The 72089-nt window shown below is 46.3% G+C and overlaps 2 protein-coding genes and 1 pseudogene across 6 annotated transcripts; 1 reads left to right on the top strand and 2 right to left on the bottom strand.

Annotated features, from left to right (window-relative positions):
* The first annotated feature begins 15706 nt into the window (after positions 1-15706).
* On the top strand, positions 15707-51660 carry LOC125533212 (probable E3 ubiquitin ligase SUD1). Its single transcript, XM_048696943.1, has 9 exons — positions 15707-15923; positions 16287-16299; positions 48395-48843; positions 49236-49751; positions 49848-50035; positions 50415-50443; positions 50509-50642; positions 50734-50871; positions 51283-51660. The coding sequence occupies exons 1-9, from the start codon at positions 15780-15782 to the stop codon at positions 51658-51660; spliced, it is 1989 nt and encodes a 662-aa protein (XP_048552900.1). The 5' UTR covers positions 15707-15779.
* LOC125540263 lies at positions 41728-45702 on the bottom strand (annotated as a pseudogene).
* A 622-nt stretch (positions 51661-52282) lies between the features above and the next one.
* On the bottom strand, positions 52283-57990 carry LOC125531891 (trimethylguanosine synthase-like). Of its 5 annotated transcripts, XM_048696119.1 has the most exons (14): positions 57734-57990; positions 57495-57638; positions 57348-57405; positions 56574-56625; positions 56274-56356; positions 55338-56202; positions 54977-55082; positions 54781-54895; positions 54498-54561; positions 54330-54387; positions 53771-53906; positions 53142-53236; positions 52939-53062; positions 52283-52851 (listed from the first exon to the last, which is right to left on the bottom strand). In XM_048696119.1, exons 1-14 carry the CDS (start codon positions 57793-57795, stop codon positions 52750-52752), a joined length of 2064 nt encoding a protein of 687 aa, XP_048552076.1. In that variant the 5' UTR covers positions 57796-57990; the 3' UTR covers positions 52283-52749. The 5 variants fall into 5 exon arrangements, 3 of the variants coding, with proteins under 3 accessions (XP_048552076.1, XP_048552072.1, XP_048552088.1); XR_007293587.1 differs by lacking the exon at positions 57734-57990 and having other exon boundaries at positions 52283-52529; positions 52680-52851; positions 54330-54561; positions 54762-54895; positions 57495-57656; XM_048696115.1 differs by having other exon boundaries at positions 54330-54561; positions 54762-54895; positions 57734-57989.
* Positions 57991-72089: the final 14099 nt, after the last annotated feature.

Raw genomic sequence — 72089 nt, 5'->3', positions numbered from 1 at the left:
TATGAGGGCCCGGTGCGACGCTCCGGTGGCATTGCTACCCCCAGGGCCCCCGTCCCGCCTAACCCTATAGCGTTTGACCACAGGATCTAGCCCTTTGACTTTGCACGGACGGGCTTTGACCAGCGGACCTCCCCACCCAGTTGTGTTAGGTCAGACCATAGGAACACTTTGGAGCAACATCCGGGCCAGACCCACAGCAAGATTCCCTCCATGTAGACCCGACGCATCCGTTTCCCCCCTCCAGGTGCCGGCGGCGGCGCCGTCCGTGAGGGGTGGCACACCCCGGAGACGTGTGCCGCCTCTTCGGACATGCCACCACACCATCCCGCATGTATGAGGGGCCGGTGCGACGCTCCGGTGGCATTGCTACCCCCAGGGCCCCCGTCCCGCCTAACCCTGTACCGTTTGACCACGGGACCTAGCCCTTTGAATTTGCACGGACGGGCTTTGACCAGCGGACCTCCCCACCCGGTTGTGTTAGGTCAGCCCATAGGAACACTTTGGAGCAACGTCCGGGCCAGACCCACAGCAAGATTCCCTCCGTGTAGACCCGACGCGTCCGTTTCCCCCTCCAGCTGCCGGCGGCGGCCGCCGTCCGTGAGGGGGGGCACACCCCGGAGACGCGTGCCGGGAGTTTGCAACCGCAACAACACTTCCAGACTAGTGAGAGGCCGCCTACGCAAGATTTGGCGGCATGCTAGCCCACGGAGGCCGCCAGCCACAGTCGTAGACGCGCGAAGAGCAATCCGCGTAGAGGGAATTGTTCGGATACTTCTCCATCGCGAACAATTATGAAAAAATTACCATCAGTCCTATAGCACATGTGCCCACGTCTTGTAAAAAACTCATGATTTTATCGCCCTCTGAGTATTTAATAATATTCACGCCGCATCGTTACCGCAGAATCTACTACCGTGTCATCGCCGTCCGTGAGGGGGGCCACGCCCCGGAGACGCATGCCGCCTCTTCGGACATGCCACCACACCACCCCGCATGTATGAGGGCCCGGTGTGACGCTCCGGTGGCATTGCTACCCTCCCAGGGCCCCCGTCCCGCCTAATCCTGTAGTGTTTGACCACGGGATCTAGCCCTTTGACTTTGCACGGACGGGCTTTGACCAGTGGACCACCCCACCCGGTTGTGTTAGGTCAGCCCATAGGAACACTTTGGAGCAACATCCGGTACAGACCCACAACAAGATCCCCTCCGTGTAGACCCGACGCGTCCGTTTCCCCCCTCCAGGTGCCGGCGGCGGCGCCGTCCGTGAGGGGGGGGCACACCCCAGAGACGTGTGCCGCCTCTTCGGACATGACACCACGCCACCCCGCATGTATGAGGGCCCGGTGCGACGCTCCGGTGGCATTGCTACCCCAGGGCCCCCGTCCCGCCTAGCCCTGTAGCGTTTGACCACGGGATCTAGCCCTTTGACTTTGCACGGACGAGCTTTGACCAGTGGACCTCCCCACCCGGTTGTGTTAGGTCAGCCCATAGGAACACTTTGGAGCAACATCCGGGCCAGACCCACACCAAGATCCCCTCCGTCTAGACCCGACGCGTCCGTTTCCCCCCTCCAGGTGTAGGCGGCGGCGCCGTCCGTGAGGGGGGGCACACCCCGGACACGCGTGCCGGGCGTTTGCAACCACCACAACGCTTCCAAACTTCTGAGAGGCCGCCTACACAAGATTTGGCAGCATCCTAGCCCCCGGAGGCCGCCGGCCACAGCCGTAGACGCGCGAAGGGCAATCCGCGTAGAGGGAATTTTTCGGATACTTCTCCATCACCAAAAATTATGAAAAAATATTATCGTTCCTATAGCACATGTGCCCACGTCGTGCAAAAAAACTCATGATTTTATCGCGCTCTGAGTATTTAATAATATTCACGCCGCATCGTTACCGTAGATGGCTACTACCGTGTCATCGCCGTCCGTTAGGGGGGGCCACGCCCCGGAGATGCGTGCCGCCTCTTCGGACATGCCACCACACCACCCCGCATGTATGAGGGCCTAGTGCGACGCTCCGGTGGCATTGCTACCCCCAGGGCCCCCGTCATGCCTAACCCTGTAGCGTTTGACCACGGGATCTAGCCCTTTGACTTTGCACGGACGGGATTTGACCAGTGGACCTCTCCACCCGGTTGTGTTAGGTCAGACCCACAGCAAGATCCCACCCGTGTAGACCCGAAGCGTCCGTTTTCGCCCTCCAGGTGACGACGGCGGCGCCATCCGTGAGGGGGGGCACACCCCGGAGACGTGTGCCGCCTCTTCGGACATGCCACCACACCACCCCGCATGTATGAGGGCCCGGTGCGATGCTCCGGTGGCATTGCTACCCCCAGGGCCCCTGTCCCGCCTAACCCTGTAGCATTTGACCACGGGATCTAGCCCTTTGACTTTGCACGGACGGGCTTTGACCAACGGACCTCCCCACCCGGTTGTGTTAGGTCAGCCCATAGGAACACTTTGGAGCAACATCCGGGCCAGACCCACAGCAAGATTCCCTCCGTGTAGACCCGACGCGTCCGTTTCCCCCCTCCAGGTGCCGACGGCGGAGCCGTCCGTGAGGGGGGGCACACCCCAGAGACGTGTGCCGCCTCTTCGAACATGCCACCACACCATCCCGCATGTATGAGGGGCCGCTGCGACGCTCCGGTGGCATTGCTACCCCCCAGGGCCCCCGTCCCGCCTAACCCTATAGCGTTTGACCACGGGATCTAACCCTTTGACTTTGCACGGACGGGCTTTGACCAGCGGACCTCCCCGCCTGGTTGTGTTAGGTCGGACCATAGAAACACTTTGGAGCAACATCCGGGCCAGACCCACAGCAAGATCCCCTCTGTGTAGACCCGACGCGTCCGTTTCCCCCCTCCAGGCGCCGGCGACTGCACCGTCCGTGAGGGGGGCACACCCCGGAGACGCGTGCCGGGAGTTTGCAACCGCAACAACACTTCCAGACTTGTGAGAGGCCGCCTACGTAAGATTTGGCGGCATGCTAGCCCCCGGAGGCCGCCGGCCACAGTCGTAGACGCGCGAAGAGCAATCCGCGTAGAGGGAATTGTTCGGATACTTCTCCATCGCGAACAATTATGAAAAAATTACCATCAGTCCTATAGCACATGTGCCCACGTCGTGTAAAAAACTCATGATTTTATCGCCCTCCGAGTATTTAATAATATTCACGCAGCATCGTTACCGCAGAACGTCTACTACCGTGTCATCGCCGTCCGTGAGGGGGGCCACGCCCCGGAGACGCGTGCCGCCTCTTCGGACATGCCACCACACCACCCCGCATGTATGAGGGCCCGGTGCGATGCTCCGGTGGCATTGCTACCCTCCCAGGGCCCCCGTCCCGCCTACCCCTGTAGCGTTTGACTACGGGATCTAGCCCTTTAACTTTGCACGGACGGGCTTTGACCAGTGGACTTCCCCACCCGGTTGTGTTAGGTCAGCCCATAGGAACACTTTGGAGCAACATCCGGGCCAGACCCACAGCAAGATCCTCTCCGTGTAGACCCGACGCGTCCGTTTCCCCCCTCTAGGTGCCGGCGGCGGCGCCGTCCGTGAGGGGGGGCACACCCCGGAGACGTGTGCCCCCTCTTCGGACATGCCACCACACCACCCCGCATGTATGAGGGCCCGGTGCGACGCTCCGGTGGCATTGCTACCCCCAGGGCCCCCGTCCCGCCTAGCCCTGTAGCGTTTGACTACGCGATCTAGCCCTTTGACTTTGCACGGACGGGCTTTGACCAGTGGACCTCCCCACCCGGTTGTGTTAGGTCAGCCCATAGGAACACTTTGGAGCAACATCCGGGCCAGACCCACACCAAGATCCCCTCCGTGTAGACCCGACGCATCCGTTTCCCCCCTCCAGGTGCCGGCGGCGGCGCCGTCCGTGAGGGGGGCACACCCCGGACACGCGTGCCGTGCGTTTGCAACCACCACAACACTTCCAAACTTGTGAGAGGCCGCCTACGCAAGATTTGGCGGCATCCTAGCCCCCGGAGGCCGCCGGCCACGGCCGTAGACGCGCGAAGGGCAATCCGCCTAGAGGGAATTTTTCGGATACTTCTCCATCACCAAAAAATATGAAAAAAATATTATCGTTCCTATAGCACATGTGCCCACGTCGTGCAAAAGAACTCATGATTTTATCACGCTCCGAGTATTTAATAATATTCACGCCGCATCGTTACCGTAGAATGGCTACTACCGTGTCATCGCCGTCCGTTAGGGGGGGCCACGCCCCGGAGATGCGTGCCGCCTCATCGGACATGCCACCACACCACCCCGCATGTATGAGGGCCTGGTGCGACGCTCCGGTGGCATTGCTACCCCCAGGGCCCCCGTCCCGCCTAACCCTGTGGCGTTTGACCACGGGATCTAGCCCTTTGGCTTTGCACGGACGGGATTTGACCAGTGGACCTCTCCACCCGGTTGTGTTAGATCAGCCCATAGGAACACTTTGGAGCAACATCCGGGCCAGACCCACAGCAAGATCCCCTCCGTGTAGACCCGACGCGTCCGTTTCCCCCCTCCAGGTGCCGGCGGTGGCGCCGTCCATGAGGGGGGCAAAACCCCGGAGACGCGTGCCGCCTCTTCGGACATGCCACCACACCACCCCGCATGTATGAGGGGCTAGTGCGACGCTCCGGTGGCATTGCTACCCCCCCAGGGCCCCTGTCCTGCCTAACCCTAGAGCGGTTGACCACGAGATCTAGCCGTTTGACTTTCCACGGACAGGCTTTGAACAGTGGACCTCTCCACCCGATTGTGTCAGGTCAACTCAAAGGGACACCTGGGAGCAACATCCGGGCCAAACCGACAGCTACATCCCCTCCGTGTAGACCCGATGCGTCCGTTTTCCCCCTCCAGGTGCCGGCGGCGGTGCCGTCCGTTAGGGGGGCCACGCCCCTGAGATGCGTGTCGCCTCTTTGAACATGCCACAACACCACCTCGCATGTATGAGGGTCCGGTATGATGCTCCGGTGGCATTGCTACCCCCCCCCCAGGGCCCCCGTCCCGCCTAACCGTGGAGCGGTTGACCACGAGATCTGGCCTTTTAACTTCCCACAGACGGGCTTTGACTAGTGGACCTCTGCACCCGGTTGTGTCAGGTCGCCCGTAGGGACACCCGGGAGCAACATCCGAGCCAAACCCACAGCTACATCCACCGTGTAGACCCGACGCGTCCGTTTCCTCCCTCTAGGTGCCGGCGCCGTCCATGAGGGGGGCACACCGCGGACGTGAGGGGGGTCACACTCTGGAGACGGGTGTCGGGCGTTTGCAACCGCCACAAAAGTTTTGTCGGCATAGCTGTTTTTGATTTTAATAAAATATAATGATCTATATTCAAAAGAACATGACCGCACATTATTAACGTGCTCGAAAAAATACAAACTATATATATATATATTCATAATATATGAAAAAAATACAAACTACATATATATTCATATGTATGTTTATATTTAACATGCTACATGTTAGTTGATATAATAATACATAAAAAGGCTTAAAAAATATATATGAAAAAAAAGTCTACCTATGCCGACGGCATAGAGACGGCCAGGTTTTAGGCGGCGGGCGGCGTGCCGCGGATCGCTGATGTGGCAGGTATGCCGACGGCAGCCGTCGGCATATGTTTTGGACGGTGCGGCCCGGATCAGTGACGTGGCGTGCGGACCTATGCCGACGGCCCCCCGCCTCGGCCGTCGGCATAGCTCTGACGACGTTAGCCGCCCGTCAACAGCGGGGTCGCCGGGCCCACGACTATGCCGACGGCCCTTGTAAGCCGACGGCAGCTGTCGGCGTACTTGCAGATAGGCCGACGGCCGTTCTATGCCGACGGGTGCCGTCGGCTTAGCTCCGTCTAACCCGACGGCCTGGATACGCCGACGGCCAGGACCAGGCTGTCGGCATATCTCCGAGGAACCCGACGGTGGCCGTCGGCATTGTTTTGGCCGTCAGGGTAGCACCCTGTTCCGGTAGTGAGCTTCCACCTTCCTTTGCCAGAGGTGAGAGTTAGAGCTTACTGTGTGGCCTTAAAAATTCTGCATTCATTTGTCTAGTATTTGACCGTATCAATCTGACTATTATCTTCGCATTTTAACTTCTGTTATAATTTATCTGTGTTTGACATATGTAGCAAGCATACTAGCATTACATTGTTTTCAGACAAATGCTTGTTCTAGCAAAGTAGCATGCCTATATGAGCTTTCCAGAGCAATACGCATGTTTTGTCTGTTAGGTTGACATGATGGTTGTATTTTTGACTTGTTTCTGATAATATTTGATTGGAGTTGTAATTATTTGTGTTTGACATGTGTATCATACTAGCATTACATTGTTTCCGGAAAAATGCTTGTTCTAGCAAAGTAGCATGTCTATATGGGCTTTCCAGAGCAATATGGTAGATGTTTTCTAGGTTGATATGATGGTTGTATTGTTGGCCTGTTGCTGATAATCTTTGATTGGAGTAAAATGGGAAGGCTTCAGGCTTATTATCCGAGTTTTGATCTTTGGTTCACGTGGGCAGCACAATTACTGAGCGAATTAGATGTACCTCAATTTTGTTTTCACTTTTACATGGGAAGGTTATTGGTCGTCCATTTTGCAGCACCAACATTTTGCATGTTACATTGGTTCTTTACCGTAATGCACCTTAGCTGATTGTTCTGGATCTTTGTACTGTCAACATATGAGTTTACTAGCTTAGAGCAAATTACCCCACAGTTTGTCTGTCTTGCTTAGCCTTTGAGATCTGTTATAGTGCTATGTATGTATGCATGTATCAATTTATTTTCATGCGCCTTACAGTTTGTAGTAATGCTGATAAAAACTTTTGTGTGTGAGGAATATTTGGACTTATCTGTTTAGCTCACACCAGTACATTTTCAGACTCCTTTCAGTTGGCAAGTTTGCAAAAAAGGTCCTTCAGAATATATGAACTCACAACACTAGCACCAACTCTGTAAAGAACATCTCCAATCTACACTAAGTTTATCAGCGGCCAGGTTGAAGGGTCTACGATATTCTTCTACATTTATAGATTATGTACGTGGTGAATGCTGTTTGTTAGTTGTGCTGCATTTTATTTTCTATTTTTGTACCTGTGTCCGTATCAATAAGCCTTAATGGACCTCTGAAGAAAAATTATTCAAATATTGCAGATGTGAATCAATCTTAGATCCAGGCTTCAACTGCACAATCCGCATAAAGAACAACAAAAAGAAAGCAAAGCGGCGCAAGAAGTCAAATCCTGGCCAAAACAGTGTTGTCTATGCATGCCATTTCTGTGGAGACCAAAACCTGATACGGGGTAGTGGAAAGGGTATCGTGAAGGGACTGGAAAGAAGTCCAAATAACCCCCCAGGATTTCACAAACCGACTAGTTTACCCCCTGAGGTCTAAAACCGGGTATTTAACCCCCTAAGTTTTCCAAAACCATGTGAATCACCCCTTAAGCCTGATTAGGGCATGTACAATGGTGCTAGCTTAGAAGTGCCACGTACGATAGATAATAAGGTGGAGGAGAGAAAACTCATAAGAAAAGGTTTGTCTTCTCTTATTTAAAAGAAGACAAGAGGTGATCTCTTAGCACAATATGTCTCACCACATTTTTAGGAATTGCTAGTTATTGAAGATAAGACTAAGAGATGACCCATTGTAGACAAAAAAATTTGTCATCTCTAAATCACACGCAAGACTTAAGATAAGACTATCTTATCAACCATTGTACATGTCCTTAAAGTGGTTTTGCAGGCAGTTTTGGTGATGTGGCACGGTGCACCTCGTTCTTAACCTGCACCCGGCCTCGTCCATTCTCATCTGAGCATGAGCGAGTGTCTCACCACCTGGGACGCATCGCATCTATGCCTGACATTGCCACGCAGCTCGCCGAGTTCCATTCTTCTAACTCTGTGACCTTATCGGTGATGAGCCTCCCGGGGTTGCTCTATTGCCAGGCAGCACGAGGCCAGCATGCCCGCTGGGGTTCGTGGCCGTCTGCGCCGTCGAGCACCTCCTCCGTGGATGCGGCGGGTGCGCCGCAATGCACAAGCAACCTGCCAACGGACGCAAGTTCTGGCCTTGCCGACCGCCGTCCGTGACCAGTACGGTAGTGCCTCATACTCAAGCTCTCCGAGGCAGACTGGTTGGGCGGTCGAGGCCGTCGGCGAGCATGTCACTGGCGCAGGAAGCAGCGAGGAAACAGATCGTCACTCGCGAGGCGCACGTAATTTCTCTCGGCTACAACGTGAGGTCCTTCGGATGCAACACGCACGTACAGACCTGCTGGACTGATTCCAGGACAAGCCCTGACGTAAACACAAGAAGTACGTGCTGCAATGTCTGAGCCTTATAGGACTTAACCTAATCATCATTAGCTCTAACAGTGGACGTCGTCATCTGTTGGAAGCCGCAGGCGGCACAGGTGAGTTGTTGTCGACGGAGGAAGAAGCGGACGCGGCCGGCGAGAGCGACACTAAGGCAACTACGGCGCACAAGGGACGCGATGGCAAGCCGAGATTGCATCAAAGCCAAAATACAGCCGGCTGCTGGCTGGTGCTGCTTTCCATCAAGTACCTCAACGCTGCATTGTTCTCACGGGACCTCTGTGGTCTGTGCCGTTCAACGAGTGCTTTGGACGGGAGGACGTGAGCGACGCCATATACACGGCCATGGCATAAGGATGGGAGGGGAAGAGAGGAACTGTGCCGAGTTGCCGTGGTACCCGCAACCTTGCCACATCAACAAAACCGCCTGCAAAACCACTCTAATCGGGATTAGGGGGTGATTCACATGGTTTAGAAAAGCTCAGGGGGTTAAATACCCGGTTTTAGACCTCAGGGGGTAAATTGGCCTGTTTGTGAAACATCGGGGGGTTATGTGGACTTCTCTCGAAGGGACTGTTATCATCAAGAAAGCCTGTTAGCACAATGTTGAAAGCAGAACATATGAACGTGCCAACAGTAACTACTAAAAAGGGGATCGGGCATTCTGTGACAGCAGCCTCGCAACTGGAATCATCCAGGTTGAAAATATCCACTCTTGAAAAGGATAAACAAGGTAATGGGCCTAAATCTAATCTTCCTGAAAATTATAAAATGGAGAAAGGGGCAGTTTTCTCAATGGTGGATCATGGTCAGTTAGCGGCTGCACACAAAGACATCCTGCAGCAAATCGAAGTAGAAAGCGCAAATGATAAATGTGTGAATGGAATTGAGCCTGCGGCTTCTAAAAATTCTACTACATGTGAACATGATGTCACTTCTCAAGCAGAATTTCTAGCTGGGTCAAACTTTGCTACTCCTCAGAAGAACAAACTGGCGGAAGTAGCTTCAGCAGAAGCATTGAAGACTAGAAGTAGACTGAACAGCAAAGCGCAGAATTGTGCTTCAGTTGCTGGCAAGGGCCCTGGGAATTGTAGCAAGTCAGCTTCGAATACCAGATCTGCACGAGGTGATTCTACTCAGCCAGCTGGCAGTTCAAGGAAGCGGGCAAGAAAAGGGTGGACTACGCTGAAGCAGATTGCCGAGAAGGACGAGCTTGAGAGAAAAGAGAAGATGGATAACTTTGTAATCCCGTTCTTCATGCAGTAGAATATCTTTTACAGTTGGCCCCTGTTGTAAACGTTGGGCTGGAAGAACAGTTAGAGTTTTTGGTGATACTTTTTAGTTATGTACTTTTGCACCAATCATGTTGTGGAAATATAAAGTTGCGAAGGAGTTCAAAGTTAAACCGAAGGCAGATACGCTAGCAGTCAAGGGAATGAAAGTTAAGGCTTGCATATTCACCCGTGCGGGTGCGCTTGGCTCGAGCTGCCAAGTTGTGAAAGGTAAAGTCATATACTCTGTTCCGTTCTTGGCTGAAGGGTTAACAATCCAGAGTTTGTTCTCTGTATACAGGTTTTTGGGCCACAGTGCCACAATTTCTCCAGAGTTTGTTCTCTGTATACATTTCGGTTGCTAATTGAGTATTCCATTATTTGTGTCAGATACCATCGCAGGGACCATGCTATGGACTAGAGTCCACCACTCTGTTAGTATTTGGTAACACCTTCATACTCATGTTTTTGGCCCTTCTTTAGCTGCTCTGGTACTAACCTATATAGCATCCATCTTCAGTTCTTGGGGCATCTCCCAATGCTCGTGTCTAAGCCGAGGGTGCCATGTGGAGCCTGCCACCATCGGCTGTTGCTATGCCATTAATTCACAGAGGCAAAGATACAACTTTCTTCGATCCATGCTATTGTCGCTATGCCATGATTTGATGAGGATTCTTATTCTTTGATGTTGGAACTGCCGCTGCTATTGGCTTGATCTAGCTTTGAGGTGCCGACTGCTCTTGTGTGTTGGCTTCTACATACCAGATAAAAAGATAACCAAATAATTTTGATCCAAATCTTAACTCTCTCAAGTCACAGGACAATTACACCGGCAGTGTGCTGCATTTAGTCGTGCCGTGCGTGTATCGTGCAGAGCTCTAGGTTTAGAAAACTGATCCCGAATTGGACGCGTCCCAGTCAACCATTAAGTAAAGCGGACTTTACGTGTGCATCCTGTTAAGTAAAGGCAGTGCATGTGCATCCTTAGATAAGAACTAGGAAACATGCCCGTGCGTTGCAACGGAGAAAATATCACACCCCTATTGCTAAAAAAAGTATGGCTCAAGACCCACCCCCTCCAGAGGTCTACGCCTCTATTTCGACACTGCACCACAGTGTCTTAGTTTATCCTCTTTCCCGTGCTAGCTGACGTTCGTAGTGGTATTCACCTCGTCACAACATCTCTGAACATGACCAATTTCAAGGAGATCAGCTCGGCCACTACATGAGACACATGTCTCAAAGTCGTGTCATCGCAAAAAAAGTTTGAAACTTAGAAAAACTAATCTCATTGAGCAGGATGTGAGGGACGGCCTCTGCAGGATGCATACTCTGGACAGGTTCGTGGTTTGATCCCACTACATGTAGTATATGAAATTACAAATGAATTATTCTAAATCTAACAGCAGATGATGAAGCGCTAATTTGTCTTTCCTGATTTTCCCGTTCATTGAAATGCTATTTTACCTAATATTGCTGGATAGGCCCGATTCCAAATATTCAGGCAGGCATAAGGTTCCTAATTATGAAGGTGATATATGCTGATCTTGTTGTGCTATCTCTTGTGCGATGGTGACTAATGAAATTGTTTTCTGCAAGGTACTATTAGGGCATGAAGTACTGTACCAGCTGTTTTGCCAGCAATTATCTTGGTTAATGCAATGAGATGATAAAAAACTCATATAAAGTCTCAAATGGCTCCTCTCCCAGCTGTTTTTAAGGTGTCAAAACATTTTGAAAAAAGTACAGCATATATTCATTTTTCTAGCGCATGATTGTGAGCTTTCATTAGAAAGGAAAATTGTTGCTGTAAGAGAAAAAAAAAACTGAATTTCCGGTGCGCTAGATAAGCAAAATTTCGATGCCTAGAAGTTGACTTGCCGTAGCCACAATATTGCCATGTCTGATGTGATAGAAGCAACAACTATGTGTATATAATTTTGGTAGGCAGGGTTGCTGTTGAATCCTCAGTTTATTGGCAGGCAAGAAGACCAAATCCAAGATTGGTCTGATAGCATCTGAGATCTTGTGGACGGGTTATGAAGGTGTGCGGCCCTGCCATCCTGTTGAGTCACAAAGAGCAAGCGCGCACGAGGGATGGCAAAGATTCAGTCATAAGTTGCAGAACTGTTATGTAACTTGGAGTACTATCCTGCTTGTTTGAATTTTGTGTGATGCTTTTTTTCTAAAGAAAAAAAAATTAAATAAGTCTGTGAGGATGATATCTCATGTGCCTGCTCCACTTGAATGTTTTAGATTTCTGTTAGTAGCCCTTTGAAGTTTGAAATTGAAATCTTAATTGTTGTACTTGATGATACTCTGGTATCTGGCGATCTTCAAAACGGCTGATGCTACTTGAAAAGAGCGTGGCTGTAACTTTGAGCCCAATTTCCTTGTTAAAACACCGGTTTGTCTTTCATGTTTCTTTTTCGCACTGAATTACTGCACTTCAAAGAATCACTCACAGAGGAAACACCAAGTTTGTCAACTGTGAAGTTAATAAACATTTTTCCGGTCTTTTTTGTGTAGTTGGTGGCTCTGGAAACTTGTTGCTGCACAGGTACTGTTAGAGCAGTCTTGAGGAATTTCCTTTATGTTTTTTTGGCCTCAGCAAGTGACGGGTATCATCCTATTCTAGCTGCAATCAGTGTGTATATATATGGTGTTGCATCACATTCGGTGTTCTGCCACACACAAAGGACAGCAAAATAAGTGCTCTGTATTGCGGTTTTGAGTGACACCTCTACTGCATCACTGTCCTGCTGGATTAGGCTGAACGACATGGCATTCTGTTTAATATCAACAAATGAAATACATCAATTCGTAGTTCTATGATGCACATTCACTCAAAGAAAAATAAATAAATAAGAAAGTCAAGTCACAGGCTTGTAATTCTGCTAATTACCACCAGAGAAACAATTAAGAAATTCGACAGGAGAAAAGAGGCACAATCCTCACTGTGTGTATATGGTATAATAGAGGAGCAAGTACATACACCAGATACAGAAAAAGAGTATAACCAACAATATTTCACAACTGTTTGAAAAAATATAAGCGTTGCGGTATTTGTGGTACCAGACTTTTGTGACCCTAGGAGTCACCACCAGAGGCACAATCCTCACTGTATGCATGGTAGAATAATAGAGCAAACATGCTGGGACACATATAGAGAGAAGCTGAGTTTAGTCATTGAACATTCACTCTGACGTGCTTCATATGCTCTGCTACCAGCCTCGAGAATGCAGTCAGTTTCCAGCACTGATAAATTTGTAGCAGAGGCATTGCGCCTTTGTCAAACAACACAGTTTGGACGGCATGTAAGCAACTCAGCTCCAGCACCACGAGGCTCGAGAAATGAGAGCTCTAGAAATGGAGATGTCTCCCTTGAAATGAATCATACCTCAGGCGTAGAACTGTAAGGTTTGGAAGAAACCGAAGGGCTAGTATGGCATCATCTTGCTTCAATTTGCAATGTGCTAGTACCAACTTGGAGAGAATATTTTGAAAGCTTATGGATCCATTCTATTCGATTGACTAGCCAACCTTGCACAATGAGGCTCTCGAGGCTGCTTGGTGGCAACAAACCCTCGCCCAAACAACTATCCATCCAACAGCTCGAATCCTCTATTTTAACTGACAAAGATTGTACCTCCTCTGATCAAAAATAAGTGTCGTGGTTTTAGTTCAAATTTGAACTATTTGAACTAAAACCACGACACTTATTTCCGATCAGAGGGAGTAGTTGATTGTGACCAGCAGTGGCATACCACAACTGTTTGCTGTTTCCGAGGCCAATACCAGCCACTTTAAGCTTACGCAGGCGAGTAAGCTCTCCGAGCTCTTTAAGAGTGATCTTTCCACTGCAATGAGAAACATTGACATCACCTAGTGTCTGAAGGGCCTTCAATTTATCAATCCCTCTAGGAAAGGCAACATTTTCAGTACGCTCCTTAGAGCAATAGTGTAGATTGAGCATATCACACTTTCAGTACGCTCCTTAGAGCAGCAGTGTAGATTGAACATATCACACCTGTTCAAACAAGAACCTAAAACTTGTGGTCTCCAGAAAATATCAGGTCCCCTAATGTGAGGAGTGTTTTTTTTATGAAGGCGAGACGAGAGTTGAGTGGCCGACGAACGGAGTTGGGCCCGCTTGTTTTCGTTTTCCACTCAAGCGAAAGGGGTGATGGTTGGTGCTCATAGCTAGTGTGTGGTCGGATGTCTGATGGACGGCGTCCCTCGGCAATAGCTCTGTTTATGTCAGATGATCTGGTTTCCATGTTAGAGACCGTCGATGTGTTAATGTTGCCATTGCCACTAAACACTGTTGAAATGGAATCGTCCTTTGAAAAAAAGAAATAATAATGATGGTAAACTGAAACCTTGGCCCTAAATGTGATGGCTTTATGTTTTTTTCTTCAAAAAGGGGAACACTTCGGCCTCTGCATCAGAACGATGCATACGGCCCTCTTATTAGACAAATAAAAAGGTTCCAACAAGGTCTAAAAGTCTTCAAAAGAAGATAAAAAAGAGCTCACACGGAGCCAAATAAAAGACGTCACAACCGACTGGCAAAAAGGAAAGATAGGTAAACTAATTGCCTATCCTATTACATGACCATCATCCAAACCGGTTAAATATATCTCATGCTACCATCTCCCATCGGATAGATCCAGTAACCAAACGCTCCCTGGCCTTCATCGGAGTGAGTAGTGACCACGAATGGATCAGTGCCGTGGCTCGGAGAATAACCTGCAAAAAATGAACGCGTGTTGTCCTGTTAAAAACCAAATCATTTCTGCAATTCCAGATAGCCCATAGCAAGGCGCAAACTCCTACGCGAATATGTCTCGCTAAAGCGGGCTCTATCCCGTTAAGCCACGTTTCAAATAACGTGTTGACAGAACTCGGTGGAGTAATATTAAAAGCAATATGGACCGTCCGCCATAAAACATTGGCTAGTGGGCAATCAAGAAAAAAGTGTTTGATCGTCTCGTCCCGATCACAGAAACAACACCTAGTAGGACCTGTTCAATTACACTTTATCAAGTTGTCCTTGGTTAAAATAACTTGTTTATGAACAAACCACATAAACACTTTAATTTTCAAAGGAACTGACAGCCCAAACATGTTTGGAACTAGGAATGAAGTTTGAATTGATGACATCAATATACATTGATTTAACTATAAATACTCCAGACCTAGTGAGCTTCCAACGTAATTCATCGGGTTGTTGAGAGAATTGCACCGTCATCAGTCTACTTACTAGGCGGAGCCATTCTTCCCAACGGTTGCCCACTAGCGCTCTTCTAAACTGAATATTAAGGAGGATAGATTGAAATACCGTTGCAACAAACACCTCGCGTCGTTGAACAATACGATACAAAGACGGGTATTGAATGGCTAAGGGTGTCTCTCCGAGCCAAGTATCCTCCCAAAATCTCATACTAGCGCCGTTACCAATAATAAACTTTGTCCTATTAAACATGGATTGTTTGATTATTTACTCAAACTTTACGGTCAAGGTTGGCTCTAAGGCTACTCATAGTGGGAAGTATCATATACTAAGGCTGTGTTCGGAGACGCTCCACTCCATGACTCTGCTCCCGAAGCGACCGGAGCCGTAGTATAAAATGATGAAGTGGGCAAACAAGTACTCTGCAGATTCTTGTATTCTGCGGAGCTGGTGAAGTACCGAACAGGGCATAATATCATGCATATAATATTAGTGTATGATACCACCTTCTTAATGCATTGTATCATAAAGTAGTGTCATATTAATCGGCATGCATGGCACAAAGTAGTATATCATTTATTATAATATTGTATCTACATATGTACTCTAACTTCTCTCTTCTTTAATTCTCTGCGACATCAGCATGTTTGCTGTTCCTAGGTGCATGATACCAACTACTAGTAAGATATCATCATTATGGCTAGCCTAAGCACTGCCGAAAGGTGTGGACGATGGGGATTAATCCCAGCCGTTGAACTTGAAGGGGCACGGATGGAGAGGGACTGAGCAGAGGCAAGCCCCGTCGTTCTCTGTTCTCTTTTCTTATTTCTTTTTGGATTTGGAGTGAAGCCGCGTCTTCCTCTTTCCCCTGTCCGCCAACCAAAAACCCCAGTCCTCCGTCTCGCTCTCCGTCGCCGTTCGCCATTCCCCAAGCTCTGCGGATGGGCGCCGCCGCGTCCTCTGCGCGGGAGACGGCGGGGGTAGGCTCCAGGGACGAGGAGCAGGAGTGCCGCATCTGCCGCCACCCCGCCGAGCCGGAGCGCCCGCTGCGTCACCCCTGCGCCTGCCGCGGCACCATCCGCTTCGTCCACGACGACTGCCAGCTCCGGTGGCTCGACGCCACCCGCCAGCGCCGCTGCGAGGTACCTATTACCCTCTCCTCGTCCCCCGCCTCTCCCAGCAGAGCAGATCATGCCCTGCCATGAATTTAGCCCGTCCCCTCGTGGCCTCTCCCTCGCCGATTCCGGCAGATCCGTTTCGCCACCGTGCTCGCGCTCAGTTCCTCTTCACATGTGTTCGATTCCGGCGCAAAATGTTGACATTGGTGACATTTCACACTGACTAGTCACTACACACGGGCAGTGGCTAGTCTGAACATTGCACAGCATTTCCCTTCGCTGTGCAGTGCCTGGTGATGCGCTTGATCGATGCTACTCTGAACATTTCAGATGATGATGCTTTGTGTAATAAAATTTTCACACTGGTGATGCGTTGTCTGAACATTTCACACTGACTACGCCGGCAGTCGCTAGTCTGAACATCTCATAACATTTTCTTAGGGCATCTCCAGCCGCGTCCCCAGAAAGGCTTTCCCAGACGATTTTTTTGTGTCGGCGCCGAAAAATCGGCCCAATCACGCCTCCAGGAGCCCGATTTTCGCCGGCTTGAGCCGAAAACAGCGCCGGCGGACCCAGGCCGAACCCGGCACGCTGGGGCACCCGGGGGCGCCGGGGCGAACTGTTTTGGCGCGAAACAGCCGCGGGCCCGCCGCGTCAGCGACTCTACCCTCTTCTCGGCCTTTCGTCGTCCTCATCGCCTCGTTTCCCGCGGAGCATCAATGCCAAAGCTGCCGCGCCGGTCAGCCTGCGCCATTGATGCCTCACGGGCGGCGCAGTGAAGACCGGATGACGCGCGTCCCTCGCCCTCCCTCGCCCGCCACGCGTACTCACGGCGGCTCGCGCACGGGCGGCGCCTCGGCCTACATAAGACGCGCCCCAGAGCACTCGGCGACTCGTACTCTCTCGCCGTCGTCGTTCCTCCTTCGCCTCTCTCTCGCCGTCGTTGTTCCTCCTTCTCCTCTCTCTCGCCGTCTCCAGCACCCATGGTCGAGCGCTTCCCAGGCGACGGCGCGGCGGCGAACGGATTCGGCCGCCGCCATCTTCACGAGAGCGAGGCTCGCCTTCTTTCTGAGGCCGAGTACCCGGTCCCGCCGGACATGCGGGTACCCGGGGCGTGGAGGATCAGCGCCGGCGGCGTGCCGCTGCCCCCGATACCCACCTGCGCGGCGCGGCGTGCGGAGATCGCACGCATCCGCTCGTCCGTGCCGCGTGCGGCGAGGGAGGGGCCACGATACGTCCCCGACAGCCCGCTCTGGAAGCCCTACTTCCGCCGCCGTCACGCCAAGCAGATCGAGGCCACCAACGGCGTCGAGCCTTCCGGTAGGCTCAACGCCGTCGGCCGGCGTCGGTGGTGGGGCGTGCCCGGGCGCACGTTGGAGGCCGTCCTCGAGTACATCGAGGGCAGCAACACGCCGCGCCTCGAGTACCCCGCCCCCCTTCCTTCTCACGCCGTCGGGGAAGCTCCTGGACCCCGAGGCGCATGGAGACCGGGGGGTCCTCCTCCTCGTCCGGCAGCTCGCCCTGCCTCCGCCCCGTCAAGCCGGAGCCCCAGGGTACGCCGGTCAGCGCGCGCACCCGCAGCTTCGGCGTCTGCATCGGCGCCAACGCCTCCCCACCCATCGGCCGCTTCGTCCTCGTCGAGCCCAAGCCGGAGCCCTGCCTCCCCGCGGAGTACGAGGAGATAGCCCGGCACGGCTTCTCCGACGAGGACGCCCTGCGGTGGGTGCGGGACGACTACCTCCGCGACGAGATGGTCCGGCAGCGCGGGGCCCTGCAGGAGATCGCCGCCCGCAAGCGTGGGCGCGAGGACGAGCACGGCGTCGTGGTCCTCGACAGCGACGACGACGACGACAACGCCGCCCCCGGACCGTCCAACCCGCCGCGCCAACCGGGGGAGGGATGCAGCAGGGACGGCGACGACGACGACGACGACAGCGGTGACTACACGCGGTTCTACAGCCTCCTCGGCATGTAGAACTGCGTGGGCGGGCGGCGAGGCGGGCGGCGAGGGAGACGGCGGGGTAGCCCACGATAGTTTTTTCCTTTTTTTTGTAAAATATGTTTAAGTTTGAACGAACTCGCCGATGTTTGTGTTAGGTTTGAGTCGTTTTTACGATGTATTTGATTTTTTTGACTAATCGTGGGCGCCGTGACTGGGGGGCATCACGCCCCAATGCGCGGTTTAGCGCCGGTGCGTCTTCGGAGAGCGATTTTTTGCCTCTCTTAGGAGGCCAACGGCTGGAGATGCCCTTAGCTGTGCAAGTGCAATGCCGGATGAAGTGATGATGCGCTTGGTTGATTGATCAGGTGTGCGGGCACGAGATCTCCATCCGCCCCATCTACGGCGCGGATGCCCCGGCCCTGTCGAGGCTTGCGAGTCTCATCTTACTGCCGCTGTGCCACGTGCTGACGGCCAAGATCGTCTGGATGCTCACCGGCCTCTACCTATGGCGCCTCGCGCTCGCCGGGACCCGCGCCGAGGCCTTCCGTCTACTCACCGTCCGCTCCTGCCGACCCGCCGCGCTCTCTCAGCTCGTGCTCTGGGCGGAAAACGCGCTCCGCGCAAAATACGGAGGACGCCGGGGTCGCTGCCAGGTCGTCGCGCTGCGCGTCCTTCAGTTTTCCTTCTTGGTATGCTCTTCAACAAGTGCTGCAGTATATATATATCTGCTGATACTTACTGTATATTAATGTGCTTGAGTTCTCCACTACTAGCATTTAGCACATCTTGATGCCGTGCCGTGGTTCCTCATGTTGGTTTAAGGTTCCAGGTTATGGCTAGAGATTGCCAAAAGTAAATGATGTCCATATTGAAGAAACTTGTATGAGTTGTTGTATAAGTAAGATGCTACTCATTTCCTTACTCTGTCTTCTACCCTGCAATTGGGCCTCCTGTCAATTAATCTGTACTAATAAATACTCCCTCCGTCTCAAAATAAATGTCTCAACTTTGTACTAACTTTAGTACATTGATAAGAGGAGCATTCCCAAATATAGGTGCAGAATAACCTTCTGGTTATTTTTGACAGGGAAGCCGTAAGGGTGCCCCCGACAGTAAATTTTAGACATAACTGTACAAGTATATGCAGTAGAAAAGATAGAAGGTGGGGTGGGGTAATGTGCAACATGGGAGGGACCTATACAAGGGAGGGACCTATACATGAGAGGGCCAGCACTCAGAGCAGAGTCTGAAACTCCATCTGCAGAACTGAAAGTGTATTAACTTGTTCCTTTTGGCGCTTCCCCATTGTGCTAATATTAATGCAGTATTTTTTAGGCTAATCCTAAGCGGGCTTTATTTACAAGGTTTTGGCTTAGTTCCATGCTTTCGGAATGGGTGCTTTATATTTCCTTTTCTGCTTGTTATTTTACAAATCTCTACAAAATTCTAACAGATGCCTATCTAATCAGGTGGCATTGGTTGACATGGTTCTGGCCTGTACATTGGCATTTATCCCTTTCACAATTGGAAGGATTATCCGGTTGTGCATAGGTGAAGTCGACTCCTTTGCTTCGACACCTTCTATCCTCCTAATTGGATATGGGTTTATCTTCTCACTGGGCGCGACTTTCACTGGGCTTCTTCATAATACTGGGTAAACCCTGTAGTTTTCTTTCATTTTCTAATATAGTCTAATTTGCACTTTCTTCTAAGTTCAGTGTTGACTGTTGATTTACGGGGACTTTGATTCTGATGGTTAGCGGATACGCGGTAGTTTTAGGCTTTTGTCATGTGTCTCTTTAATTCCAAGATATTGTATGTGTCTTCTGCTAAATTATGGTTTGCATGACAGAAACCATTTTTTTCTAATATATCTGCCAGGGGCGTCTTCCAGAGATTCGCCAGGGGCTTCCGCGCGCTCAGCGATCTCGTGGAGCAGTTATGGGATTTCTACGTCCTTGATCTCTGTAATTATGTCGTGGATGAGCGTATTGTCATCGGGCAAAGGTTGGAAGACGTCGCCGATGGTTGGTGACAGCGGGGAACTCTGTTTTTAGTAGTTCACGGGAACAGGGATCTGGTGATATTAACAGTTATACTTATATATAGCATGGTTACATATGTATAGCATGCATACGGAGGAATACACATAGGCCACGTTATTGAGATGATGCTAGCATATATATAAATTTATGGTGAAACTTGTTGATGTCGATGCAGTTTCCCATGTCGAAGCTACCGAGGTTGTATCGGTCGGTCAGTTTGACGGCGTTGTCCCTTTTTTGTTGAACTGAACTGATGTTTGAAATTTTTTGCCCTTTTTTCCGTCGACTGCTGGCTGCATTCTATAGGCCGAGGAGAAACGAGTGGTGGTCGCTTTAATTTTTGGTTGCGCATGAGTTGTCCAACATTCAAGACAACCAAGACCATCTCGTTTCTCATGAGTTGGTCATGACTTGTCCAACATTCAAGACAACCTAGACCATCTTGTTGCTCATGAGTTGTCCAACATTCAAGACAACCAAGCAACCAATTTTCTTTTGCTAGAAACAGTAACTGCTGGTCGCTTTAAATTTTGCAATGCCTTGCAGATTCTGTCGAGATTTTTCAGTAACAGATATATGCTTTGTCACTGTCAAAAGGCATACATACATTCATACATACATACATACACTAGTAGAAAAATGGTCAAATGTGAAGCACATTAGTGCCGGTTTGAATTTGAGCCGGCACTAATGTGTACATTAGTGCCGGTTCCAACGGCTAGCCGGGCCGCTCTCATTAGTACCGATTCGTGGCGAACCTTTAGCACCGGTTCATGCCACGAATCGGTACTAATGAGGCTGTGTCAGGCTATGGTCAGGCTGGGGCCCCCACGAAGACCTTTAGTACCGTTTCATGCCATGAACCGGTACTAGAGTTTTTAGTAAGCTGATTTTTAGTCTCACCTCGCCAAGAGAGAGGCAGTATGAGCAGTTTATAAGCCGTGAGTGCACAGACAATGACGAAGAGGCGCAATGCTCACCTGCATGTTAATTAGTTTCAAGCCTTTCGGAATAGCATAGATTGCACTGAGCTATGTGCAGTGCAGTCTACACTATTCCGAAAGGCTTGAAGCAAATTAACCAGCATTGCACCTCTTTTTCATTTTTAATAACTTATTTGAACTCCGGACTTCTTTTGTGTTCAGTATGCAGCATTCAAAGCAACGTCATCAATTTCCAACATGTTCTAACATCATTTGTTGTTTTTCGATCATTTACCTAATTGTTTAGAGAGCTAAATGACCGTGAAATTAAAAATCACTACAAAATGAATCCTGAAAATGTTGAAACTTGGCATGGTATCATCATATCACCCGCATAGCATGCACGAAAGAATAGAGAGGGTCACGGCAAAAACTGGACGCACTTCGTGTACAAACTAGACAAACTCTTTCGGAGTATCAGGGTTTCGGACGAGAACTCATCTGTTACACGGCCACTTTAATATTTTTCAAACTTATTTGATCTCCGGATTTCTTTTGTGTTCAGTATGCAGCATTCAAAGCGACGTCATCAATTTCCAACATGTTCTAACATTATTTGTTGTTTTTCGATCATTTACCTAATTGTTTAGAGAGATAAATGGCCGTGAAATTGAAAATCACTACAAAATGAATCCTGAAAATGTTGAAACTTGGCATGGTATCATCATATCACCCGCATAGTATGCGCGAAAAGAGTAAAGAGGGTCACGGCAAAAACTGGACGCACTTCGTGTACAAACTGGACAAACTCTTTCGGAGTATCAGGGTTTCGGACGAGAACTCATCTGTTACACGGCCACTTCAATGTTTTTTAAACTTATTTGAACTCCGGACTTCTTTTGTGTTCAGTATGCAGCATTCAAAGCGACGTCATCAATTTCCAACATGTTCTAACATCATTTGTTGTTTTTCGGTCATTTACCTAATTGTTTAGAGAGCTAAATGACCGTGAAATTGAAAATCACTACAAAATGAATCCTGAAAATGTTGAAACTTGGCATGGTATCATCATTTCACCCGCATAGCATGCGCGAAAGAGTAGAGAGGGTCACGGCAAAAACTGGACGCACTTCGTGTACAAACTGGACAAACTCTTTCGCAGTATCAGGGTTTCGGACAAGAACTCATCTGTTACACGGCCTCTTCAATATTTTTTAAACTTATTTGAACTCCGGACTTCTTTTTGTGTTCAGTATGCAGCATTCAAAGCAACGTCATCAATTTCCAACATGTTCTAACATCATTTGTTGTTTTTCGATCATTTACCTAATTGTTTAGAGAGCTAAATGACCGTGAAATTGAAAATCACTACAAAATGAATCCTGAAAATGTTGAAACTTGGCATGGTATCATCATATCACCCGCATAGCATGCGCAAAAGAGTAGAGAGGGTCACGGCAAAAACTGGACGCACTTCGTGTACAAACTGCACAAACTCTTTCGGAGTATCAGGGTTTCAGACGAGAACTCATCTGTTACACGGCCACTTCAATGTTTTTTAAACTTATTTGAACTCCGAACTTCTTTTGTGATCAGTATGCAGCATTCAAAGCGACGTCATCAATTTCCAACATGTTCTAACATCATTTGTTGTTTTTCGATCATTTATCTAATTGTTTAGAGAGATAAATGACCGTGAAATTGAAAATCACTACAAAATGAATCCTGAAAATGTTGAAACTTGGCATGGTATCATCATATCACCCGCATAGCATGCGCGAAAGAGTAGAGAGGGTCACGGCAAAAACTGGACGCACTTCGTGTACAAACTGGAAATAGAAGAAAATAAATAGAAGAAAAGAAATAATGCAGAAAATAAAAAAACTATACAAAATATTACTCAAAAATAAATAGAAAAAAATAAATAATGCAGAAAAGAAAAAACTATATAAAAACTACTCAAAATAAATAGAAGAAAATAAATAATGCAGAAAAGAAAAAACTATATAAAAATTTGTTGGCGCGCTGCCCAGTGGCCTGCCAGACCTAGGGTGTGCAAATGCAGGCCCAGAAGGGCCAGCAGGCTCACAGGGCAGCGCGCCCTAGTTAATTAGTGTAACACCCCGGATGTAACTTTCCCTTTTTGTACTCCAACTCTTGCCGTTTCCGGCGTTAAGTTATATTTATTCCTCGGGTTCGGTTCTTTGTCTCCGTGTGTTGTTGTCTTTGTCATGCATCTCATATCATGTCATCATGTGCATTGCATTTGCATACGTGTTCGTCTTATGCATTCGAGCATTTTTCCCGTTGTCCGTTTTGCATTCCGGCGCTTCGTTCTCCTCCGGTGGTCATCTCTAGCTTTCTTTCGTGTGTGGGGATTAAACATTTCCGGATTGGACCGAGACTTGCCAAGCGGCCTTGGTTTACTACCGGTAGACCGCCTGCCAAGTTTCGTATCATTTGGACTTCGTTTGATACTCCAACGGTTAACCGAGGGACCGAAAAGGCCTCATGTGTGTTGCAGCCCAACACCCCTCCAATTTGGCCCAAAAACCACCAAACTCCGCTCCATGTCCTAGAGCGTTCGATTACGATCGTGTGGCCGAAAACCGCACCTCATTTGGACTCTCCTAGCTCCACTTATGCCTATAAATACACCCCCTCCGTTTTCGGATCTCCCCTCTCCCCAAAACACTAAAAAAATCCCCAGATCCGCCGTCGGACGTGTCCGGACGAGCCGGACAACGTCCGGATCCCGCCGCCGCCTCTCCCGAGCCGACACGTGGCGCGCCGCCCTCCACCCGCCGCCGGCCTGCGAGCCCGTCCCCGGCCCCCAAAGCCCATCAGCCTCCCGCCGCCGCCTGGGTGCCCGCGCCGCCCGACCGGCCTCGCGCCGCCGCCGCTCCGCCCGAGCCGGCAAGCTCCACCCACCTCGCCTCCTCCTCGCCTCGCCCGCCTCGACGCCGGTGACGCCGCCGCTGCCGCCCGGTCGTCGCGCCGCTCCCGCCGGAAGCCGCCGCCGCCGCCCCGACCACTCCGGCCGACCTACCTCCTCTCCGGCGAGACCCCGACGCCGGCGACCTCGGACCCGCCTCCCGTGAACAGTGCAGCGCCGCGCCTCGGTTTCCGTGCGAACCCTAGATCCAGATCCAGAGGTTGTTTTTTTGCTAAGTCCCTAGATTTTTTACTCCATATGCTCCTGTTCGGGGCCCCATAACTTTGCATCCGTAGCTCCGATTTGGGCATTTAGCATATCAAAATGTTCGCCTCGACGAGTACATCATTTCATTCCATTGCATTATTTTCATTTCAGTGCATCTTGATACCCGAAATGCTGTTAGAAGGAGGCTTCGTGAGTTAATTGTCAGATCTGCTAATTCATCTTAGACTTTTGTCATTTTTGCCATGATTATTGTGTGCATGATATGCCTGTGAGTCCTTCATATGTTTTGTTAAGGATTTTGTCTTCTTTCCAGAGGTGCAACCCATGCATTTTTGTGATGTGTGTGGTGACTTGTGCAAGCTTGCAAAGTGAGGCACCCGGTAAATCTGTTTTCAAGGACTTAGTAGTTTTCACTAAGTCTGGGATTATTTAGTTCATGATGCCATATGTTCATGTATTTCCTAGTGATCCGTGCATCTTTTGAGGATGATCAGTAAAGGAGTTTTGTTAGTCTTGTAGTGCTTTATCCATCAATGCCTTTGTTTGCAATTATGGAGCACCCTAGCTTGAGTCAATCGAGCTCTACTTTTGCTTCGCTGTGAATCTGGACAGATCGTTAACTTGTTTGCGATTTTGCCGATGTTATTGTAGTTGATCCGTGCATGCTATGCCATTGTTATTGCCATGTCTAGCTTGTATTTTGTGCCTTCTTGATGGATGTATGCTTGTCTTGCCGTGACTTGCACCGTAGTGAGTGCATCGAGCTCGTTTACATGCCTTCGTGAGTTATGTTTCAGCATGTCCCAGTTTTCACTAAGTCTGAAAACTGATTATGTTTTTGCGATGGTCGTGTGCTTGTTAGTATATTTTGTGATCCCTTTTGGCTCAAGGTCACTAAGGGACTTTTGTTAAGCTTGTTGAGTAGCTCCATGCCATGTTCTTCTTTGTCATAATCAGGTCCTGTAGCATGTTGTTTTGTTGCTCCGAAGAGGGCTATATGATCTGAAATTTCAGACAAGTGTTAATTTCACTAAGTCTGAAATCTGTTTTGCATTTGCGTTTTTGCCATGCTTGTTTGAACCTCATAATGGATGATTTGGCCGTAGCTCAGTGCTAGACTTTTGTTAAGCATCTTGTGTGCATCCCTACCATGTATTTTGTTGTCATGTTTGGGTGCTGTAGCATGTTCATCTCATTGCATTTAGATGCCTACTTGCTGTAAATCGCAGACCGGTGTCATTCTTAAAACGCTTGCCATTTCCAAACCGTAACTCCGATTCCGGCGTTTTTTATATCGTTTTCAAGCGATTTCATCTCATATTTCCATTGGCACACTTGGATTTCCAAGTTGAGGCCAGGTCCATGCATTTCCTGTCATATCTTGCATTTTGCATCCCGCATCGCATCTCGCATAGCATATCATCATTTCATCATATTACTTGGTCTTGCACGTGGTTGATTGTATCCTTGTTGCTTGTTTGTCTTGTTTGGGTAGAGCCGGGAGACGAGTTCGCTAACGAGGAGCCCGTTGAGTTTGCTCTTGAGGATCCAGTCAACTCTGACAACTGTGCAGGCAAGATGATCATGCCCTCGAAATCACTACTATCTTTGCTATGCTAGTTTGCTCGCTCTTTTGCTATGCCAATGCTACGATGCCAACCACTTGTTTGAAAGCCTCCAAAATGCCATGTCAAACCTCTAACCCACCATGTCCTAGCAAACCGTTAAATGGCTATGTTACCGCTTTGCTCAGCCCCTCTTATAGCGTTGCTAGTTGCAGGTGAAGATTGGAGGCCGTTCCTTGTTGGAACATTTACTTACTTGTTGGGATATCACTATATTGCTATGTTATCTTAATGCATCTATATACTTGGTAAAGGGTGGAAGGCTCGGCCTCTCGCCTAGTGTTTTGTTCCACTCTTGCCGCCCTAGTTTTCGTCATATCGGTGTTATGTTCCCGGATTTTGCGTTCCTTACGCGGTTGGGTTATAATGGGAACCCCTTGATATTTCGCCTTGATTAAAGCTTTTCCAGCAATGCCCAACCTTGGTTTTCCCATTTGCCACCTAGCCTTTTCTTTCCCTTGGGTTCTGCAGATTCAAGGCTCATCTTTATTTTTAACCCCCCCGGGCCAGTGCTCCTCTGAGTGTTGGTCCACCTGTCAGCTACCGGTGGCCACCAGGGGCAACTCTGGGCTGGCCTACCCGTACCTAGGACAATCTGAGTGTGCCCTAAGAAAGAGATATGTGCAGCTCCTATCGGGATTTGTCGGCACATTCGGGCGGTGTTGCTGGTCTTGTTTTAACCTGTCAAAGTGTCTTGAGTTACCGAGATACCGAGTCTGATCGGAAAGTCTTGGGAAGAGGTCTATTCCTTCGTTGACCGTGAGAGCTTGTCATGGGCTAAGTTGGGACTCCCCTGCAGGGATTGAACTTTCGAAAGCCGTGCCCGCGGTTATGGGCAGATGGGAATTTGTTAATGTCCGGTTGTAGATAACTTGAACCTTAACTTAATTAAAATGAATCAACTGAGTGTGTTGCCGTGATGGCCTTCTTCTCGGCGGGGTCCGGGAAGTGGACACGGTGTTGGAGTAATGTTTGCGCAGGTTGCTCTCTAGTTCTCGCTCGTGCTTAGCCTCCTCTTCTCGCCCTCCTTTGCGTATAAGTTAGCCACCATACTTGCTAGTCGCTTGCTGCAGCTCCACTCATATTTTACCTTGCCATACCTATAAGCTTAAATAGTCTTGATCGCGAGGGTGCGAGATTGCTGAGTCCCTGTGGCTCACAGATTACTATTACACCAGATGCAGGGCCTGATGATTCCGCTCCAGGAGACGCGTATGAGCTCAAGTGGGAGTTCGACGAAGACTCTCAACGATACTACGTTTCCTTTCCCGATGATCAGTAGTGGTGCCCAGTTGGGGGTGATTGGGACCGTGTCGCATGTTGGGTTTTCTTTTATTTTGGCGCCGTAGTCGGGCCATGAGTGTTTTGGATGATGTAATGTTATTTATGTTCTTGATTGATGTGGCGAGTGTAAGCCAACTATGTTCTCCCTTTATTATTCATATTACATGGGATGTTGTGAAGATTGCCTAACTTGCGACATATGCCTTCAATGCGATTATGTCTCTAAGTCGTGCCTCGACACGTGGGAGCTATAGTCGCATCGAGGGTGTTACAAGTTGGTAATCAGAGCCTTCCCCGACCTTAGGAGCCCCATTGCTTGATCGTTTTTAGCGGCCGAGTTGTGTCTAGAAAAATGTTTTGAGTTATTTAAGAATTATATATCTGAGAGTTTAGGAATTCTTTTTACTTCCCAGTCTCCTCATCGCTCTGGTAAGGCATCCTGACGTAGAGTTTTGACTCTTCTCTTCTCAAATTTCACTAAATTTTTTTTAGGATCACGCGAGTATCTTGGAATCGTTCCGATGGCTTATGATGAGAATACTGTCTTGGTGCCTCCTGTCAGGGGTTTAGTGGAAGTGTCCCGGGGAGTTGAGCTCTGAGGTGTTGTCATCATAATTTTATCGTTGCAATTCTGGAATACTTGAGATATGTTCGCCGATATCAAAAATCTCTTTTATGCAGTTCGTTGGTGAGATAACCTCGACGCCACCCAGCACTGGGGCGGGAGTTCGGGAGTATCGCCATAACTTGTATAACGGATGCTTTTCTAAGGTTGAGGTAGATGGTTTCCGAAGTTTTCTTGGTTATGTGTTGAAGGATGGATACAGCTGGATGTAGGATTTGCTAGTTTGGGTGAGATATTATGCTTCCCCTGTATCCCCAACACCTGATTGCATAACCGGAAATGTTCGAGAGTTTCATAGGTGGGAATTCTAGTAGCTCTAGTTCTTCTTCCACGAATATTGGTTTGAGATTGGGATTTCTTACCGATTATTCATTCTTGATCCGTACCTTGTTGATTTATATCTCTACCTTAATTCTACGTGGCTTCTCAATTTATGGATATGTGACCATTTGAAGAGGAATGCATTCGTTCATTTTGTTCGGATGTGAAGACTATATGTTGCAATTTTCATTCCGTTGGATTCAGCTTCAATATTTATCTATCAATGTGCTAATGGTGGTCAACCTCTTCAGGATGGCTCCGCCAACGCGCACGACTCCGAATCCTGATCCGCCACCGCCTCCACCTCCTCCAGAGGCATGGCAAGCTGTGATGGCCGCAACCAATGCAAACACACAGCTGATCATGCAAATTCTTCAAGAGCGCAATCAAGGCAGTCAAGGGAATCAAGGCAGAAATCAGAGTCACTTTGCTACGCTCAACCAGTTCCTTGCTAACGGGCCAAAGACTTTCAGTAATTGTGTTGAGGCAACCGATGCTGATGATTGGCTTGTGGATCTGTGTAAGCATTTTGAGTGCAGTAACGTCAGGCCTGAGGACTTTGTCAAGTTCGCTTCCTTCCAACTCAAAGATCAAGCCGCAGAATGGTTCTAGCAGTACAAGGATTCCAGAGGTGGACGTGTTATCACTTGGGATGATTTCTGTCGAGATTTCCGAGCTCATCATATTCCCCAGAGCGTGGTTGAAAGCAAGCGTGAGGAATTCCGCAATCTGAAGTAAGAATCTTTGTCTTTCTATGACTACAACAAGTTGTTCCAGAAGCTCGCCCGGTTTGCCAAGCAGGACGTCCCTGATGAGAAGAGCATGATATATCAGTTCAGGGGTGGTCTCAGAGAAGAAATTCAGCTCGCTCTTGGTCTCTTTGAGCCCTTGAGGTACGATGAGTTCTACAACATGGCACTGAAGTAAGAGGCTGCTCAGTTGAGGTGTGATGCTTCCAGGAAGCGAGTCAGAGATGTTACTCCTTCTTCCTCTACTCAAGTGGCCAAGCAGCAGAAGTTTTGGCTTCCTCCTCCTCCGTTCCGTTAGCCGTATCAGCAGAAGAGTAAAGGTGGCAGTGGTTCTTCCCACCCACCCAACCCAGGCTTTCAGAACAAGACTTCGTCTCAAGCTCCAAGATCGAGTGCTTCGTATCACCGTCCGCTTTCAGAGGTCACGTGCAACAAGTGCCAACAGAAGGGTCACTATGCCAACAAGTGTTTCAACCAGAGGCGTCTTCCTCCTCCTCCTCCTGTCAGATCGGCAAGTACAGCTGTGGTCAAGCATAACCCCAAGCATGCCAAGGTCAATTTGATGAATGCAGCTCAGGCAGAGGACTCGTCAGATGTGATAATGGGTAACCTTCCTGTTAATGATATTCCTGCAAAAGTTCTTTTTGACACTGGTGCATCGCATTACTTCATCTCGAGACAGTTTACAAATAGGCATGAATTGGTTTCACAAGTTTTGCCTAGTCCTTTAGCAGTTGTCTCTCCCGGTAAGCGCATGCAGGCTAACTCCATCGTTCCGGATGTTTCTATGACTTTGGGTGACTACAAGTTCTTGGCTTCTCCAACGGTTCTTGGTGACTCGGATATTGATCTTATTCTCGGAATGGATTGGCTTTCTAAGAACAAGGCTCAGCTTGATTGTGCAGCCATGCAGATTCAATTGACTCATTCGTCTGAGGATGTAATTGTCTTTGCCGCCCGTGATGATACCATTCGTCTGTTTTCTCTCAATGAGAAGGGTGAATTGGATGCCATCTCTCAAATTCCAGTCGTTTGCGATATCAAGACGTCTTTCCAGAAGAGCTCACAGGAATGCCTCCGCACCGGCCAGTTGAATTCGTTATTGAACTTGAGCCTGGCACGGAACCTGTGTGCAAGCGTCCTTACAAGCTCGGACCTGAAGAGTTGAAGGAGCTGAAGAAGCAACTCGATGAGCAAGAGAGAATGGGTCTCATCCGGCCTAGTTCTTCTCCGTGGGGTTGTGGTGTTCTTTTTGTGAAGAAGAAGGATGGAACGGACCGACTTTGTGTTGATTACCGTCCAGTGAATAAGAAGACCATCAAGAACAAATACCCACTTCCCAACATCAATGAGCTGTTCGAACAACTCAAAGGTGCCCAAGTATTCTCCAAGCTTGATCTCCGTATGGGTTATCACCAGATTTGCATTCGTGAAGAAGATATTCCCAAGACAGCATTCAGAACAAGCTTTGGTTCATATGAATACACTGTCATGTCTTTTGGCCTCGCCAACGCTCCTCCGACGTTCTCTTGCATGATGAACTTCATCTTCAATGCCTACACCAATGACTTCGTTTTGGTCTATCTCGACGACATTCTGGTTTTCTCGAAGAATAAGGAAGATCATGCCAAGCACTTACGTTTGGTTCTTGATAAGCTCAGGGAACATCAGTTCTACGCCAAGTTCTCCAAGTGTGAATTTTGGCTCGATGAGGTTCTTTATCTTGGTCATATCATCTCTGCCAAGGGCATTTCCGTGAATCCCGAGAAGGTGTCTGCAATTGTGAATTGGGAACCTCCTCAGAACATGAAGCAACTCCGCAGTTTTCTCGGTCTCGCAAGCTATTGCCGAAGATTCGTTGAAAACTTTTCTAAGATCGCGAAGCCTCTCTCAAATCTTCTTCAGAAGCACGTCAAGTACGTTTGGTCTCGAGTGTGATATTGCTTTCAACACTTTGAAAGAGAAGTTGATCACTGCTCCAGTTCTGACTCCACCTGATGAATCCAAACCATACGAGGTCTTTTGTGATGCCTCTCTCCAAGGTCTTGGCGCAGTTTTGATGCAAGAGAAGAAAGTTGTTGCTTATACATCTCGCCAGTTGAAGCCTAATGAGAAGAACTACCCCATTCATGATCTCGAGTTGGCGGCAGTTGTGCATGCTCTTTTGACTTGGAGACATCTTCTATTGGGAAGAAAAGTGGACATTTTCACTGATCACAAGAGTCTCAAGTACATCTTCACTCAGCCTAATCTCAACCTCAGGCAAACTCGATGGGTCGAAATGATTCAAGAGTATAATCCGAGTATTGAGTACACTCCAGGCAAGGCCAATGTGATTGCTGACGCTTTGAGCAGGAAGGCTTACTGCAACAGTCTGATTCTTAAGCCTTATCAACCCGAGCTTTGTGAAGCTTTCCGCAAACTTAATCTGCAAGTTGTTCCTCAAGGTTTCCTCGCCAACCTTCTAGTCTCTCCTACCTTAGAAGACCAGATTCGCCAAGCCCAGCTTCTTGATGCTATGGTGAAAAAGGTGAAGATTGGGATTGCCAAGAGTCAGTCCAAGTACAACTGCTACCGCCTTGATGACAAGGACACTCTCTTCTTCGAGGATCGTATTGTTGTGCCCAAAGGTGACCTCCGTAATGTGATCATGAACGAGGCTCACAATTCTCTCCTCTCCATCCACCCTGGGAGCACGAAGATGTATCAGGACCTTAAGCAAGCGTATTGGTGGACTCGAATGAAGCACGAGATCGCTCAATTCGTGAATGAATGTGATGTCTGCAGAAGAGTGAAGGCAGAACACCAAAGGCCAGCTGGTCTCCTCCAACCTCTTGCTATTCCAGAATGGAAGTTTGACCACATTGAGATGGACTTCGTGACTGGGTTTCCGAAGTCCAAGCGTGGCAATGATGCTATATTTGTTGTCATCGATAAACTCACCAAAGTGGCTCATTTTCTGCCTATCAAAGAGTCGATCACTGCAGCTCAATTGGCGGAACTCTATACCTCTCACATTGTCTCTCTGCACGGTATTCCTCAAGTGATCTCTTCAGACCGTGGCAGCATTTTTACCTCGAAGTTTTGGGATTCTTTTCAGAAGGCCATGGGCACTAACATCCGCTTCAGCACAGCTTTCCATCCTTAAACAAGCGGTCAAGTCGAGCGTGTCAACCAGATTCTTGAAGATATGCTTAGGGCTTGTGTGATCTCCTTCGTCATGAAGTGGGAGGATTGTCTTCCTTATGCTGAATTCTCCTACAACAATAGTTTTCAAGCAAGTTCGGGCAAGGCCCCTTTTGAAATTCTGTATGGCAGGAAGTGCCGTACCCCTCTCAACTGGTCTGAAACCGGTGAACATCAGCTTTTGGGTAATGACTTAATCACAGAAGCAGAAGAAATGTGCAAAGTCATTCGAGATAACCTCAAAGCATCCCAATCCCGCCAGAAGAGCTACTATGATAGTAAGCACCGTGATTTGGCTTTCAAGATCGGAGATCATGTTTACCTACGTGTCTCTCCTATGAAAGGTACTCGTCGCTTCGGTATCAAAGGGAAGCTTGCCCCTAGATATGTGGGACCTTTCAAGATTGTCAGCAAGAGAGACGACCTCGCCTATCAACTCGAGGTTCCTTCAAACTTTGCAAATGTTCATGACGTGTTCCATGTCTCTCAGCTTCGAAAGTGCTTCAAGACTCCTGACCGCACCGTCAACTTCGAGGACATTGAGCTCCAAGAAGATCTATCTTATCGCGAGCACCCAGTTGCTATTCTTGAAGAGACTGAACGCAAGACTCGCAACAAGTCAATCAAATTTCTCAAAGTCAAGTGGTCACACCATTCCGACTATGAAGCTACCTGAGAACATGAGGATCACCTTCGTTCTGAGTACCCGGCGTTTTTTCAGTCCTAGATCTCGGGACGAGATCTTTTCGTAGTGGTGGAGTGTTGTAACACCCCGGATGTAACTTTCCCTTTTTGTACTCCAACTCTTGCCGTTTCCGGCGTTAAGTTATATTTATTCCTCGGGTTCAGGTCTTTGTCTCCGTGTGTTGTTGTCTTTGTCATGCATCTCATATCATGTCATCATGTGCATTGCATTTGCATACGTGTTCGTCTTATGCATTCGAGCATTTTTCTCGTTGTCCGTTTTGCATTCCGGCGCTTCGTTCTCCTCCGGTGGTCATCTCTAGCTTTATTTCATGTGTGGGGATTAAACATTTCCGGATTGGACCGAGACTTTCCAAGCGGCCTTGGTTTCCTACCGGTAGACCGCCTATCAAGTTTCGTATCATTTGGACTTCGTTTGATACTCCAACGGTTAACCGAGGGACCGAAAAGGCCTCGTGTGTGTTGCAGCCCAACACCTCTCCAATTTGGCCCAAAACTCACCAAACTCTGCTCCATGTCCTAGAGCGTTCGATCATGATCGTGTGGCCGAAAACCGCACCTCATTTGGACTCTCCTAGCTCCACTTATGCCTATAAATACACCCCCTCCGTTTTCGGATCTCCCCTCTCCCCGAAACCATAAAAAAATCCCCAGATCCGCCGCCGGACGTGTCCGGACGAGCCGGACAACGTACGGATCCCGCCGCCGCCTCTCCCGAGCCGACACGTGGCGCGCCGCCCTCCACCCGCCGCCGGCCTGCGAGCCCGTCCCCGGCCCCCGAAGCCCATCGGCCTCCCGCCGCCGCCTGGGTGCCCGCGCCGCCCGACCGGCCTCGCGCCGCCCAACCGGCCTCGCGCCGCCGCCGCGCCGCCCGACCGGCCTCGCGCCGCTACCGCTCCTCCCGAGCCGGCGAGCTCCGCCCGCCTCGCCTCCTCCTCGCCTCGCCCGCCTCGACGCCGGCGACGCCGCCGCCCGGTCGCCGCGCCGCTCCCGCCGGAAGCCGCCGCCGCCCCGACCGCTCCGGCCGACCTACCTCCTCTCCGGTGAGACCCCGACGCCGGCGACCTCGGACCCGCCTCCCGTGAACAGTGCAGCGCCGCGCCTCGGTTTCCGTGCGAACCCTAGATCCAGATCCAGAGGTTGTTTTTTTGCTAAGTCCCTAGATTTTTTACTCCATATGCTCCTGTTCGAGGCCCCGTAACTTTGCATCCGTAGCTCCGATTTGGGCATATAGCATATCAAAATGTTCGTCTCGACGAGTACATCATTTCATTCCATTGCATTATTTTCATTTGAGTGCATCTTTGTGCCCGAAATGCTGTTAGAAGGAGGCTTCGTGAGTTAATTGTCAGATTTGCTAGTTCATATCATTTTTGCCATGATTATTGTGTGCATGATATGCCTGTGAGTCCTTCATATGTTTTGTTAAGGATTTTGTCTTCTTTCCAAAGGTGCAACCCATGCATTTTTGTGATGTGTGTGGTGACTTGTGCAAGCTTGCAAAGTGAGGCACCCGGTAAATCTGTTTTCAAGGACTTAGTAGTTTTCACTAAGTCTGGGATTATTTAGTTCATGATGCCATATGTTCATGCTATTTCCTAGTGATCCGTGCATCTTTTGAGGATGATCAGTAAAGGAGTTTTGTTAGTCTTGTAGTGCTTTATCCATCAATGCCTTTGTTTGCAATTATGGAGCACCCTAGCTTGAGTCAATCGAGCTCTACTTTTGCTTCACTGTGAATCTGGGCAGATCGTTAACTTGTTTGCGATTTTGCCGATGTTATTGTAGTTGATCCGTGCATGCTATGCCATTGTTATTGCCATGTCTAGCTTGTATTTTGTGCCTTCTTGATGGATGTATGCTTGTCTTGCCGTGACTTGCACCGTAGTGAGTGCATCGAGCTCGTTTACATGCCTTCGTGAGTTATGTTTCAGCATGTCCCAGTTTTCACTAAGTCTGAAAACTGATTATGTTTTTGCGATGGTCGTGTGCTTGTTAGTATATTTTGTGATCCCTTTTGGCTCAAGGTCACTAAGGGACTTTTGTTAAGCTTGTTGAGTAGCTCCATGCCATGTTCTTCTTTGTCATAATCAGGTCCTGTAGCATGTTGTTTTGTTGCTCCGAAGAGGGCTATATGATCTGAAATTTCAGACAAGTGTTAATTTCACTAAGTCTGAAATCTGTTTTGCATTTGCGTTTTTGCCATGCTTGTTTGAACCTCATAATGGATGATTTGGCCGTAGCTCAGTGCTAGACTTTTGTTAAGCATCTTGTGTGCATCCCTACCATGTATTTTGTTGTCATGTTTGGGTGCTGTAGCATGTTCATCTCATTGCATTTAGATGCCTACTTGCTGTAAATCGCAGACCGGTGTCATTCTTAAAACGCTTGCCATTTCCAAACCGTAACTCCGATTCCGGCGTTTTTTATATCGTTTTCAAGCGATTTCATCTCATATTTCCATTGGCAGACTTGGATTTCCAAGTTGAGGCCAGGTCCATGCATTTCCTGTCATATCTTGCATTTTGCATCCCGCATCGCATCTCGCATAGCATATCATCATTTCATCATATTGCTTGGTCTTGCACGTGGTTGATTGTATCCTTGTTGCTTGTTTGTCTTGTTTGGGTAGAGCCGGGAGACGAGTTCGCTAACGAGGAGCCCGTTGAGTTTGCTCTTGAGGATCCAGTCAACTCTGACAACTGTGCAGGCAAGATGATCATGCCCTCGAAATCACTACTATCTTTGCTATGCTAGTTTGCTCGCTCTTTTGCTATGCCAATGCTACGATGCCAACCACTTGTTTGAAAGCCTCCAAAATGCCATGTCAAACCTCTAACCCACCATGTCCTAGCAAACCGTTAAATGGCTATGTTACCGCTTTGCTCAGCCCCTCTTATAGCGTTGCTAGTTGCAGGTGAAGATTGGAGGCCGTTCCTTGTTGGAACATTTACTTACTTGTTGGGATATCACTATATTGCTATGTTATCTTAATGCATCTATATACTTGGTAAAGGGTGGAAGGCTCGGCCTCTCGCCTAGTGTTTTGTTCCACTCTTGCCGCCCTAGTTTTCGTCATATCGGTGTTATGTTCCCGGATTTTGCGTTCCTTACGCGGTTGGGTTATAATGGGAACCCCTTGATATTTCGCCTTGATTAAAGCTTTTCCAGCAATGCCCAACCTTGGTTTTCCCATTTGCCACCTAGCCTTTTCTTTCCCTTGGGTTCTGCAGACTCAAGGCTCATCTTTATTTTTAACCCCCCCGGGCCAGTGCTCCTCTGAGTGTTGGTCCACCTGTCAGCTACCGGTGGCCACCAGGGGCAACTCTGGGCTGGCCTACCCGTACCTAGGACAATCTGAGTGTGCCCTAAGAAAGAGATATGTGCAGCTCCTATCGGGATTTGTCGGCACATTCGGGCGGTGTTGCTGGTCTTGTTTTAACCTGTCAAAGTGTCTTGAGTTACCGAGATACCGAGTCTGATCGGAAAGTCTTGGGAAGAGGTCTATTCCTTCGTTGACCGTGAGAGCTTGTCATGGGCTAAGTTGGGACTCCCCTGCAGGGATTGAACTTTCGAAAGCCGTGCCCGCGGTTATGGGCAGATGGGAATTTGTTAATGTCCGGTTGTAGATAACTTGAACCTTAACTTAATTAAAATGAATCAACTGAGTGTGTTGCCGTGATGGCCTCTTCTCGGCGGGGTCCGGGAAGTGGACACGGTGTTGGAGTAATGTTTGCGCAGGTTGCTCTCTAGTTCTCGCTCGTGCTTAGCCTCCTCTTCTCGCCCTGCTTTGCGAATAAGTTAGCCACCATACTTGCTAGTCGCTTGCTGCAGCTCCACTCATATTTTACCTTGCCATACCTATAAGCTTAAATAGTCTTGATCGCGAGGGTGCGAGATTGCTGAGTCCCTGTGGCTCACAGATTACTATTACACCAGATGCAGGGCCTGATGATTCCGCTCCAGGAGACGCGTATGAGCTCAAGTGGGAGTTCGACGAAGACTCTCAACGATACTACGTTTCCTTTCCCGATGATCAGTAGTGGTGCCCAGTTGGGGGTGATTGGGACCGTGTCGCATGTTGGGTTTTCTTTTATTTTGGCGCCGTAGTCGGGCCATGAGTGTTTTGGATGATGTAATGTTATTTATGTTCTTGATTGACGTGGCGAGTGTAAGCCAACTATGTTCTCCCCTTTATTATTCATATTACATGGGATGTTGTGAAGATTGTCTAACTTGCGACATATGCCTTCAATGCGATTATGTCTCTAAGTCGTGCCTCGACACGTGGGAGCTATAGTCGCATCGAGGGTGTTACAATTAGTCCTAGAAGCCTGCTATATAGAGAAGCTCGAAGGAGCAGCCGCGGCTGGGTTTATAAACCAGTGCGGCTGCCCTTCGCTCGGCGAGGTGGGACTAAACATTGTGCACCGCCGGTGGCAGCGCACAACCTTTAGTACCGGTTGGTGGCTCCAACCGGTACTAAAGGGGGGGTCTTTAGTACCAGTTCGTGGCACGAACCGGTACTAAAGGGGCCGTTTCCTGCCCCTTGGCCTGGCGAAAATTGGCCTTTAGTACCGGTTGGTGGCTCCAACCGGCACTAAAGACCCCTCCTATATATATGGCACCTACGAAAAAATCAGTTTCATCGACCACCAGTAGTTCTTCTCGATCCAACTTCTTCGCCGCGCCCGTCGCCCATCGCGCGCCGCCCCCGCCGCCCGCCGTCGCCGTCACCGCCGTCGCCCACGCCACCCGTCGTCGCCGTCACCGCCGTCGCCCCCGCCACCCGTCGTCGTCGTCACCGCCCGGCCCGTCGCCCCCGCCGCGCCCGTACATCGCCGCCGCCTCTCGCCCGCCGCGCCCGTCCCCGTCGTCGCCCGCCGCCGCCCGTACGCCGCCACCCCCCGGTCGTACACACACACACACAGAGGCACACACACACACCACACACACACACACATTTTTTTTACTTATTTTCTATTTTCTGTTGTTTAGATTAATGTTAGATAAATTACGTAGATAATAATGTTAGAATGTTAATGTTAGATGAATTATATGGAAAAGATGTTAAATATTAATGTCAAATATATTTTACATGAATTAGAACAAGTTGAACTAGTTGAATTAGTATAGCTAGATATTAATTAGGTATATATATGAGATTTGAACTAATTGAATTAATATAACTAGTTTATTTTTAGTATGAAAATTAATAGAACAAGTTTATTTTTAGTAAGAAAATTTAGGTATATGAGATTTGATGATCTAATCAAAATATTACTATATAGAACTACCTACTTTATTTTAGTAAGAAATTAATAGAACTAGTTTAGTTGAATTAATAGAACTAGTTTATTTAGTTGAATTAATAGAACTAGTTTATTTAGTTGAATTAATAGAACTAGTAAGTGTTTAATGTTTCACCTATATATGAACATATGTTAGATATTAATGTCAAATGTTAGATGAATTAGATATAAATTATATGTTAGATATATATTTAATTTAGTTATATGAGATTTCATTATCTAATTAACATTTTATTATATAGAACTAGCTACCTTATTTTTAGTAAGAAAATTAATAGAACTAGTTTAGTTGAATTAATTAGTTGAACTAGTTAGTTGAATTAGTTCAATTAATTAGGTATATTTTTCGTAAGTGCTTAGTTGAATTAGTTCAATTAATTAGTTGAACTAGTTGAATTAACAGAATTAGTTGAATTAATAGAACTAATAAATGTTTAATGTTTCACCTATGAACATAGGAATGTCGTCTGACAACGAACACGATTTCATTATGTGCGAATACTGCAAAGACCAGCGCGGCCTGTGCAGCAGAAATTTTCTAGTTGATGATAGACGCTTCAGCATCAAGCTGGATGAGAGCTTCGAAGTGGATACAGTAAGTCACAACGACAAGTATTTTTTCGTAATTAAGCATGACTTATGCTTCATTTGCTTCAACTTTTAATTTTAATTTTTCACTATTCTACTAGCGTATCCCCTGTCATGCAAGAATTTTTATCTTGGATAAGATAGGTTTCAGTCCTAACGAAACTATGGAGGTAAAAAGAGTTTACTTGAAGACCGAGCATGGTTATACCTTCAACGTCAAATTATACAATGCAGACACATACACCTATTTTGAATGCAAAACTTGACAAGCACTATGCAAGGCTTATGCATTTGAGCCTGATATGGTTATCACTTTTGATATTCGTCCGGAAGATGATATTGAAGGTGTCGTGGTATTCTCACGGGTGGCTTGCGAGTCGACAGATGCCACAAGGGCTTAGTGTGAGGGTAAGACTGCTGCTGATAGGACCGGGAGCGGGTATGCGAGTAGCACGCGGTAGTTTACCCAGCTTCGGAGCTCTCCGGAGAGATAATACTCCTACTGCTGCATGTCTGAGTGTATATGGTATATCTGGTACAGAGTTGCTCCTAGAGCTGTATCTGAGGTCAGTGCCATAGGCATCTGGCCTCGTATATGCCTGTATGAGGCATGCTAGTGGCCGGCCATGCATGGCTATGGCTTGTGGCCGTGAGTGTGTTTGTCTCCATGTGTGTATGAATGGATGGATGGTTGCTAGCTAGCTTGCTTGCTAGCTTGCGTATATGCTAGGCCTTGTGTCCGTGAGTGTCCATCCCCTGGATGGATGGATGTGTGCCTCTTTTTATAGTGTGAGGTAGCTTAGGATGTGAGCTAGGTAGTGGCATGGGCTAGGCATGGTGGGTGTCATCCTTGTCCCCTGGGTCACTTCATAAATAGTGCCAGGGACAAGTGACACTATACATGATGGCTGAGATGACACGTGAATAGTGCTCGGGTACAATTGTCTCGTCCGTGGTATGGCCGCCACGTCGGGGTCTTGTCGATATCGCTTCGGGCTGCAGTCGGCAGCTGGCTGGTTGGCGTAGTCGGCAGCCGGCTGGCTGGCAGAGTCGGCAGCCGGCTGGCTGGCGCAGTCGGACTGAGGGGCTTTGCTAGCCCCGATGTCTTGAAATATTGTCTTGCCGTCCTCGGGGTACCCGTGGTCGATTACTCCGACAGAAGGTAATAGAGACATATGGGTCGATGTGCAGACGCCTCCAGTTCTACCATTATGTGAGTTTCTCAACCATATTTATGTCTTCGATATGAGATTATTTGAACTAGTTAAATAATTAATAGATCTCAATTTATATTGACAGCTTACTTCCAATCAAGCAAACATGTCCGGCGCTTGGTAGACAGGACCGTCCACTGTCCCGGGGCTGAACTAAACTGCGAGGAGACAAGTCATTATGTTTCATGGCTTGAGGATCTTGATGCTGTCAAGACAAATTCTTTCCTGCACTTAGAAATGTTACTACTCAAAACGTGCGACCAATAGTGTTCGTACTGAACTACGGTCACATATATTTAGGAAATATGGTAAGATTTCTACTATTTCTCCTCAGTGCATCTTTTGCATACATTATTTTTTAAGCTAAACTTCATTGCTAAGTATGTTACTATACGATGTTCTTCAACAGGGACTCCCGATGAATGTTGTGCCTGATTGGATCGAGACTAAATATACCATGAATATTGTTAGCTTACGGCCAAGATATCCTACAATGCACTTTAGTGCATTCAGGATTTCTAATAGCGAGGAATGCTTAATAGTAAAAGACTGGAGCAAAATTATGAACGATCATAGAGAAGTACTAGGGGGCAGCAACCAGAAGCGCAACCCACGATTAGGAGACAGGTTCATCTGCATGCTCCAATATGATGAATCAGCAAGGCTATACATGTTCTATGCTATTTTACCTGAGAGAGAGCAGCAGGAGTGATTAATTAGCTAGTTCATGCTCTTAGTATTTGTCCTCTCATGTCCGTGTTCTTCGTCCTGAACTTAATCTCAAAGAGTGATTTGCTTTTGTGGTGTTATGAACGCTTATAATATCATTACCATGCTGAACTTGATGATATCTTTGCTATGAAAACCGTTGGTGATGATATATATGATGCAAGAGTTTTTATATTAATTAATATGATGATGATGATGATGAGTTATTATATCATTTATGAAAGAAATTGCATATTAGTTTCAACTGGATGGATTCTAGCTAAGTGATCAAGTATATGCCATATTCATATTACCTCGATCACTTAAGTAGGTGATCAAGTATATATAATATGGATATGACATATACTTGATGACTTAGCTAGGATCCACGCATCCAGTCAAACTAATCACCTAATGATTTAACAACTCATTATAATGTAAAACAATCACTAAATTAAATTGAAAACACAAAATTAAAGTAAAAATAAAAAAGAAAACCAAAACACACCCAAACATTTAGTACCGGTTGGTGTTACCAACCGGTATTAATGTCCTACGCGTCCACGGAGCTGGCTCGTGCCACGTGGTTGCCCTTTAGCACCGGTTCGTGCTGAACCGGTACTAAAGGGGGGGGGGGCTTTAGTGCCTACAATTTAGTGCCGGTTACCGAACCGGCACTAAAGGGCCTTACGAGCCGGTGCTATTGCCCGGTTCTGCACTAGTGATACATACATACATACATACATACATACATACATACATACATACATACATGCATGTTTGTTTCGGCAGACTGGCCTAGTGCTTCAGCCAATCAGCCTAGAATTTCTCTGAGTTTAGGCAAGTTTATCTTGGAGCAAGGCATCGAGTTTGCCCATTCCAGGGCAAAACTTTTGTGCCAAGATTCACAAATTCTAGCAAGGAAATTTCTTTTGTGTGTGTGTGTGTTTTGTCGTCACTCTGGTATGTTTGGACTATGACCAAAGTGTACCTTACATGATTTTTGGCAATAACCGAAAACTTGGTATTTGTTCGATAATTGACAACATTTTGTCATGTAACTCTTTTGTCAACTCTAGTTTGTTTTCTTTGCTAATGTTGGACAACTCATGAGCAACCAAAAATTCAACCAAATCATTTGCTAGTTAATGTTTTGTTAGGAAAACCTTCCCCGCTTTTTCTATAATGATAGCTGCACTTTCTAAAAATAATATGAATAGATAGATGCTTCCCTATGGTGCAGTTTGTATGGAGACATTCGGACAGACATGGTGCAAATTCATTATCATCCATCCAAGCCAAATGCACCTCTAATTAGTAAATTCATTATTTCATTTATTATGTCTAAATTAATCATTAATATCACCATATCCATGTCCGTACAAAACTATTGGAAATAGAATTCTCCGGGAAGAGTCCGGCCTTCACCTATCATCGGGGACATCTTCCAACCTCTTCCCGATGACGTAGCGCTCATCCCTGATCGAATCATGGAGTTTGACACACAACACCTTGAAGAGATAGCAGAGCTCACAGGAGCCGAGGCTGCCCAGCCATGCGAAGCGATATACTGCTGAGTTCACAGCAGCGGAGTAGCCAAATCTTGGGAAGACAACCTTGGCGAGCACATAAGGAACGCCTAGAGCAGCGAGTAGTCTCGTGGCAATAGGCATGAAGATTTCTTGCAAGAACCAGAACATTGATATCTCCCAAGAAAGACAATCGGCCTTCCACCGAACAATCGTCGGAACCCACCTTTCATCAATGATATAGGCAAGGACAGGTCTGGCCCTTATCTGCTGAACCTTCAAGACAAAAATCCGGTGAGTCAAATATGTTTGCTATTGTTGACCTAAGTATAAGCTAATGAGAATAGTTTGGGAATTGGCTGCATGCTACCCAAAAACTGTGGCAAACAGAAACAGTGATAATTATGGAAATGCTTGGCGTCCCATAGGAGACAAGGAAATAGACGGATTATATGAGTTATTAATAATGGGAATAAAGAAGGAAACTGAACTTTGTCAGTGAGACCTGACTAACCTAAAATATGAAATGAGACACGACTTTGAGTGCCATGTAGCAAATCATTCCCGATTTAGATATGTTAAATTTGGTACATAAATGAGCAACATACACCCTCTGTCCCATAATATAAGATGTTTTTGCAAGTTAATGTTAGCTTGCAAAAACGTCTTATATTATGGGATGGAGGGTGGAGGGAGTACAATTTAAGAGAACAGAAAGCAATAAGAGAAGTTGCCACTCACCAGCTTTAGCCAGATTCTCATAAATAGAAACCCAAGGGCCCAAATGTAGGATAATGAAACGTCGTCAGCAGGCCCAACGATAGGTGATATTAGAAATAAATCAACCAGCAAGCCATTCAGGAAGGGAATGGCGATAGACTGAGAGAAAACAGCTTTTAAGTTATTTAACTTCAGCACAGAATAGAGAAAATAGAAAGAAAACCACCGCAAGTTAAGTAGCTCACCCATAAGAACACAATCGTTGAGTACTTCAAAGCTAGATGGCGTGGTCTCCCACAAGTCATGCAGGCAATTGAATCTCTAGTGGCAGCAATAATGGTTAATATGATGCCAATCCCAACAACCAAAGCAAGCAGATCTAGGAGGGAATATCGACAAGTAATTAAGCCAAAACTTGATAAAAATATATTCGCTTTGCTTACGAAGGAAGTTCAGCAACCATCTAGTATGAATAATCATTACCATTGGATTCAAATCCACTTGCTACTGGCAGCTGGGTGATGGCAAGCAACAAGGGACGCCCAATTGAGATTGGAAAAATGAGCACAGCCGAACTGTATATCGCAACAGTCGACCATGCAAGCACCACATTAGTGCCATACGAATACCGAGTTACCTTCTTCACTAGCGACTCAAGGTATGTGACTGTAGAAGTGCCCTTAATGAGAAACCACACAATGAAAACACGAGAAATTGAATTGGCATAGTTTCGTGGCGCTTGCCATAATGATAAGCCTTCAGCAGCACAACTGAAATTAATAGCCACGAATCACAGACATTAAAACTAAAGTGTTCTAAAAAACCCGGACAGTACACATCAGATGAAACAAAAAAAGGAATTAATACAACTTACGTGATATCTAATGGGAACAGCTCCGGTGCCAATTGGCCAGCAATTTGAACAGGAGCAAAAATTACTACGGCCATAAAGATAACATCATACAGAAGAGCACGCTTAAAATAAAATTTGTGGAATGGTTCCTGAATATGGTTACGGTGGATGTGGCAACAGGGACAGGCAACTCCCAGCCTCAATATCTAGCCACAAGATAAACAAATTACAACACTTATTATACCCATGAACTAGTATATACTGCATATACTATAATACTAGTAACATCACGAGGTAATATAGATAAAAATATGATAAATACCTTGTGAAGAGTTACGGATAACCAGAGACGTAGATTCAAAAAGATGTGTCCAATAAAACAATGATGAGAAGCTGAAGCAAAAGATGGAGCAAACAGAAGTTCCAACCTTTGAGACATTGTTGCACCAAACATTTTTGAAGTGAAGATATCAAGCAACCAGCCAAAGAACAACGGGTACATTATAAATGCGCTCAGGAGAATACTTGCAAGAGTGGTAAAACCTGCGGTCTCTCTGAGGAATCTAGCATGGAGCCGTCTAATGAAAATTGCAATCATAAGGCGCTCCCCCCTAAAGTATTGCAGAGTGTTCAGCCCAGGAAAAGTGACACCGACAGAAATGATAAGTCCATATCCAATTAGAAGGGCAGAGCCTGTTGAAGTGTAGGAGTTGACTTCACCCACACTGGAAAAACTGGAACACGATATGCACCAGTGGATTATCCTTCCCAGCGAGAATGGGATAAAAACCAAAATACAAGCAAGAGCCATGTCAAATATTACCACCTGATTAGAAAAGCATGTTGTTATAATTTTCTGGAAATATATGAGTACAAAAGGTAAGCATAAGAAATGTGAGGTGGTCGTTCATATCATATATTGTACTCCCTCCGTCCCATAATATAAGAACGTTTTTACACTAGTGTAGTGTTAAAAACGTTTTTATATTATGGGACAGAGGGAGTATATAACAACGAATATCAAATTAGAAGGATATTAATTAGTTCTTTACTGCAAATATAAGAACCTAATGATCTTATTAGAAGAAGCACACACAGAGAACATTGGTTGAGAAGCAGAGCATGTTGAGGACTGATCAACTTAGATAGAAACTAACTCATTAACCTGAACAAGATTATATTGCTAACAGAGCATACCATCAAGAATGCTTCAACGGCAAGTAGCGCAAGGACTTGCAAGCCATCAAATCCACGAAACCCCTGACGCCAAGTTTCTAGGCGCGCAACCCATTGTGCAAATGGAGCTACAGCAAATGGAGCAAACCGGCGCGCGAATGCAATGCAGAGCGCAAATAAAGCGAGGGCGGAGGCGGTAGAAAGACGGAGGGAGAGCAAACAGCACGCTTGAGCAAAGGATCTAGCAAGCGCGAGGCGCCAAGCCCAGAGCGCGGCGAGGTGAACGGAAAACTCCGGCACGACGCATACGGCGAAGACGAGCAGCAGCAGCAGACCCGTGAGCTTGTCGGACGCTCCCACCATGAACTCGGAAACGGGCAGCCTCGCGGGGGCGTCCGCGGCGTAGAGAAGCCGGGTGGTGATGCCGCGGTTGCATACCTGAAATGGTTCAAAATGACCGAGTGCGTCAATGTTGGCATCACATCAGATCATACTAAATGAAATATGAAAAGGAATTGAACGCAACCACATCACCACTGTGACAAGAACATACTACATTGCAACAATATTGACAAGAACGTGTTAATTGATTATACTCCACAAGGGGACATTTTTCACCGATCTCCTTTTTCAGTAAGTCTGACATTGCAAACAGCATGACAAGAATGCATTGATATTTGAGTATTTGATCACATTACAAAATGGTAAATTTTGCACTTCACTAGGGAATTAATCACACGATCCAGCCAGCTTGACATGACACCTACAGCGGCATGGAAGGATCATGGAGGGGAAACCCTAGGTCGGAGGGATCGAGAGACAAATACCTCGCATAGGGGTTTTCCGCGGGCGGCGATCCACCGGAGCTGGCACTCGTCGTGGACGAACCTGATGCTGCCGCGGCAGGCGCATGGGCTCCGCAGGGGGCGCTCCGCCTCGGCGGGGAGACGGCAGATGCGGCACAGCTGCTCCTCCGCCTCCTCCTCTCCTTGGCCTCCCTTCGGGGAGATCCTCGCCCCCTCTTCTCCTCCTGTGGCGTCGGCGACCACCATTGATCGGCCTTCCCGTCGTCTCTAGCGCGGCGACAGTGAGTTTTTTTTTTAGATCAGCGCGGCGAGAGCGAGTGAGAGATCGTGTAGGAGAAGCGGCAGCACGGGAGATGTTGGGCCGCTCTTGCTCTCTTCTCGTCTAGCTAGGGTCGCCGGCCCAAGGAGAATCCGTGCCATTATTTTTGTTCTTCCGTTTTTCTTCTGCTAATCCCCTTACCTTTTCGCTTTTGCTTTTTTGTACCCCTTTTCAGTTCTATTTATTTTGTTGAATTATTTACCTTTATTTCAACTATTTTTTCTGCTTTCTTTCATATTTTTTTGGCTGTTAGTGTGTACCATCAGTCATCGGCGAATATTTTTAAATTATTACATGTTGCTACAAATATTTATATGTTCAAGGCCAGACAATTTTTTCTTTGACATTTAGGTCCTATTGTTTCATAAAAATATTAGCATTGATGAACCCATCGTTTTAATCAAAGTTCTATGATTTTTTTAATTAACACGCCAATTTTTTAAAATTGGTGATTTCTTCAAAAATACATGAATGCTTACATGCATAACAGTATAAAATTATTATCCGTGTTTAAGAAGCCAAGTCAAAAATTACCTGACTACCTTCTCAAAAATACAAAAACATTTTTGACACTACATTTTTGACACTACATTAGTGTCAAAAACATTCTTATATTATGGAACGGAGGGAGTACATATTACCTGACTAGAAAGAATAGTTAATATAGGTGATGGTGATCTACATCTGCAGGTATCATGTGATGTTTTGGGACCAAGAGTTACTTATTGGTGTAGACCCGAATCTCAAACTTGTAAATCGTGCTTTCATCGTGTAAAATCTTGTGCTTTCTATCTATATCGATGGTTGCAGGCCTAGTGGAGGTGTCGGAGTCCTATGTGACAGAGGCCTAGGCGCCCAAAAATGTCCCTCCAGTTTGCATTCGGTTTGGGAAAATTCAGACAAGCAAATGCGACAACGAACAAATACGGTCTATGTTGGATGGATAGCTACGTCTGGACAACTCGATCCGCACGTACACTAGTGTTTTAAGAGTCGGAGTTGGAGATCCCTAAGATATTATTTTCACCTCACCGAACGACTTTACCACATGCGAATGACGTTCTTTCTCCTCATTAACAAAGTATGGTAATCTGTCGCCGACTCCAAGAACCATCTCAAGGCATGGAACCCCTCTCCACTTCAACGTCACACTCAATCCTTGTGGCGCTGGCGCACTTGGTTGAACTTTTTGTAGCCAACAATCAACAATGTTGTCCTCATGCTCATCAAGAGAGGCGCTCCACTTGAACACCAAAAAATAGTGTCGACAATTTTGCCCATGGGTATACAATCTTGCCAAGTATCACCCATGCCTGTATTCGTAAGAAAAACCACCGTTTAAAAAAAGTTGGGTCAAAAAAAGCTCTCCAACAGCCTCATAAACGCGAAAAAAATTCACAAAATCCCATAAATCCTTCGAAATTACCCCTCCATCTATTGGAAGATGGCCTTTTCATAAAAGTGCCACATCAGCTAACCGCCATTGGAGTCCGCCGCGCCATCACCGTTGACCACTGCACACCGCAACCAACCGTTGTTGCGCCGCTTGCCTGCCCGCCACCGCCTCCGCTTGCAGCCGCCGTCGCCATTGCGCCAGTGCCAAAAACCACTTTTAGGGAAAAAAATTACGGGAACTGAGAAAAGACCTAACCTGAGAACTTCTAAATTATATGGACACCCCCGTAAAACTACTATGATGTTTTTTTTACATAAATTCTAGGATATGCTCTAAGAACAAACATGAAAACGGAAGTAGCATCATTATTATTTGATAAATAGATAAATAAAACTATAATAAAATAAATAAAAGAGAAAAGGGAAAGGGAAAGAAAAAGAAAAACGAAGAGAAGAGGTAAAAAATAACCCGGAGTCTTCCTGGGCCGGCCTTAGCTGTCAAAGGATAGTCCAGGTGTGACCGTGTGAGTGAAGAAGAAAGCCACACCTGGTGAATCGCAAGGACGGCCCAGTATCACTCTTCCTCACTCACTCTCGCCGTCGCCGTCGCCGCGCTCGAGACGAGACACCAACGGCAATGGCGACCACCGGAGGCGAGGACGAGGCGATGTTCTCCGCGGAAGAAGACTTCCGAGACGAGGAAGAGGAGTTGGTGGATCAGTGCCGCATCTGCCGCCTCCCCGCCGGGCCGGGCCGCCCCCTGCGCCTGCCGCGGCAGCATCAGGTTCGTCCACGACGACTGCCAGCTCCGGTGGATCGCCACCCGCGGAAAACCCCGCTGCGAGGTACCGCCTCATGTCTATGCCCATGTCTATGTGATGTGATTCCTTAGGGAAGTGAAAAGTGTACCCCTTTTGCAGTGTGATTAACAGTACATTCCTGCCATATTGTTGCATTGTAACGAGTTATCGGCATCATATCCGCCGCGAATGATCGATCCCCTTCACCCTGTCGCGGTGCTTGGAGCGCGCTTACTTTCCTTTCTTTCAGTTTTGTTTAGACACATCTTGTTTACAAATAATTTTAACCCCTCATACTGCGTGCCGAGCGTCGCACATTACTACGACCATGATTCCTCACTGACAATCAGCCCCCCCTCCCCCATTGTGATGTGATTAGTATGTTCTTGTCATATTGTTGGTGTGTTTTGTGCTTAATCCTTTTTGTGTTCCATTTTGATGTTGCTAAAGTTGATGCACTCCATCGTTTCGAACCATTTCAGGTGTGCAACCACGGCATCTCCGCCCGACTTCTGTACGCCACGGACGCACCTGCGAGGCTGCCCATTTCTGAGTTCATAGTGGGCTTGCCGGACAGGCTCACTGGTCTGCTGCTCCCACTCATCTTCGCTGTCTGCGTCGTGCCGGAATTCACCATTCACATCGGGACCCTCTGGTCATGGCGCCTCGCGCTTGCTAGGTCCTTTGATGAAGCACACTATCTGCTCTCACTCCGCCTCTCTACCGCCTCCGTCCTCGGTTTGTTCGCGCTCTGGGTTGCATTTGCATATGAGTATATGCCGTTTGCTGTAGCTCCATTTTTCCACTGGGTTGCATGCCTGGAAGCTCGGCGTCAGGGGTTTGGAGGATTTGATGGCTCGCAAATCCTTGCGCTATTTGCCGTTGAAGCGTTCTTGGTGGTATGCTCGGTGCTTCTCAACCAATGTCCTCTATCGATCTGCTGCCTTTTTTATGCTATGGCGAATGATAAGATCATTATAGGTTCTTATATTGTAGTAAAGCACCAATTAATGCCCTTCTGTTTTGGGGATTGGAGCAGCATTTAGCACACATTGTCATGGTTTCTTGTTTGTTCAGAGTTGGTTACGGTTCAATATGGCTCCAATTCAAAGTTTATCATCCTAGAGGTGTCCAGATAATTAGATGAAATAGTAGCAAAACTAAAATTAAGGTCACATGAGAAAACTACTGTGCCATGTTATATGAAATAATACGAACGAACACACCAAATTTCGTATGATTGGTTTTCTACTTGTTTGCAAAAGTTGTAACAGTATTCTTGTCTAACCAGGTGGTGATGTTCGACCTGGCCCTTGCTTGTGTTTTGGTGTTTCTCCCGTTCTCTTTGGGAAGGATCGTCTTATGGTGCATATTGTGTTCCGATTCTTGCAATGTGGGTGAAGTCAACTCCTACACTTCGACAGCTTCTGTCCTTCTAATTGGATACGGGTTTATCATTTCTGTGGGTGTAATTTATGCTGGGCTGTACATTTTTGGCCAATACTTGAGGGGGAAGCGCCTTGTGATCGCAGCTTTCATTACAAGTCTGTCTGGTATATTCCTCACAGGGATTACATGTTTTACCAGTGTTGCCAGTTTTTGTCTTAATACCCTGCACGGACTTATAATATACCCGCTCTTCTTTGGCTGGTCGCTTGATATCTGCACTTCAAAAATGTTCGGTGCAACAATGTCTCAAAGGTTGGAACTTATGTTTGCTGCATCTTTTGCTTCAACTGCTCTTCATTGTCTTATTGGATTCGAATTTTTGTATCTACACGGCTTATGGTCCACACTTCTTCACAAGGTATTTGTCATACTATATATGTGGCCTCATCATGTCAATAGTATATGGAGTATATGATTCAGGGGTATAATGGGTGTTGTATTTTGTTATGAGTAGATATTCAGGCCAGGAGTTGCCGTTCCCACTTTCGACTATGATATTAACATTGACGAACCATTCTACAAATTTTATTTCAACAAGCCTCATCATCTTCTGCATGGCATTCTCTATATGGCTGCGGTTATTTTTGTTCCTGTTCAAATTGCTGATCGTCTGGCACCGGAGTTGTTCCCATTAAATATCACGTAAGCATTCAATTTAGTTTCATCTGATGTATTGGCCAGTCAACACCTTATTTTAATGTGTGTGATCGTTGCTACTCCAGTTGGCCTGCTGAGAGCTTATCGTTTTGGCAAGCACCTCGAAAAGTTGGCGATTCACTTTCTCGTGTTCTTCTTCTGAGGCTTCTCATTGACGAAACTTATATGCCAAATTATACTGTGTTGCTAGTGAAGAAGATAACTCGGTATTCGGTTGTCACTAATGTGGTGCTTGCATGGTTGACTGCTGTGATATTCTATTCGGCTGTGCTTATTTTTCCAATATCAATTGGGCGTGCCTTGTTTGCCATCACCCGGCTGCCAGTAGCAGGTGGATTGAAATCCAATGGTAATGATTGTTCAGAGATGGTTATTTGACTGTTAGGCCTGGCTGTAAACAAAGCAAATATTTTCTTTTTATCATGTTTGGCTTACTTGTTGATGATGTTTTCTCTTAGATCTGCTTGCTTTGGTTGTTGGATTCGGCGTCGTAGTAACTACTATTGGTGCCTCTAGAGATGCATTTGCCTACATGACTAAAGGGAGAACGCACCTTCGAAATTTGAGCCAAGCTCTGATTGTGTTCTTATGGGTGAGCAACTTTAATTGCGGTGGTTTCCTTTGTATTTTTCTTTAATCTATTTCATGCTATGGCCAAAGAACTTTGTGTTTTCTGCTCTCAGTTGGCCATCGTTCCTTTCTTGATCGGGTCGCTGGTTGATTTATTGCTAATACCATCACCCACTGGGCCTGATGATGAAGTTTCGCTTTTCTACACTTGGTTCCTGGGATTTCGATCTCTGAGAATCTGGGTGAAGCTGGTGAGTTGCAACTTCTCTTGTTGCTTTCCGTCCTCTCATAGTTTATCCATGTATGTACCATTATACCAAACTTAACATAAAAAAAATTGAGATTTTATAATATAATCAGATAGGGACTAATTTGGTACATTGCACTCAAATTGCACTGGTTGTGAAAACCACACTGCTAAAGCGAGTACCAAAAAGAACACTTCCAAATTTTTATGTTAAAAGTCACATCTCATCCCCAAGTCCAGTTTTTATACATTATATGCCCATTATTAAACTCATGCACTCGCACAATTAATTATCGCTATTTCTATTTGCCACACTTTTGGGTAGCATGCAGCTAATTCCCAAACTATTGTCAGTAGCTTATAGTTAGGTCGAAAATGGCAAACTTTTTCAAGTGGCCTGGTTTTCATCTTGCAGGCCCATGAGACAAGGGACACACCTTTCCTTGCCTATTTCATCGATGAAAGGTGGAGTCCAAAGATCGTTCGGTTCGCTGCGGGTTCTCGTTCAGGGAAGGTACGGCTGCGATTTTTCCTCCGAGAACTATTCATGCCTATCGCCACGAGGCTGCTCCCTGCTCTGTGCATTCCTTATGTGCTTGCCAAGGGCGTCTTCCCAAGATTCGGCTACTCTGCCGCCATGAACTCAGCAGTCTACCGCTTCGCGTGGCTGGGTACCCTCGGCCCTTGTGCGCTCTGCTATATCTCCAAGCTGTTGTGCACGAAACTCCATGATTCGATCAGGGATGAGCGCTACGTCATCGGGCAGAGGCAGGGAAGACGTCGCCGAAGGTAGCTGAAGACCCCTATTCCCTGAGAACAAGGATCCGGCGATATTAACGGTTAGCGCGCAAACATGAAGGAATTGTTGATGAAGTTTCCCGTGGAGAACCGTGTCGTTTTGATGGTGTTGCTCCCGACGAACGGCTCTTGTGTATGGCTGCCCCTTTTTTGTGAATGTCTGCCCCTTTTTTGGACAGCATTCTCATGGAGGAGTATGTATATATATATATATATATATATATATATATATATATATATATATATATATGTGAATAAGAATACTGGTACTGTCGAAACCTGGTGGAGTTTGTTGCCTGTGTTAGGCTTCAATTGCAGTACCTATTCATGTCTGGCTGATTTGATACTTCTCTTTTTAATCAAATAGGGATACTGGTACTGTCGAAAGACGAATAATAGCAGGATGTGTTTCCAAATTATTAATGTAAATACAATGTTTTCAGCTGCTTTTCGTAAACTATGTCAATGAATTCCAACGAGCCGAGAATTGCCCGTTCGGAGGCGCGGCTATGAAGGATAGGGAACAAGAGCGAGATCATGGAGAGCAAGCCTTGAAATGCCTTTGTGAAATAATGAAGTTACTAATTAGTGGCACATTTGTTTGGATGATCTCAAAATTTATGTTCTAAAGGAATTTTTCTTTTTTACCCAGCTTGTTCCGTCAAAAAAATACAATCCCAGCCTTCCTCTGTCATCTAACTACCATAAAAAAATCAAAAAAAAATTAGCAGTTGATGGTGAAACCATGTAGATATAAGCGGTGGAAAATACTGCTCATGATTCAGGGCTACCCAATGTTGCACCGGTACAAACTAAACCACATACAAGTAACTACACGATCCAGATAATGTACACGCACTCAGCGCAAATGAGCCACATCAACAGAGACTTCTTCAGCATGACAGTATCGTCGTCATCCAAAGCTCCGCACAGCAGAGGCATTAAGATCCAAGATACCAAGTTTCTTGGCGAATCGACCACCCATCCATTGACCCTAGTGGCACGCTCTGCTGCCCAAGGGTACCCAACACTGGCACAGGATCTTCCATCCAGCAGAATACTTGGATTTCGGATGCATGGAGTATCATCGGTGTTCACGAAGAGTGCAGTTTTCGTCTGCGCTGCCCTGTTCCTCAAAGTATGCCGTTATGGCTTTCAGCTTCCCATTGAGGTAATTCTTCTCCACCTGCCAGAACAAAAGGGCTCACTATGACATCGGTCTAGAGGCATCGCCATCGCTACACTGCGGTGATGTCAAGCCAACATGACATACCTCAACCGCCCATGGAGGATCGATCGACAAGCACATGTCCGCCAGCTGGTCTAGGTCACTGTTGCGAGGAAGGAACATGACTACTCTTGAAGCGATCGCCGTGGCAACTTTGAAGAGATGGTACCTGAAGCGTTCGACTAGGGCATGTGAACATATGTGAGCACAGCAAGGAAACAAACAATATTCTGAACCAAGGAGCTCACCCATCACAAGGCTTAAGCATGGTTTTGACGTCATACACATCTACTTTTGCATAGTCCGGTCCACCCCATGGAGGTGACATGAAGACAGTTTCCCCCTGCACACAACAACTTCTCACGAAAGCATACAGACCAACTTGTAGACCGATTAGAGTGGCATAGCAATAAGAAGGTAACTTTTTTAGCTTAGCGGTAGTGCAAAGCTTCCTGATCTTAGCCCCTTCTGTCCCATCTCTTAGCACTGCTGCTAGCTAATTTCTCTCACCTTAACGTCTGGTTAACAACTAGGCATGTAGATGTTAAAACTTGTTTACATTAAGAAGGAAGTTATCATTATGGCAGTCATCTATGATTACGTTCTGGGACTGAACTTGAATGCTTACAATTGGTGCATTTTCTAATAAACTGAAACTGAGGCTATGCCCTATGATTCCAAAAACGGTTAGAACAAAAACTTCCTCTTGTTGGACTTCCAATGGCAAAAGATCGGTACCCTACCTAATAGTTACAGTGAACGAAAATGGTCAAATAAATGTGTTCTCACTGGCAGCTATGAAAGATATGCAGCTGTACGGAATGACATGTGCAGAAACCTAAAGGCGTGATAATCTCAAGGTATAAGGCATACATACCTTCAGATGAGGTGCTATACGGATAAAATCTCCTATAATGAAGTCTATATGATCATTGACTCCATAAACAGTTGCATTATGCTGTGCACAATCAATCTTCTGTGGGTCAATGTCAACAGAAACAACATGCTTACACCTGAAAAAGAAAAGATGATGTCAGAGACGTGGAAATCTACAGTTTGGGTACTGTAGAAGAAACTTGAAAGTTCACCTCATATCATCTTCAACCATTATGCATGCTAATTAAGAAAGTCAGCTATAGCTCTAAATACGGATAAAGCAACTTAGAAGCCATTCTTTTCATATGATGTGTCATTTTACAAGACACAAATACCTCGGTATAAACTAGATGAGTGCACAAACGCGTTTTCTACTGTCATTCATTCTCGACCAAGTATGCCCTTGACGCACACAAGACACATTATACTGAAGGTTGTTAGTGACCACTATTATCAAGCAAAGCAAGAAAAAAGGTACCTATGGAAAAGTAAGGTTTCATGCTAACATATCGTTCATCATCATTAACAGAAGATATAATAACACAATAGCAGTGACTTACTTTGTGGCAAACTGGATGGTATTTCCACCTACTCCCGTGAAACAGTCAATCAATATGCCTGCACCAACACGAGATGCATGATGCTTTGCAATGGGCTCTGGCGTTACTGAAAACCACCCCTCTTCATCCATCTTTATACCACTATCAAAAAGGGAGAAAAGCGAGTACCGCTGATTCCAATACTTGGCGATGTCATTGGAAATGTTTTCTGCCAAGTCCTGACATGAATGAGCTGTAGAATTAGAATGAAATAAAAAGTTAGTTACCTTATATACATAAATAGAAAAAGTACAAAAGATGTAGGTCCAGCAACAAGCTGCATATTGACACCACCCTCACACAAAAAGAAGAAATCTGCCAGTCAACGATATCATGTGAAAAAAATAACACAAACAACTCCTAGGAAGCTCTAACTGAGTAATATGGTCTTACACGATTGAGATCTCCTTACTCTCTTTTTCTTTTTGGTGGTGGTAGCTTCCTGGCTCACTTCTAACACTTCAGCCACTGAACTATCATTCTGCATATTTTCACCATCTTGTACTTCATCGATGGTAGCTATCACACTACATAGAGATGAGATGTTAATGAAAACCATACATATGTCAAGGAAGCAAGGAAACAACATTTAGTATAATCAGGCACACCTTGGATATATCGACTCTTTATCAGGAATGTCTGATAAACTTTGTGCTTCATTGTAATAAAGATCATGCCTCTGCTCATCTAGATGGCTGTTGTCACCAGCCTGATCTGCCAGATAAGAATGCTTGATATCACTAAACAAACTATTAATTATTGGTAAGGATAGAATATAACAGCTATGAGAAAGAAATCTCTAGATAAAAATAATTAATGCCACGGATAAGGATATTAATAACTGAGTTGATTTTGTGAAGTGTCAGCATCAAGACTTGTACTGTATCAACACAGTAAGCAATGTCCTCTGGGATCAATGCAAAATAACAAATCTCTTGCGGATCACATAAAATGGAATTCACATCTTACCAAATGTTGTTTCTCCATTGTCACATGGGCTCGCGTTAGCTCCATATTGTACAACATCTTCATCAGGTTGTGAGATATAATGCTTGACACAGGATAAAACTCCAGATGATTTGTCAAGCTTTGCATTGATTTGATTGTGTTCTTCCACGAGTGTGCTTGTCAGTTGTGATACTTGTTCATCCAACCCTTGAGATGAATATGTGCTACAATATGATACAAAATCCTCCAATCCTTGAGGGGGATCCCATGTAGATTCCTGTGTCAGGATGTTGTAATAGTAATACCGACTATAGAACTGATCCCAAAGAACCTGCCAATCTCCGCATTCATAGTAAAAATCAGAGCCAGAGTTTTCAACATGATTATTAACAGGAGATGGTTCTGCTGGACATGGATCATCATTATCATGGGACGTGGGTGGAGTCTCCCCAGATATTTTATCTTCTCTTTCAGACGATTTTTCTTCATGACAAAGTTCAGCACAGGACATTATAGATTCATTATCAACAGAATTTCGCCCCAGCATCACTTTGTTCAACTGCATAAAACTGTCCGCAGCTTCATTTTGTTGAACAGGAGAGCCTGATTTTACTGGACTGCTCATGTTACCATTTGGTTCACACTGATTAACACTGACTTCACCAAGCGTCTTTTCAACATCACCATGGTAGGCTTCACTGTAACCCGCAGTAGTCCTAGATGAAACGCATGAGTTTGTTTGCTCCATGCAATCCATCGACTCCTGAACGTGTTCCAGTTCTTCAGAATCTGTGCATGTCCTAACATTATCATCCATTGGAGTTCTTGCCGCTTCATATGGTGCTTGTCGTCCCTGATGCTTACCCTTGGCAGGTGTCTTCTTTTTCTGTAACAGGTAAGGGCTTAGGGTACAGATTAACCAGCAGCAGAACTCTACATGCTGTTTTGGGCACTTACCTCTTTCCTTGTGCTGAATGAAACAGGAAGCCCCAAAGAACCCATGAGACTAGCCAATTCCATATCTTCAACAAATGAATGGTCTGTTGATAACAAGAAACAACAGACAGTATATCAGAAGAAATTGGTGGATACTTGCAGCAAAAGAAGAATAACAATCTGTAATGATTTGTTCGTATTATTTTTTATGTGCTGTCTGTGCGGGGACAGTGAGTTATGATATGAGCCAATGCTGCAAGTAGGGTGTTTACGAACGTCAGAAGAAATAAACTCATTGGATTACAGGAAAGCAAATCGCACCTTCATCTGTCTGCTTGGCTGCTTTGTTGCGGGTTTTGGCTGTTTGAGATCCCTGCAAAGTTGAAGGTTTTCAAATTGCTGGTACGGAAGGCTGAAACACAGAATGGAGAATGAAGACCATGAAATAAAAAACAACATCAACTAAACATACTCTCCAAGTAAAACAAATATTTAACTTGCCGCATTTACCCCCTCCCCCCTAGCCCTAAAACCCCCCAAAAAGGAGACAAAACGTTAGCGACATTTCGAGTCAATGTATCGTGTAACGTGTATTCACCATTCAATTTTTGAAGTGATCTCAATAAAATGATGTTGGCATATGTAGTATACTGATTTGATGGTCTTGCTCAGGAAGTAAAATCGTAAACCATGACGTAGCTAGTTCAACCGCACGAGCTATTCTTTTGAAACATGATGCTAGTGCAATAAAACATGCTGGTAGAAGGAAATGATTGTTCCTTGGCTGTTCTGTTCTTTCACAACAGAACTCTGAATGAAGATCATGCCACCAAGAACAGTTCGCATGCCTACCGGGCAAAATTGGGACTATTATCTCTAAAAAGAAGTTAAGGTATAAATCACATTTTCTTTTGTGAATTAGTCTTTGGAAAACTAATCGGCTGGTCTGCTGCTCGTCCTGCTCAACGGGCTACAGAAGAAGCAAGATTTTCCATCTTGATATAACGAAATTGTCAACTGAACTGACGACCAAGCACAAGACTCAGAATCATTCATGAGCTAAATCATAGATGAAAGAGGCTGGAGTCTTCTTACCGTGCAACCAACCGTCTCAGTGGCACGCCAATCGTGAGGCTTCACATAAAAATCATCCCTGCAGCGAAGAAACGAGCTGTGTAAGGGGAAAAACACTGAGCTGAACGAGGAGGGTCGGAGAGGGACGAGGACGAGGGGATCGATTACCAGAGGTGCACTTCGGTGAGCCTGAAGAGCCGCCCAAGCTTTCTCATCGACGAGGACTCCGCCTCCGCCGCCGCCGGCATCTCCGTGGGCACCGGTTCGCGGGCGGGCGCCGCTTCACACGACCCGGGGCCGGGGTCGAGTCCGCTGGGTGGGGAACGAGGCGGAGAGTGAGAACTAGAGATATGGAAGTAGGGAGGGAGGGGCATATGGGGGGAGGGGGGGAAGCAGGGAACACCCACCTCAGCTCGCCGTCGACGCCCCGTCGGGGCTCCTGCGGCTCCTCGGCCGCCGTGGCCGCCATGTGACTCCTTTCCTCGTTGTCCGCACTGCGCTGGATTCGCTTTAGGATTAGGATAGGGTGAGAGGAGGATTCGCCGTGGCCATGGGAGAGCTCGCGGCAGAGTACAGAAGTGGCGGCTCCGGCGTGGAGCAGCAATGGAGTCGACGGAATAGCGGCGGCGGCGTGGGGAGATAAGGGCTAATGGGCTTCCGAAAGAAAGGCTGGCCGATTATTCCCGAGCGATGATAAGCCTGGCATCAAGTACTGCGGCCCATAAAAATAGGTATACTGTTTTTTGTTCTTAAAAAAAGCATTTTATTTTATTAAATAAATAAATAAGTCAAATATATATACTCAGGTATCTAAGGGACATCCAGGGAAGGACGCCGGAGGCGCGTGTCGCCACCATGGCTACCATGGAAGAACGCAACATACCATATATAGGAGATTGAAAAGATGGGACGCAGGGACGCACCTGTAGTCCTGTGCATGGAGGGTAGAGGACACGGACGTCAATGCACATCTGCAGTAGCAGTTCGCAACTGGGAGGTAGGATGACGGCAGCGGGCACCGCCGCGACTGGACTCGCTAATTAGGGATGGAATTTTTCGGGGGGAGACGGAAGAGGCGTTTTTAGGAAGAGACCTCCTATTGAACGCCCGCGTGCGTCGAACGGTAGAGCTTTCGCTGAAAGCACGCGCAAACGGGCCGGCCCATGGCAGCGTCGAACCTAAAATTCAGCAAAAACAAAACGTGCCACGCGAAGTCAAACTCCAGACCTCTGGTTGCAGAACACCCCTGGTAACCACTCGAATTTGTATGTTAGAATGGTAAATCGCAGCGCTAAACTTTTAAGTATCTATCTACAGTAGCAGATCCGTCTTTTTTCAAAAAAAAAACATTCATGGAAAAACTGTGAGCAAAATTTATTAAAAAATGCGAAAAATATTTTAAAATGTGAACAAATTTAAATTCAAAGGAAACCTTTAAAAGGGAACAAAATTCTAAGAAATGAAAAAAAATAATAACATAAACAACTTTATATGCCCTGAACAATTTTTTAATATACGCTGAACAATTTATAAATACACATTGAACATTGCTTTGATATACACTGAACATTTTTAAATACATGTTGAACATTTTTATGATGTACGCGGAACAATTTTCCAGTACACAATGAACATTTTTTTAAGATACGCTGAACATTTTGTTAATATACAGTGAACATTTTCTTAAAGTACGATGAACTTTTTGTATAACACACAGTAAAAGAAGGAAAACAAAAAATAAACAGAAAAAAGGGGAGAAAGAACCATAAGAAAAACCAGAGAAAATAAAAGAGCAAAAAAATATGAGTGAAAAAAGGGGAAGAAAAACAGAAAGAAAAAGCAAAAGAAAAAACCGGGACAAAACAATTGAAAACTGGCCAAAAGAGTGAAAAAAAACTGGAAGCAAAATACCCATATAGAAGAAAAACGAAGAAAAAAACCCGCAAGAAACAAGGAAACAGTAGCGAACCAGATCCGTACGTGGTCTGGCCCAAGTGGGGACTTGCTTCAGCGAAGGCTCGTCCTCTTGACGCCTGCGGGCGTCAAATAGGATCTGCCTTTTAGGAATGGATAGGCAGGGAACACGCTGAGTTTGTGCACTTTCGAGTGGGCCTCTGTGGACCATCGACTGGAAAGGCCCGATTAATGACAGCAAGTCCAACACGTTCTGCGGAGCAGCTGCCCAATCATTATGGGCCAAGTGGGCTGCGCCTGGGAGAAGGAAATAATTTCCACAGATTACAGTTGGATGGCTGAGCTAATCCAGGACGTTAGTGAAGGAGATCCCACGGCTCAGGGGTTCAAATCGCTGTAGAGGGGTGTAGGTGGCTGAGTTATACTGTTTTTAGTAATACGGGATGGAATCCAAGTTTCTTTTTGTGCGGAGAAACTCGCTTCACCAATGAGAGGCTACCTTGTCTTTTTTGCAGAAAAAAACTGGCTGGATGGGTTGGTTCTTGCATCAGGCTATTACCTCGCCATCACAGTTCAAGCCCGCTCGCTGTTTTTCTTTTTCTTTTTGAGACTATATACTACATGTTATATTTTTTTTCTGAAGGGTAGAACTAAACTTTATTCATCAAACTCCACAACATGTGGGATACGGTTAAGATCATGGGATTGGCCAAATCAGAAGTGGCGTCCCAGATCCAAAGACAAAGAAAATTTAGCTAAGCTATGTGCTTCTACATTCACTTCCCTACGTTCAAAAGTAAAAAACATTGAAAAAGTTCTGCTTGACTACGGATCTCACTAATAATAGCACCGTATCTTCCCCGAGCGTCCTTGTTGATGTCTGAGATAACTTGTTTCGAGTCCGAGGCCACGATAAAGCTTTGCAGATGCAGATCCTCGGCGAGTGCAAGGGCCTCGCGGCATGCGATCACTTCAAGGGTGGCTGGATCGTCGAGACCTGGGATCACCAAAGATGAACTTGCTATGAAGTTCCCTTGTCTATCCCTACACAGTGCTGCAGCTGACCCTCTTCTGCCCGGACGAACTCCCGCGTCCACATGAATCTTTGCGAAACCCGGTGGTGGGATCTTTGGTAGTCGTCTAGGTTCTCTCGGGGGCGCAACAGAATCTGATGGGCGGCTTTCCTTGCACATGTCAAGCTCAGATATGAATCTTCTGATATATAAATGAGTCGCTTGAGGGGAATGAAAAATGCCCTCGTGTATTGCTTGGCGCCTAGATGACCATATTGCCCATAAGGTTACCGCGATGAGAACGAACTGATGATGCTGCAGGGATTCCATAAGAGTAAAAAGCCATTGCTTTGCATTCGGTTCCGTCGTGCTGACCAGCTGCTGCGCTAGCTCCTCATCCACCAGTGCCCAGGTACATCTCGCGACGGTGCAGTTGATGAGAGAGTGTCTCCACGAGTCCTCCGCCCCGCAAAGACCGCAGCAAGAAGAGTCCGTCATTTTTCTGTGAGAACGCACATCCTCCGTTGGGAGGGAATGCTTCGACAGACGCCAGAGAAACATACTTATCTTGGAAGGAACAGGTGTCTTCCATAAAGTTTTCCAAGAACTTTCTTCAGCCGACGTACTTGAGGATCCAGGACGTTCTTCAAGCCATGGTTCCCTGCGCTGGATTGTTGAGACCAACATCCGGTAGGCTGATCGGACCGAGAAGTTTCCTTTGTTTTCAAAATGCCACGACCAGAAATCGCTGATATTTTGGGTGCAAATAGGGATCTGAATAATTGCCTGGATGTCCATCGGCATGAAAACCTGCTGCAGCTTTTGCATGTCCCATGATGCATTTGTGGAGTTGATCAGCTCCGAGACATGCACCGGAGGATTAGGAATCAGACTTACATGAAACGGCGACGTCGATGGACACGTGCGAAGGCCCAACTACATTGGCTTTTGTATTACAAACCCAGTGAGCGACGGACGCGGCGATGCATGCCCAGGCTAAGGCCCAGTCAAGCTACAAGCACAATAGACGACCCAAATGAAAGACTATGGGTTGATTCCTAAATCGTCAGGGGCTTTTTCACAAGATCTCATGATGGGCCAAGAATATTACCTTCCTTTTGTAGGGGAATGTAGTAATTTTAAAAAAATTCCTACGCACACGCAAGATCATGGTGATGCATAGCAACGAGAGGGGAGAGTGTTGTCTACGTACCCTTGTAGACTGAAGCGGAAGCGTTGACGCAACGTAGAGGAAGTAGTCGTACGTCTTCCCGGTCCGACCGATCCAAGCACCGTTACTCCGGCACCTCCGAGTTCTTAGCACACGTACAGCTCGATGACGCTCCCCGGGTTCCGATCCAGCAAAGCTTCGGGGATGAGTTCCGTCAGCACGACGGCGTGGTGACGACGATGATGTTCTACCAACGCAGGGCTTCGCCTAAGCACTGCAACGATATGATCGAGGTGGAATATGGTGGAGGGGGGCACCGCACATGGCTAAGGAACGATCACGAAGATCAACTTGTGTGTTCTAGGGTGCCCCCCTGCCCCCGTATATAAAGGAGGGAGGGGGAGGTGCGGCCGGCCCCCAAGGGGTGCGCCTGGAGGAGTCCTACTCCCACCGGGAGTAGGACTCCCCTCCTCTTGCCTTGTTGGAGAAGGAAAGGGGGAAGGGGAAGAGGAAAGGGGGGCGCCGCCCCCCCTTCCTTGTCCTATTCGGACTAGGGGGGGAGGGGGGCGCGGCCTGCCTGGCCAGCCCTCCTCTTCTCCCTTATGGCCCATGTAGGCCCAATAACCCCCGGGGGGGGGGGGGGGTCCGGTAACCCCCCGGTACTCCGGTAAAGTCCCGATTTCACCCGGAATGATTCCGATGTCCAAATATAGGCTTCCAATATATCGATCTTTATGTCTCGATCATTTCGAGACTCCTCGTCATGTCCATGATCACATACGGGACTCCGAACAACCTTCGATACATCAAAATGCATAAACTCATAATAACTGTCATCGTAACGTTAAGCGTGCGGACCCTACGGTTCGAGAACAATGTAGACATGACTGAGACAAATCTCCGGTCAATAACCAATAGCGGGACCTGGATGCCCATATTGGCTCCTACATATTCTACGAAGATCTTTATCGGTCAGACCGCATAACAACATACGTTGTTCCCTTTGTCATCGGTATGTTACTTGCCTGAGATTCGATCGTCGGTATCCAATACCTAGTTCAATCTCGTCACCGGCAAGTCTCTTTACTCGTTCCGTACTCACAACTAACACATTAGTTGCAATGCTTGCAAGGCTTATGTGATGTGCATCACCGAGAGGGCCCAGAGATACCTCTCCGACAATCAGAGTGACAAATCCTAGTCTCGAAATACGCCAACCCAACATGTACCTTTGGAGACACCTGTAGAGCTCCTTTATAATCACCGAGTTACGTTGTGACGTTTGGTAGCACACAAAGTGTTCCTCCGGTAAACGGGAGTTGCATAATCTCATAGTCATAGGAACATGTATAAGTCATGAAGAAAGCAATAGCAACATACTAAACGATCGGGTGCTAAGCTAATGGAATGGGTCATGTCAATCAGATCATTCAACTAATGATGTGATCCCGTTAATCAAATAACAACTCTTTGTCTATGGTTAGGAAACATAACCATCTTTGATTAACGAGCTAGTCAAGTAGAGGCATACTAGTGACACTCTGTTTGTCTATGTATTCACACATGTATTATGTTTCCGGTTAATACAATTCTAGCATGAATAATAAACATTTATCATGATATAAGGAAATAAATAATAACTTTATTATTGCCTCTAGGGCATATTTCCTTCAGTCTCCCACTTGCACTAGAGTCAATAATCTAGATTACACAGTAATGATTCTAACACCCATGGAGCCTTGGTGCTGATCATGTTTTGCTCGTGGAAGAGGCTTAGTCAACGGGTCTGCAACATTCAGATCCGTATGTATCTTGCAAATCTCTATGTTCCCACCTGGACTGGATCCCGGATGGAATTGAAGCGTCTCTTGATGTGCTTGGTTCTCTTGTGAAATCTGGATTCCTTTGCCAAGGCAATTGCACCAGTATTGTCACAAAAGATTTTCATTGGACCCGATGCACTAGGTATGACACCTAGATCGGATATGAACTCCTTCATCCAGACTCCTTCATTTGCTGCTTCCGAAGCAGCTATGTACTCTGCTTCACATGTAGATCCCGCTACGACGCTTTGTTCAGAACTGCACCAACTGACAGCTCCACCGTTTAATGTAAACACGTATCCGGTTTGCGATTTAGAATCGTCCGGATCAGTGTCAAAGCTTGCATCAACGTAACCTTTTACGATGAGCTCTTCGTCACCTCCATATACGAGAAACATATCCTTAGTCCTTTTCAGGTATTTCAGGATGTTCTTGACCGCTGTCCAGTGATCCACTCCTGGATTACTTTGGTACCTCCCTGCTAGACTTATGGCAAGGCACACATCAGGTCTGGTACACAGCATTGCATACATGATAGAGCCTATGGCTGAAGCATAGGGAACATCTTTCATTTTATCTCTATCTTCTGCAGTGGTCGGGCATTGAGTCTTACTCAATTTCACACCTTGTAACACAGGCAAGAACCCTTTCTTTGCTTGATCCATTTTGAACTTCTTCAAAACTTTGTCAAGGTATGTGCTTTGTGAAAGTCCAATTAAGCGTCTTGATCTATCTCTATAGATCTTAATGCCTAATATGTAATCAGCTTCACCGAGGTCTTTCATTGAAAAACTCTTATTCAAGTATCCCTTTATGCTATCCAGAAATTCTATATCATTTCCAATTAGTAATATGTCATCTACATATAATATCAGAAATGCTACAGAGCTCCCACTCACTTTCTTGTAAATACAGGCTTCTCCAAAAGTCTGTATAAAACCAAATGCTTTGATCACACTATCAAAGCATTTATTCCAACTCTGAGAGGCTTGCACCAGTCCATAAATGGATCGCTGGAGCTTGCACACTTTGTTAGCTCCCTTTGGATCGACAAAACCTTCTGGTTGCATCATATATAACTCTTCTTCCAGAAATCCATTCAGGAATGCAGTTTTTACATCCATCTGCCAAATTTCATAATCATAAAATGCGGCAATTGCTAACATGATTCGGACAGACTTAAGCATCACTACGGGTGAGAAGGTCTCATCGTAGTCAATCCCTTGAACTTGCCGAAAACCTTTTGCGACAAGTCGAGCTTTGTAGACAGTAATATTACCGCCAGCGTCAGTCTTCTTCTTGAAGATCCATTTATTCTCAATTGCTTGCCGATCATCGGGCAAGTCAACCAAAGTCCATACTTTGTTCTCATACATGGATCCCATCTCAGATTTCATGGCTTCAAGCCATTTTGTGGAATCTGGGCTCACCATCGCTTCTTCATAGTTTGTAGGTTCATCATGATCTAGTAGCATGACTTCCAGAACAGGATTACCGTACCACTCTGGCGCGGATCTTACTCTGGTTGATCTACGAGGTTCAGTAGTATCTTGTTCTGAAGTTTCATGATCATCATCATTAGCTTCCTCACTAACTGGTGTAGGTGTCACTGAAACAGTTTTCTGTGATGCACTACTTTCCAATAAGGGAGCAGGTACAGTTACCTCGTCAAGTTCTACTTTCCTCCCATTCACTTCTTTCGAGAGAAACTCCTTCTCTAGAAAGTTTCCGAATTTAGCAACAAAAGTCTTGCCTTCGGATCTGTGATAGAAGGTGTATCCAATAGTTTCCTTTGGATATCCTATGAAGACACATTTCTCTGATTTGGATTCGAGCTTATCAGGTTGAAGCTTTTTCACATAAGCATCGCAGCCCCAAACTTTCAGAAATGACAACTTTGGTTTCTTGCCAAACCACAGTTCATAAGGCGTCGTCTCAACGGATTTTGATGGTGCCCTATTTAACGTGAATGCGGCCGTCTCTAGAGCGTATCCCCAAAACGATAGCGGTAAATCAGTAAGAGACATCATAGATCGCACCATATCTAGTAAAGTACGATTACGACGTTCAGACACACCATTACGCTGTGGTGTTCCGGGTGGCGTGAGTTGCGAAACTATTCCACAATTTTTCAAATGTACACCAAACTCGTAACTCAAATATTCTCCTCCACGATCAGATCGTAGAAACTTTATTTTCTTGTTACGATGATTTTCCACTTCACTCTGAAATTCTTTGAACTGTTCAAATGTTTCAGACTTGTGTTTCATTAAGTAGATATACCCATATCTGCTTAAGCCATCTGTGAAGGTGAGAAAATAATGATATCCGCCACGAGCCTCAATATTCATCGGACCACATACATCTGTATGTATGATTTCCAACAAATCTGTTGCTCTCTCCATAGTACTGGAGAACGGTGTTTTAGTCATCTTGTCCATGAGGCACGGTTCGCAAGTACCAAGTGATTCATAATCAAGTGGTTCCAAAAGTCCATCAGTGTGGAGTTTCTTCATGCGCTTTACACCGATATGACCTAAACGGCAGTGCCACAAATAAGTTGCACTATCATTATTAACTCTGCATCTTTTGGCTTCAACACTATGAATATGTGTGTCACTACTATCGAGATTCATAAAAAATAGACCACTCTTCAAGGGTGCATGACCATAAAAGATATTACTCATATAAATAGAACAACCATTATTCTCAGATTTAAATGAATAACCGTCTCACATTAAACAAGATCCAGATATAATGTTCATGCTTAACGTTGGCACCAAATAACAATTATTTAGGTCTAATATTAACCCCGAAGGTAGATGTAGAGGTAGCGTGCCGACCGCGATCACATCGACTTTGGAACCGTTTCCCACGCGCATCGTCACCTCGTCCTTAGCCAATCTTCGCTTAATCCGTAGTCCCTGTTTCGAGTTGCAAATATTAGCAACAGAACCAGTATCAAATACCCAGGTGCTACTGCGAGTATTAGTAAGGTACACATCAATAACATGTATATCACATATACCTTTGTTCACCTTGCCATCCTTCTTATCCGCCAAATACTTGGGGCAGTTCCGCTTCCAGTGACCAGTCTGCTTGCAGTAGAAGCACTCAGTTTCAGGCTTAGGTCCAGTTTTGGGTTTCTTCTCTTGAGTAGCAACTTGCTTGCCGTTCTTTTTGAAGTTCCCCTTCTTCCCTTAGCCCTTTTTCTTGAAACTAGTGGTCTTGTTGACCATCAACACTTGATGCTCCTTCTTGATTTCTACCTCCGCAGCTTTCAGCATTGCGAAGAGCTCGAGAATAGTTTTATTCATCCCTTGCATATTATAGTTCATCACGAAGCTCTTGTAGCTTGGTGGCAGTGATTGGAGAATTCTGTCAATGACGCAATCATCTGGAAGATTAACTCCCAATTGAATCAAGTGATTATTATACCCAGACATTTTGAGTATATGCTCACTAACAGAACTGTTCTCCTCCATCTTGCAGCTATAGAACTTATTGGAGACTTCATATCTCTCAATCCAGGCATTTGCTTGAAATATTAACTTCAACTCCTGGAACATCTCATATGCTCCATGACGTTCAAAACGTCGTTGAAGTCCCGATTCTAAGCCGTAAAGCATGGCACACTGAACTATCGAGTAGTCATCAGCTTTGCTCTGCCAGACGTTCATAACATCTGGTGTTGCTCCAGCAGCAGGCCTGGCACCCAGCGGTGCTTCCAGGACGTAATTCTTCTGTGCAGCAATGAGGATAATCCTCAAGTTACGGACCCAGTCCGTGTAATTGCTACCATCATCTTTCAACTTTGCTTTCTCTAGGAACGCATTAAAATTCAACGGAACAACAGCACGAGCCATCTATCTACAATCAAACATAAACAAGCAAGATACTATTAGGTACTAAGTTTCATGATAAATTTAGGTTCAATTAATTTACTTAAAGAACTCCCACTTAGATAGACATCCCTCTAATCCTCTAAGTGATTACGTGATCCAAATTAACTAAACCATGTCCGATCATCACGTGAGATGGAGTAGTTTCATTGGTGAACATTACTATGTTGATCATATCTACTATATGATTCACGCTCGACCTTTCGGTCTCCGTGTTCCGAGGCCATATCTGTATATGCTTTGCTCGTCAAGTATAACCTGAGTATTCCGCGTGTGCAACTGTTTTGCACCCGTTGTATTTGAACGTAGAGCCTATCACACTCGATCATCACGTGGTGTCTCAGCACGAAGAACTTTTGCAACGGTGCATACTCAGGGAGAACACTTCTTGATAATTAGTGAGAGATCATCTTAGAATGCTACCATCAATCAAAGCAAGATAAGATGCATAAAAGATAAACATCACATGCAATCAATATAAGTGATATGATATGGCCATCATCATCTTGTGCTTGTGATCTCCATCTTCGAAGCACCGTCGTGATCACCATCGTCACCGGCGCGACACCTTGATCTCCATCGTAGCATCGTTGTCGTCTCGCCAATCTTATGCTTCCACGACTATCGCTACCGCTTAGTGATAAAGTAAAGCATTACAGCGCGATTGCATTGCATACAATAAAGCGACAACCATATGGCTCCTGCCAGTTGCCAATAACTTGGTTACAAAACATGATCATCTCATACAATAAAATTTAGCACCATGTCTTGACCATATCACATCACAACATGCCCTGCAAAAACAAGTTAGACGTCCTCTACTTTGTTGTTGCAAGTTTTACGTGGCTGCTACGGCCTTAAGCAAGAACCAATCTTACTTACGCATCAAAACCACAACGATAGTTTGTCAAGTTGGTGTTGTTTTAACCTTCGCAAGGACCGGGCGTAGCCACACTCGGTTCAATTAAAGTTGGAGAAACTGTCACCCGCAAGCCACCTATGTGCAAAGCACGTCAGGAGAACCGGTCTCGCGTAAGCGTACGCGTAATGTCGGTCCGGGCCGCTTCGTCCAACAATACCGCTGAACCAGAGTATGACATGCTGGTAAGCAGTATGACTTATATCGCCCACAACTCACTTGTGTTCTACTCGTGCATATAACATCAACACATAAAACCTAGGCTCGGATGCCACTGTAGGGGAACGTAGTAATTTCAAAAAAATTCCTACGCACACGCAAGATCATGATGATGCATAGCAACGAGAGGGGAGAGTGTTGTCTACGTACCCTTGTAGACCGAAGCGGAAGCGTTGACGCAACGTAGAGGAAGTAGTCGCACGTCTTCCCGGTCCGACCGATCCAAGCACCGTTACTCCGGCACCTCCGAGTTCTTAGCACACGTACAGCTCGATGACGCTCCCCGGGCTCCGATCCAGCAAAGCTTCGGGGATGAGTTCCGTCAGCACGACGGCGTGGTGACGATTATGATGTTCTACCGACGCAGGGCTTCGCCTAAGCACTGCAATGATATGATCGAGGTGGAATATGGTGGAGGGGGGCACCGCACACGGTTAAGGAACGATCACGAAGATCAACTTGTGTGTTCTAGGGTGTCCCCTGCCCCCGTATATAAAGGAGGGAGGGGGAGGTGCGGCCGGCCCCCAAGGGGTGCGCCTGGAGGAGTCCTACTCTCACCGGGAGTAGGACTCCCCTCCTCTTGCCTTGTTGGAGAAGGAAAGGGGGAAGGGGAAGAGGAAAGGGGCCCCCCCTTCCTTGTCCTATTCGGACTAGGGGGGTAGGGGGCGCGCGGCCTGCCCTGGCCTGCCCTCCTCTTCTCCCTTATGGCCCATGTAGGCCCAATAACCCCCGGGAGGGGGGTTCCGGTAACCCCCCGGTACTCCGGTAAAGTCCCGATTTCACCCGGAATGATTCCGATGTCCAAATATAGGCTTCCAATATATCGATCTTTATGTCTCGACCATTTCGAGACTCCTCGTCATGCTCGTGATCACATCCGGGACTCCGAACAACCTTCGGTACATCAAAATGCATAAACTCATAATAACTGTCATCGTAACGTTAAGCGTGCGGACCCTACGGTTCGAGAACAATGTAGACATGACTGAGACAAATCTCCGGTCAATAACCAATAGAGGGACCTGGATGCCCATATTGGCTCCTACATATTCTACGAAGATCTTTATCGGTCAGACCGCATAACAACATACGTTGTTCCCTTTGTCATCGGTATGTTACTTGCCTGAGATTCGATCGTCGGTATCCAATACCTAGTTCAATCTCGTCACCGGCAAGTCTCTTTACTCGTTCCGTAATACATCATCTCACAACTAACACATTAGTTGCAATGCTTGCAAGGCTTATGTGATGTGCATCACCGAGAGGGCCCAGAGATACCTCTCCGACAATCAGAGTGACAAATCCTAGTCTCGAAATACGCCAACCCAACATGTACCTTTGGAGACACCTGTAGAGCTCCTTTATAATCACCGAGTTACGTTGTGACGTTTGGTAGCACACAAAGTGTTCCTCCGGTAAACGGGAGTTGCATAATCTCATAGTCAAAGGAACATGTATAAGTCATGAAGAAAGCAATAGCAACATACTAAACGATCGGGTGCTAAGCTAATGGAATGGGTCATGTCAATCAGATCATTCAACTAATGATGTGATCCCGTTAATCAAATAACAACTCTTTGTCTATGGTTAGGAAACATAACCATCTTTGATTAACGAGCTAGTCAAGTAGAGGCATACTAGTGACACTCTGTTTGTCTATGTATTCACACATGTATTATGTTTCCGGTTAATACAATTCTAGCATGAATAATAAACATTTATCATGATATAAGGAAATAAATAATAACTTTATTATTGCCTCTAGGGCATATTTCCTTCACCTTTATATTAGTATAGGTACATATGTAATTTCATAGTATTATATACAACTTAAGTGAGAGGAGGGCAACCATGCAACAATGATAGCAACTTTAACATTATTGTAGGCAACTAATTAGCAATGCCAGACCACTTATCAGTCATGGGAGGCTACTAGTAATCGATAGGAGACAACTAAGCATCACCGATAGGCAACTTTTATAGTCTTGTAGGAAACTAATCACCGATGGTAGGCAATTAAGCATCACTGGTAGACAATTTAATAGTCACGGTAGGAAAATTACAAAATTATATGTGAACCCACTACTATACACAATGCAAGGAAGTTGCGTCTACGCAGCACTGAAGTTGCCTCATCTTACATCAAAGTTGCTTTTAAAACAAATTAATTGGAAAATACCGGCATGGGGATCTAGTTTTGGGAGAGTCTGCCGTTTTTGTTGCACAATTAAGAACATGGGAATTTCTAGCTCTAAAGACTATAGTTCGTGAGCTACATGTAGTTTTTTGGGGGGGGGAGAGATTATGAGAAGACTTACCATAATCCAACTAGCAAGAAATTTTGCAATAAGTAAACCCTACAAGACCTTAGAGTAATAAATGAGCAAGGAAATTTTGCAAAAGAATGATCGAACAAAGAAGAGTTAAAGCGAATAACAAATGCTTGCTGTTAATGTTGGGTGCAGATTTTTTTGATCTAACAACAATGTCATTGAAGCAAAATGTTAGCTTTGTATGGTTTATTTATAGTGGGCAGTTCAATTTCATATCCCTGCGATGAGGCATGAAGAAAAATATGAACATTATCATTTGATAGCATCCGCGCACAACAGAACCAACTTGCATTGCTCAACTTGCAGATGAGGAAGTGGCATTGTGAATAATTTGCCATAATATTATTAAGAAATTTAGTAGCTTCATCCAAACTAATTTCCATAAAAGTACCACCCACGATGGAGTCCAAAAGATTTCGAGAAACAAAATTCAACCCCGCATAAATTTTTTGTATGATCATCCAAAGATTTAAACCATGAGTAGGACAATTTCTTAGCATCAATTTCATTATTTCCCAAGATTGCGCAACATGTTCATGCTCAAGTTGCTTAAAATTCATGATTTGTATCCTATGGGAAATAATTTTCGCGGGTGGAAAATACTTAGTAATAAAAGCATCCTTGCACTTATCCCAAGAATCGATACTATTGCGAGGCAAAAAAACCAAATTTTTGCATGATCTCGCAAAGAAAATGGAAATAATTTCAACTTCACAATATCATTGTCCATATCTTTTTTCTTTTGCATATCGCATAATTCCATGAATGTGTTAAGATGGGACGTGACATCCTCATTAGGAGTACCGGAAAATTGATATTCCATAATAAGATTCAGCAAAGCGGCATTAATATCACAATACTCCGCACTAGTGACGAGAGGAGCAATCGGAGTACTAATAAAATCATTGTTGTTGGTATTGGAGAAATCACACAACTTGGTGTTCTCTTGAGTCATCGTGACTATGCAACAAGATTGCACTCAAAAACAGATCTGACGAGAAAACGGCGAACGAAAAAGAGGGCGAATAAAACGGCAAATTTTTGTGAAGTGGGGGAGAGGAAAATGAGAGGCAAATGTCCAATAATGTAAATTGTAAGGAGATGAGATTTGTGATTAGGAACCTGGTAGATGTTGATGATGTCTCCCCAGCAACGGCGCCAAAAATTCCTTTTGATGCGGCTTGAACTACGTCGGTATTTCCCCAAAGAGGAAGGGATGATGCAGCACAACTACGGTAGGTATTTTCCTCAGTGATGGGACCAAGGTTATCGAACCAGTAGGAGAACCACACAACACCACGTAAACAGCTCCTGCACACAAAGAACAAATAATTGCAACCCGACGTAAGAGAGGGGTTGTCAATGCCTCACGGGTAAAAAGATAGGTAAAATTGTAGTAGATTGGATAAATAGATCTCATAGGAACGTGAGATAAAATAAATAAATAAATAAAAATTGCAGCAAGGTAT

Source organism: Triticum urartu, chromosome 1 (assembly GCF_003073215.2).
Source record: "Triticum urartu cultivar G1812 chromosome 1, Tu2.1, whole genome shotgun sequence".
NCBI lineage: Eukaryota > Viridiplantae > Streptophyta > Magnoliopsida > Poales > Poaceae > Triticum > Triticum urartu.
The sequence above is the reverse complement of the archived record's forward strand: the minus strand, read 5'-3'. Positions and strand labels throughout refer to the sequence as shown.

Coding starts and splice junctions, on each gene's coding strand:
- LOC125533212 (XM_048696943.1), top strand. CDS start 15,780: ATGGGCGCCGCCGCGTCCTCTGCGCGGGAGACGGCGGGGGTAGGCTCC. Junction 48,844..49,235: donor CCGTTGAAGCGTTCTTGGTG/GTATGCTCGGTG, acceptor TTGTCTAACCAG/GTGGTGATGTTCGACCTGGC. Junction 49,752..49,847: donor GGTCCACACTTCTTCACAAG/GTATTTGTCATA, acceptor TGTTATGAGTAG/ATATTCAGGCCAGGAGTTGC.
- LOC125531891 (XM_048696115.1), bottom strand. CDS start 57,795: ATGGCGGCCACGGCGGCCGAGGAGCCGCAGGAGCCCCGACGGGGCGTC. Junction 56,357..56,573: donor AGCCAAGCAGACAGATGAAG/GTGCGATTTGCT, acceptor TGTTATCAACAG/ACCATTCATTTGTTGAAGAT. Junction 55,083..55,337: donor CAATGGAGAAACAACATTTG/GTAAGATGTGAA, acceptor CTTATCTGGCAG/ATCAGGCTGGTGACAACAGC.